This window comes from Eumetopias jubatus, unplaced genomic scaffold, assembly GCF_037043125.1.
Source record: "Eumetopias jubatus isolate StellerSeaLion01/CBP00866 unplaced genomic scaffold, mEumJub1_p1.0 scaffold_12, whole genome shotgun sequence".
Classification (NCBI taxonomy): Eukaryota; Metazoa; Chordata; class Mammalia; order Carnivora; family Otariidae; genus Eumetopias; species Eumetopias jubatus.
The window spans coordinates 66,623,705-66,677,516 of NW_028274818.1; the positions used below are offsets into that span (position 1 = coordinate 66,623,705).

The following is a 53,812-nucleotide window of genomic DNA, read 5'->3' on the forward strand; positions in this document are numbered from 1 at the left end:
CGCTCTACTGACTCAGCCAGCCAGGCGCCCTGGCCACTGTAAGGTTTTGTTTGTTTGTTTATTTATTTATGATGTATGTATTTATCTTAGAGCGAGCAGGGGGAGGGGTAGAGGGAGAGAGCATCTCAAGCCGACTCCCCGCGGAGCGCGGAGCCCAAGATCACAACCCGGGGGAAATCAAGAGCCGACCCTGAACTGAGCCAGCAGACACCTCGCCTCCTGCCGCGGTTTAACTGAGTACACTAAAATGCACAGGCTTAGAACAGAAACCAGTTCTGTAAAGACAGTTGTTTAGCAGCAGGTCTTCTAACCTCCGCAATTTAAGTGCCCAGGAGCCTAAGCGTCAGGTGCAGGGAAACACCTGCGGGGACGCCTGCAGGCCGAGCCCCAGGGACGTCTGTGCACCCCGGTTGTGCAGGGTCCGGCGGCCGGCACCAGCCCCGAGGCACAGCAGGCACTTTCTTTAGAAGGGGGGCGGGGCGGAATTCCGAGCGGGAGCACACCCGGACGCAGCGGCGAGGAGGCGGAGCGCCCTCCACGCCCCGCCCCTGCCCGCTGCCACCGCCCGCCGAGCTCGCGCAGTCGCAGGCGCCGGGGGAACGCCACCCCCACAGCCGGCAGAGGGCGCGCGCGGCAGGCGTGCCCCGAGGACGCGTGCGCGGGAGGGCGTGCCCCGAGGACGTGTATGCGCGGCGGTCCCGCCCCGAGGACGCGTGCGCGGGAGGCGTGCCCCGAGGACGTGTGTGCGCGGCGGCCTCGCCCCGAGGACGTGTGTGCGCGGCGGCCTCGCCCCGAAGACGCGTGCGCGGGGGGCGTGCCCGCGGCCCGGCGTCAGCAGTCGACGGGAGTGCGGCGGGGCCGCGCGGCGTGCTCAGCGGCAGCTCGGGGCGCTCGGGCGCCTGCGGGGAACGAGGAGCGGGCGGCGGCGGCGCGTGTCCAGGGCGGAGCGCTCGGAGCGGGCGGCGGCGCGAGGGGACGATGGCGGAGTCCTCGGACAAGCTCTACCGGGTCGAGTATGCCAAGAGCGGGCGCGCGTCTTGCAAGAAATGCAGCGAGAGCATCCCCAAGGACTCGCTGCGCATGGCCATCATGGTGCAGGTGCGCGCGGCCGCTTTGTGCGCGGTGGGGGGGGGAGGGGCCGCCCCCGGGAGCCCGCGCGAGCCCGCGCGAGGCCGGGACCCGCCCGCCCGCCGAGAAGTGCGGCCCCCAGCACTGCCGCTGGGCGGGGGGGGGGGGGGGGGTCTGCTTCCTTCCCCGCCGTCAACCGGGCGGGAGGGGCGGTGGGGAGAGGCGACCGTGGGCCTCTGAGGCTGGCCTGGTTCTGACCTCCCTCGTGCTGGAAGATTTTTGTCCTACATCGATGATGGCGACTGGCGCGTGAGGAGTTTTTTTGAATTTATTTTCGTTTACGGCTTCAACATCCGCTCACTCTCGGTTTTTTCTTCATTATGCAGAGCTATACCAGTCGGTGTCATTTCTGTACAGTGCATTCACTTTTAGCCTCATTCGTGGTTTGAAATAATATTTTCCCCCAACTTTTCAGGTTCTCTTCCCGATGCATTTACAGCTGTCTGGTTTGAGTAAGAGAGGCTCGGGGGGGGGTGCTCGTCGGGGCTTCTGGACACACCGGGGATGCCCCGACGGGTTCTTGAGGCTTCCCAGATGGGGGTGTGGGGCTGGGCGGTGTGTCTGAGGGCCCCTGCCAGGGCGGAGGGCTTCCTGCATCCTCCAGCTGCTAGTCTGCCCCTGTCTGCCTGTTAAATCTTGGTTCTTCCCTGCCCTACTCTTCTCCACCATGAAGCTTCTGTTCACTAAGTTCAGTGCTCGCGATCTAGGTAACTTGATTTTCTTTCCCTGCAGTGAGGCAGCAGTGAGTTTTAGGAACGACCAGATAGTCCTCACTGGGTTTTCAGTACTTACCTGATGGGGCAGAGTGGGTACCAAGTGCCAGGTGCACTTAGAGACTGGGGCTGTGGTCCTGGTATCCTCGGGGCTATCTCAGTACCTGCCGCACTGATCTACCTACCCTTCCGTGAACACCGAGCATGTCAGGCACTGTGTTAGGTACTAGGAGCACCAAGAGAGCCCCCCTGCCCACCCCCGGAGCCACCAGCTTGGTTAAAGGGACAATAACTGCTGAACATACCTTTGTACCAGGGATGGAGTGCCTGGGGTGGGAGCTTGATTAGGGGTCGTTATGCACAGAAGTGGTAGGAAGTTGAGGCTCGAGAAGCAGACGAGGCCTGCCATCTGAAGAGTCAGATCCACCACTAAGCCTCTCTGATCTTAAGTCTGAAGGAATGGGCTACAAGATCAGCCGCTCCTTCTTATAACACTGTTAACTATCCTGGAATTAACATTTTTAAAATAATAAAAAGGAGAATCTCCCTCAGTGCAGGGGCGCTTAACCTAAAATCTGTGGGGTGGCAGTCGGTGGGTTGAGAAGAAATTTACATTTCTGTAGTCAACTAATTTTTAAGTAAAATTCATTACTTCCAATTATGAATGTAAAGCAGCAGAATAAAGGCAGAAAAGCGGAAGCAGTACTTGTGATTTTTGTCACCAGTGGTAATTACAGATATTTTTGTACTGCTTTACATTTGTGGGGGTTTCTCAAAATCCGTTATGCTCATCAGTATTCAAAATTACTGTAGTTGTTAGAGTGGATGCTAAATTTTATTTCATGCTTTAAAGCTCACTGTATCCCACCAAATTTTTAAATGTTTTGGTAATTACTTCAGTCTAATTAGTTTCTTTTGTGAGCCCATGTATTCTATTATGCATTTTTAAATTTTATTCGAGAAGAGCACATCCATGGGCTTCACTAGTCAGCCAGAGAGGACCCTGTGCTATTGGGAAGGACGGCAGAAAACCTTCGTACAGCCAGTATGCCGAATACAGAGGAGAGCTGGTCTGGCATTCCTGGTAGCGAAAGAAATTATTAAAACCGATTCACTCAATAAATCCAGTTGGGGGGGGGAAGTAAGTGGTTTTCTGTAACTATTTAGGGGTGGAGTTGTAATTCAGTAAAGTCTGGTCTTGTAGGCAGATTGGAAGGCCCAGAAAGAATGAAGCCATTCTTCTCCTGTTTGGATTTAAATACCTTCTTTTACATTTGTATGGGAGGATTGTTCTGAGTGTCAGATACCTGATACTTTAGGTGGTGTGCCCTGGGGCAGCCTCCAGGGGCCAAACTTTGCAGCCTTTTGAGGGGTGGGCCCTGCGTTCTTCTGTGTTGGGCGGTTGTGGGGCAAACAGCAGGGTTGCACACTGTTAACTGTCATTCCGTGCTCCCTGGGTAGGTGGGCTGTGCGCTGGCTGGTTTGATGCAGAGGGAAACAGAGTTGGCTGAGTGAGGACCCAGGTCCCTGGTAGGTGCTGGGAGTGTGTTTGCTGAACACACAGAATTCTGCCACTTAGAGTTGCCAAGTGGAAGCATAGTCTTGTGACCTTGTTCCAGTTCCCTCCCTTCCACATCGTTGTCACTCCCAAGTTCTAGGGTAAAGCCTGGCTTTGGTCAGGGGTCCTTACTCTAAAGGGTGACTGGGAGCCCCTACAGTCCCCCAAGCTGGTGCTGTGAGTACACCCTTGGGCTGCCCCTCTCAGTCGCCCCACGCTGCCCTGATGGGACACAGCACCCAGACCAAGGTTCCCACCAGACTCAGGAAACAATGCCCCAGTCACAGGGTCTAGTGTGGGGCACAGGCACTGGGCCACATGCCCTCCTGTGCATGAGTGTGACCCAAACGCTGTGGAGGAGGGTCGACGGGGCACCAAGGCAGGAGGAGCCCAAGTGCAAGCCACTGCGGACGTACAGCAAGATGGCGGACGCTTCCAGAGGTGTCGCCTGCCTCGTTGGAAGTTTGGGAGCCAGAACACATGTCCATTTGGGAATGCCATTTATTGGGGGTGGGGAGGACCATCTTTTGTTCAGTTCGGAGGGCATCTTTTCCCCGGCAGGAATTCCCCCCCATCCTTCCCTTCCGCTTTCTTGTTTCCAGATTTGGGGTGTCCACACCCTGAATGCCTTCTATGAGCAGGTGTTGCCTGATGCTAGCAAGACGGGCATCGCACCCTTCGGGGAGCTTCCAGCCCAGTGCAGGACACAGGCATTGACCCAGTCATCGCCCAAACGGATTGTTCTTAGCTGGCAGGGACTTGGGAGGAGCCTTCTGGGGAGCTGAGTAGGGCTGCAGGGCATTCTGGGCCAAGGGAACAGCTGATGTGCTGTACACCGGGCTGCTTGATGCTCGGGAGTCCTTGATGCGCCCTGGCGTGAACCTTCCCTGTGCATATGTTACACTGAGAAAGAGACCACTCACAGCCAGCGGGGGCTGGGGGTGAGAAGTCATCGCTGCTTTTCCAGAACCTGTCCCTTGTCCAACAGCTCCATCTGAAAATTCCTGTGTGGTGTTTATGTTTGATGCTGTTTATTCCTTCTGCATGGCATTTAGCTTTATTTCCTATAAAAGCAGATATTTGGAGCCTCCTCTCCTTTGGTCAGAACCATTTATGTATTTTTAAGTAGCTCTTCCTTGCCAAGCAGCATAGTGAGTGGACAAGAACCTTGCTGTCGGGTCCAAGTAGGGCTGAGTCACTTGCCGCAGACATCTGTGAAATGGGGGTGCTGGTTCCTACCCGGAGGCAGTTGAGGGTTACCTGTGATGGCTTGTGAAGGGTGCCAGTCCCCCTCTGCCCGGTCACCGTCACCATCCGCTGAGGCCAGACGGTGCTCCGGGCCGGGGAGCCCAGAGCTGGCAGTGTCCTCAGAAGAGGAGCCTGATGCTGTCGCGTCAGGAGCAACACGAGTGTGAAGCATCAAAGGACAGAGGAAGCGCGTGGTGAGAGGGGCAGCACCTTCCCCTGTGGCCGGACTTCAGGGCGCACGCTGACCCTCCAGCTCCAGGCCCTGGGGGCTGCTGTCGTCAGCTCCCTGGGCAGTTCACCCTCGGAGAAGTTCATTCATTCCACTCACATTGGTGCGGCTGTTGCCAGCTTGACACAGTTTCCTGACACATTTTCTCTGCTTTGCTCATTATCTGGGGCTTGTTCTTCGTTGTTCTAACGGCAGAGGCACTAAAAGAGCCCTTTCTGGGCTCCACAGGCCCAACAGGGGTGGGCGCTGGCCTCCCAGGCAGGCGCAGCAGGATGGGGTCACGGACCAGGGGTCCTGTGTGCATTCCACGGCGCTGGGAGGGAAGTTGTGTCACTGAGGTGCGTGGCCCATGGGGCAGAACTCTGTTCAGAAGCACCACTGTTCCCCATCCATGTCCCGTGTCCTGAGAACAGACTCCACCTCGGCAGACAACTGTCGGAGAAGATCTTGAGAAATTTGGACTGGGATACCACTTCTTATCAGCTCACAGCTTTTCTCACGCGACATGGGGGATACGGGCACAGTCCTCGTTTTACAGAGGAGAAAAAGGGCATCTTGTGCGCACCTGCTGAGGGTTGGGCTTAAGGCTGCTCTCTCACCTCCCTCTGTTCTCTTCCAGTCGCCCATGTTTGATGGAAAAGTCCCGCACTGGTACCACTTCTCCTGCTTTTGGAAGGTTGGCCACTCCATTCGGCACCCCGACGTAGAGGTGGACGGCTTCTCTGAGCTCAGGTGGGATGACCAGCAGAAAGTCAAGAAGACCGCGGAGAGTGGAGGCGTCACAGGTGTGTAGAGACCAGGGAGGCAACAGGTGTGGTCCTCCGGCCCCAACCAGGCAGCTTCCCCAGGGGCCTTTTCTAAGAGAGCATTTGGCTGCCCTCCCTGCCCCCATGTTTCCCAGGAGCGCATGTAGGTAACAGGGTGCCAGTGTGTGACTTCGGCAACGTCTCATTGACCTGCCTATGGCAGGGTGTATTGTTTTTTAAGATGCTGGAGATGGAGCCTTTATTTTTTATTCTTTTTTTTTTTTTTAAGATTTTGTTGATTTATTTGACAGAGAAAGAGACAGCGAGAGAGGGAACACAAGCAGGGGGAGTGGGAGAGGGACAAGCAGGCTCCCCACCTAGCAGGGAGCCCCATGTGGGGCTCGATCCCAGAACCCTGGGATCATGACCGGAGCCGAAGGCAGATGCTTAACCGACCGAGCCACCCAGGCGCCCCTTTATTTTTTATTCTTTTTTTTTCTTCTCTTTTTATTCTTAAAGATTTTTAAGTCTCTACACCCAACCCCAATCCCAAAAATCTAGTTGGGCCCAAACCCACAACCCCAAGATCAAGAGTTGCTGCTCCTTTGAGTGAGCCAGCCAGGTGCCCTGGAAATGTAGCTTTTAAGCCTGTTGCAGTTTTGTTTTTAATAGACTGTTTTTAAAGCAGTTGTAGGTTTGCAGCAAAATGAAGCAGAAAGTGCAGAGAGTTCCCATCTACCTACTGCCCCCACACAGGCAGGGCCTCTCCCTGTCTCCCTGTAGAGCGATACATGTGTTACAGTGAGGCCCTCATCATCACCCCAAGTCCATAGTTTCAGGGTTCACTCGTGGTGCTGTGTGTTTTATGGGTTTGGACAGTGTGGGCCCCCCTTCTCTGTGCATCTTCCTCAGTAAGTCCAGTATGGTGCTGTAAAGGTTTCCTTTTCCATGATGGTTTTCTTTATAACGTTTTGTTCTCCGTAGCTGCTTTATAGGGAGTGCAATATTTAATACACACAACACACGTAACAGGATATGTTGACAGTCGGTTAGCAGTGGGGGTTCTGGTGAATGGTAGGCTATTTTTGGTTAAGTTTCGGGGGAATTAAAAGTTACACGCAGATCTTCACACGAGGGGTTCTGCACTCCCCCCTTTATTCAAGTGTCAGCTGTACTCGGAGTCATATGCAGCCTCTTCACATTGGCTTCTTCACTTAGTAACGAATGGACGTTGCAGGTTCCTCCATGTCTCTTCATGGCTTGATGGCTTGGTTCTTAGTGGCACTGAATGATATTCCATTGTCTGGAAGGACCACGGTCCTTCGCCCACCTACGGAAGGACATCTTGGTTGCTTCCAAGTTTGGGAAATTACCAATAAAACTGCCGTAAACATCCACGTGTAGGTTTTTGTGTGGACGTAGGTTTTCAACTCATTTGGGTAGATCCCGAGGAGCATGATTGCTCATTGTTCTGGGAGGAGTATGTTTTGGGAGAAACCAGCAAACCTGTTTGCATTCCCACCACACCCTCACCAGGACTTGGTGGTGTCCGTGACCTGGATTTTGGCTGTTCCGAGAGGCATGTAGAGGTGGGTTGATTTGCAATCCCCTGATGTCATACGATGTGGAGCATCTTTTCATGTGTTACTGCCACGTGCATCTCTTTGGGGAGGAGTCTGGATATTTTGCCATTTGTCATTCGTTGTCTTATCTCTGAGTTTTAGAGTTGTTCGTATATTTTGGATAGCAGTCCTTTATCAACTCTGTCTTTTGCAAATCTCCTCTCCCTGTCTGTGGCTTCTTTCTCATTCTCTCGACGGTGTCTGGCACAGAGCAGAAGTTCCAATTTAAGAAGTCCAGCTTACCAGTTCATTTCCTGGGCTGTGTCTTTGGTATTGTGTCTAAAAGTCATCAGTTGTCATATCTAGATCAACTAGATTTTTCTCCTGTGTCACGTTCTGGGAGCTTTACAGCGTGGCGTTTTCCATTTAAGTTGAATTTTGTAAAGGGGATAAAGTCTTTGTCTAGATTCATCTCATGTGTGGATGTCCAGTAGTTCACCACTTGCTGGAAATTCCGTCTTTCCTCCGTTATGTTGTGTTTGCTCGTTTGTCAGACGACAGTGAATCTGCGTCCGGAGCGTGTTCTGGTCCGTTTATCCGTCTGTCCATCCCGCCGGTACAGGACCACCTTGATGCGAAGTCTGGAAGTCGGATGGCGTCCGTCCTCTGACTTTCTCCTTCAATATCGTGTTGGCCGTTCTGGGTCTTTTGCCTCCATGTGAACTTGAGTCAGCTTGTTGATAACCACAGACCTAACTTCTTTGAGATGCCTTTACGTTTTAAATCGTTTTTCATCACTTTGTTGGAGATCTGAGACTGCATTCTCGTTTGTCTGCCTTTTAAGCTGACCCCATTCTCGTGATGGGCTCTTGAGGGGAACGTCTGCCGTCCTGGCCCACAGAGCTCTTGGTGCCTGTTCTCTCTGTCCCTGACTCAGCATGTTTGTGTCCCGCTGCTGCAGGTCTGTGGAAGCGGAGAGGTCAGTGACACCACTCACGCCATGAATAAAAATAACAGCAAGTTTGCCGAGAAACGGTCCAGAGAGCGAGCATGTCAGTTTTCGCTGAGGGCAGGTGTGACAAATTTTTCTTGTTCTGTGGTCGTTTTCCCTTCTGTGTTCAGGTTAGTGGGGGTTGTCTGTTTAGGGATGTGTCCTGTCTAGTTACAGTTTATACGTATCAAGTTAGATAATTTTATAATATGAAAAAGCACAATAAGTTTGCTATAACTGTGTTTCACTTGGGAAAACATCTTAAGTCCTAAAGTTAACATACCTGCTAGTTGTCCAGGGATTTTTGTATCCAAAGAGCCTAATTTAACAGATGTAGACACACAAGGTTTCCCTCTTCCCAGATCCTATAATTCCAAGATGACGATCATTGACCTTGTGGGGTGTCTCCCTAGGAATTTTCTTTTCAAATACTGATTCACATGTGTGCCACGTTTATTCTTTCCTGTAGAAATGGGATTCTAAGTGTTACTTTGTTAAATGCTCAGTCACTGTGTGTGGTTAAACACACGTAGTGGGCAATCCATCATCTGAGCTGTGTTCCGGTGTGGGCTTCGGCAACATGACCCACACTACAACCGGCACTCCATCCCCTCCAGAATGTTCTCTTCTTCCCAGCTGGAACGCTGTGCCCGGTTCACAGTAGCCCCCGTTTCTCCTCCCCCACCATCATTTCTGTCTGAATGGGCCTCCCGGGAGCCTCCTGTGAGGGGAGTCACACAGGGTTTGTCCTCCTGGGACTGGCTTGCCTCGCTCTGGGTCGTCTGTGCTGTCAGCCCACAGCGCGGGTACGCCACAGTTTGCTTATCCATCCCCCCATCCCGGGGCTTTGTCCTGTTTGGTAGTTGGTTTTATTAATTTGATATTTGTAGGTGTCCTTGCCTCATCCTTTAGGGCATTTTGTGTTTTTCGTAATGAAACAAGGTATGAATTCTTTGTCATCTGTTCTGGAAATATATTTACTAGTTTGACTTTTTAATATATATAGACTTCTTTATTTTAATACAGAGTTTTGTTTTGAGTAAACTCGACCCCTGACGTGGGGCTCAAACTCACAACCCTGAGATCAAGAGTTGGCGTGCTCCACCAACCAGCCAGGCTGCCCTTTGATGTGTTTCTTTGAAGCATGCTTGTATGTTTTGCCACATTAAAGCTTCATCCTGGACTAAATGTTCTGTAATCATGTTTGTTCGTTTACAGTTTCTGGTTCTGGTCTTATATTTCAGTTCTTCATCTGGGATTTTTAAAATGATTTACATGCAGTTCTGTGAGATTTGACAAATGCAGGCAGTTGTGTAACATACACCCCATAGAGTTGGGGAGCTTTCTGTTCCCCCCCAGGAAGTTCCTTGTGCCCTCTCTCTGTTATCCCCCCCACCCAGGGGACCAGGCTCTGATTTCTGTCCCCTTGGATTAATTTTGTGTGACTTAGGATTTCAGAAGCAAAGGAGTAGCATGTACTTCTCCCATAACCTCCTTCCGCTCAGCACAATTCCCGTGAGACACGGGTGTCACCACATTGTGCTTTTGATGGCTGAGGGGAGTCCTTGCGGTAGATCCCATCGGTCTGGCCTTCTGTGGCAGCCTTGCGCCGGTACAAGTGCTGCTGTTCACGTGCCGTGCACTCGTCTTTCTCCGGGTGGATGCCCAGGAGTGGAGCCGCAGAGCATCCGTAGGTGTCCGCGCAGCTGTTTAAGGAAACTGCCAGACTGCCTTCCCAAGTCGTACTGTTTCACATCCTCACCAGCACCTGGCACAGGCACTCTTCAGTATTGGCCACAGATGGTGTGTAGTGAGAGCTTGTGGTTCTAATTTGTAGTGGTCTTTTTGGGGTTTTTTTAAGATTTATTTATTTGAGAGAGAGCGTGCATGTGTGCGAGCACGGGCAACGGGAGAGAGAATCCCAAGCAGACTCCCCACTGAGCATAGATCCTGACGTGGGGCTTGATCTCACCACCCTGAGATCATGACCTGAGCCGAAGTCGGACCTTTGCTGACAGAGCCACCCAGGCGCCCCTAATTTGCTTTGGTCTTTTTCTTGAGTCGTAAGAGTCCTTAGAATAGGTGCAAGTCTTTTATCACATATAAATAACGTGAATACTTTCTCTCATTCTGGGGTTTGTTTGCCTTTTGTGTAATTGCTGACATTTTATGAAGAGCAGTAGTTGATATTTTTTTTCTCCTTTTTTGGTTAGTGCTCTCCGCATCCTGAGAAATCTTTCCTGTTCTGAGATTGTGACCATACCCTCCTTTGTTTTCTTCTGGAAGTTTTGTGGTTCTGGCATTCATGTTTGGCTTCTGATCTTTCGTAAATGAATGTTTGTGTTAGGTGTGAGGACGGGGTGGGTTTTTTTGGTATTTCTGTGTGGATACCATGTTGTTCCCATACCATTTGTGAAGACTTTGTTAAGACCAGGTGACTTCAGGTGTCTCTGGACTCTGGTCCCCTTGGCTGGTTTGTCTGGGGGCACCCCACCATCTTAATTCCTACAACTTTGTGGGACATCATGAACTCACGTAGTGTGGATCCTTCAGCTTTGTTCTTTTTTCAATATTCTTTTGACCTTTCTAGGTCCTTTGCAGTTCCTTAAAAATTTTATGGTAAACGTACTGATTTCTTGCCCAGACAGGCTCTCTAGGATTTTGATTAGCATCACTTGGAATCTGTGGGTCAAACTGCATTGATTTATTGATATGTTAAACTAAGTCAATCCATAAACATGAAGCGTATTTCCATTTATTTAGGTCTTTTGTTAATTTTACACCATCCTAAAGCTTTCGTGTAGAGGATTTGTGTGTCTTGGTAAATCTTCTGAGTGTTCTATGTGTTTAAAGGCTAAACAGTTTAATTTCTTTTTTAATGTGTATTTTTCACATATAGGAACATATTTTTTTAGTATTTATTTATTAGAGAGAGAGAGAGACACAGCGAGAGAGGGAACACAAGCAGGGGGAGCGGGAGAGGGAGAAGCAGGCTTCCTGCTGAGCAGGGAGCCCGAAGCGGGGCTCGATCCCAGGACCCCAGGATCATGACCTGAGCCGAAGGCAGACGCTTAACGACTGAGCCACCCAAGCACCCCATATATAGGAACATCTTATATGTTGACTTTGTATTATCCAAATTTGCTCAATTCACTTAACGGTAGTAGTTTTTTGTTTTTTTTTTTTCCTATATTCCTGGTGCAATCCTGTCCCTACAGGTAGAGGTGACTCTACCTGTTCTTTTCCATGCTTACACCTTTGGTCTCTTTTTCTTGCCCCACTGGCACTTGGTAGAGTCTCCGGTACAATGTTGGGTAGATGTGGTGGGGGAAGATAGCCTTGTCTTGTTCCCAATCTTAAGATAGAAACATTCAGTCTTGCACTTACTTTTATATAAGAAAAGACTTCTTTGTTTCTGTGTATCCCCAGGGCTCCTTGCTGAATGCCCGCAGCTTTCCCCCACTGGTTTAGAAATGCTGCCTCCCTGCGTGCTTCTTACTTGCACTCCTGTCTGTTTCTGTATGAAGATACACCCTTTAATTTCAGCACATAACCTGATGCCTAGAAGGATCACGGAAATCAGAAGGTGGAGTTTGAAAGTGGAGGACGTGGCTTTCATGATAAGTGCTAAGGAAGCACTTTCCAAAGTGAGGGGGGGCCAGGGCAGTGATGGAGGGAGCCGGAAGGTGAGACGGGCGGCCGCGGGCGCTGTGCCCTTTCGAGAGTGTGTCTGAGGAAGGGTTGTCTGTTATTGCCGGAAAAGCAGCTGTGTCAGCCACAGCGGTTAGAGGCAGACGCAGGAGAGCCGGACACGAGGTGTCCCGGTGAAGGGGTTCAGGCGGCCCGGGGACTTCGGGCTCTCCGGAGCCGCCCCGAGGCTGAGCATGGGGCTGCTATGCTCCATCCTTCAGGCAAAGGCCAGGATGGAGGCGGCGGCAAGACGGACAAGACGCTGGCTGACTTCGCAGCCGAGTACGCCAAGTCCAACAGAAGCACGTGCAAGGGCTGCTTGGAGAAGATAGAGAAGGTGAGCCCGGGTGAGGGGGGCAGCCACTGGGGCCTCTTGGGTGTCTAGAGAAGAGGAGATGCGCGCGGGCTTGGGGGGCTAGCCCAGCACTAGCGGTTCGGTGTCACATGCTCGGAACTCCTGAGGAATGTCGGGCACGGTGCACGAGGCCGCTCGGGGTTGTAGCGTGTGGGCAGCGGCGGGGACGGCAGAAAGCCCCCTGGGGTGGGGGCCTGCGGGGTGGCGTCCTCAGTGGTGGGCCAAGGCCGGCTTCCAGGCCAGCAGAACGTTCTCAGGGAAAAGATTGCGCGTCCTCCCGTGCCCGGGTGGGTGGGTAGATGGCTAGTTGGAGTTGACCCCATTTAAAACCGGGGTGCTGAGGCCTAGGCTAGCACACAGTCCTTGGGGGCAGAAAGCGGTCTGAAGCTTCCACGGCCCTCCCAGTGCCCTCGGTGTGGACCTGAGGCCCCGCTGGCTGGGGCACCGGCCAACCCATGTACCCCCAGGTTTCTGACGTCACCATCCTTCTTGTCTTTTTGGTACCCCATGTGGTTCTTCCTGCAGGGCCAGATCCGCCTGTCCAAGAAGATGCTGGACCCAGAGAAGCCCCAGCTGGGCATGATCGACCGCTGGTACCACCCAAACTGCTTTGTGAAGAACAGAGAGGAGCTGGGCTTCCGGCCCGAGTACAGCGCCAGCCAGCTCAAGGGCTTTGGCCTCCTTGCCGCGGAGGATAAAGAAACACTAAAGAAGCAGCTCCCCGGAGTCAAGAGTGAAGGGTAGGGGTGGGGAGGGCGTGGGAAGCGGGGGGGGGGGCTTCGGGGAGACCCTGCAGAGTCCAGGCTATTCCCATGTCTCCCTCTGCTGACTGTCAGCAAGCTGGGCATGCAGAGTGAGGAACGGTAACAGCCGCGCTCCGCCCCTCCCCTGCACACGCTCCTGTAGCTCCCTCCCGTCTGACCCACAGACAGGACCAGCTAGCCGCTGCCGCCAACCCCCCTCCTGCCCTGAGTATTCTCCCTGCCTGCCCGACCACCCCATTTCCTGGGACCCCTGCATGACTCGCTTTCCAGTCCCAACGGCATCCTGTGTATGGGTCTGATGCTGCTGCTAGGATGGTGGTGGGAGCCGTGGATGAGAAGTCCCCTGGTGTAGTGTCAGAATGCCGTGGGGTTCCTGTGGCATCAGCATTCAGGACGGGAAGCCCGGTCGGAGCCAATCTGGAGTCCACGGGCTCTTGTTCTTTCCTGTCCTCTCTGCTGGCCCCCGTGCCCCAGTCTGGAGTCGCTGGGGGTCATGGGCACAGAGGAGGTGTGGTAGGGCCATGCCCGGCTGTGGGTGGTGTTAGGATTGGGGTGGCCCTGACCTTCCTGTTGTCAAGGAGCTGTTGTGCACCATCTGGGTTCATCACACACAAGCTTGCACACAGTATACGCAGCTCTGGAGTAGGTGGGCAAACTGGAAAACCGGGCTCGTGGATTAAGGTCGCCAGGACAGCACAGCCCGTGATGTGTGTGCAGGGAACCCCAAGCTCACGTGTGGGCCGTAGTAACAGCTAGCACCAGTGGGGCAGTAACGGCGTGGCAGGCACCGTGCTGCATGCTTGATGGGGGACAGTTCACAGTCCTGGAAGGTACACGGTGTTCTGTTTCATGGGTGAGGGAAAATGCGAGGGTTTGAAGTCGGGTCTGTAACAGCTGCATCTGAGTTGACCACCGTGACTGCCCTGCCCTGTTCTGGGGGGCCGGGGGGGGAGGGCGCGGCCCATGACCCTTCCTGCCTCCCTCCACCAGGTGACTGGTGAGTGGTGCTGAGACTCTCACTCCTGTGGGTGGGGTTAGAATGACAGTGCAGCCCCGCACCAGAGAACTGCCCTGGGAGCCGCCCTGCGGTTTAGCTTAAAAGGCTGGGCCCCCTGGCATGAGTGGTTCATCTTTCTACAATCCCTGCCCGTCGGCAATGGGCTTACCTGTCACGGTCCCTGCCAGAACCTTCGAGCTGCTTCATTTGTGCCAAGAGATACATGGGGGTTGTCACGTCAGATGGGGCCTGAGCCACGGATCCTGGGCAGGCTGTTCCAAGGCCATGGGGCCACCCCTGAGCCTCTCCTTGGCAGCAAAGTATGTGGGGCCTGTCACCAGTACTGCCTGGGCAGACCTCAGACCCCCTGGGGGCAGAGGAACATGTAGTGCTTTTGGGGCCTGGCAAGACAGGTGTGCAGATATGAAGGTCCTGTGTCCCCTGAGTCGCTGGTACCAGGGTTCTTTTTTTTTTTTTTTTTAAAGATTTTATTTATTTATTCATGAGAGACAGAGAGAGAGAGAGAGAGAGGTAGAGGGAGAAGCAGGCTCCCAAGGAGCGGGGAGCCCGATGTGGGACTTGATCCCAGGACTCTGGGATCATGACCTGAGACGAAGGCAGACGCTTAACCATCTGAGCCACCCAGGCACCCGCTGGTACCAGGGTTCTGATGGCTCTCTGTCGTCCTGTGTCTCTTTCAGAAAGAGGAAAGGCGACGAGGTGGATGGGATGGTTGAAGTGGCCAAGAAGAAATCTAAAAAAGAAAAGGACAAGGATGGTAGGCTTGAGAGGGCCCTCAAGGTGAGCTCTGAGCTGTGCGTCTCTGCTTATCGTTGTCTGAATTCTTTGCCCTCATCCTGGGTGGAAAATTCCAGGGGGCGTGTGCGTCCCACTTCCCAAGACCTCCAAGAACTTCCAAACTGGAAGCAGTGGTGAAATAGCACGGTGTTCCCTCCACCCCCAGAGAAGGCCTTGGTGCTTGAAGGAGAGCCCCACCTGGGGCTCCCCAGCCTCACGGCACCGTGCATCCTGCACCTGGAGGGTCGCTGGCGGACGCTGCGCCCCGAGTGTAAGTTCAGGGATGCCCGACTTGCTCAGCACGCACAGGAGACGGGAAGAGACGGATGTCCCCTAGTTCTTTAATGGAGAGCTCTTGTCTGCAGAAGTGATAGAAGGCGTGTAGTGAAAGAGGTCAGAACCACCCACTGAGTCCATAGTCGCAGACCAGAAATTCAGCACTGTGTTGATCACACATGTGTTGAATTCAAGTAAAAACGATCAGAAAATGCTGGGTGTTTGGTGCTGACACACAAGTTCGTGCACAGTAGGCATGGCTCTGGAATGTGTAAGAAAACTGGAAAACCAGGGGGAGGGCCCGTGTCAGTCTTGTCTTGGGAACATGATTTCCAGCTACTTGGCTCTCTCGTGAGAGGATTCCGTTTTTGCCAGTGGAATAAAAATCAGAAGCAGTTCCTGATCGGGTTGCAGCTGCTTGCTAGGAACCACCAATTGGTGTGATGGTCCTTCAGTGAATCTGGCTGTGGTAGGGTTGTGGTTGGGTCATTTGGTGTGGTGGTCCCTTGAGCATCATCAGAGACGAAAGGAAACGTCTGGAATTCACATGTTCCCCTGGCCTCGGCCAAGCAGGTGACGTGGTTCCACTCCCTTGGTTTAAACTTGGACCGCTGGACTTAGCAGGTGCTCCCTTGTCCCCCTCGTCCCCATGACTGGCAATGCGGCGCAGGTGCTGGGGGGGGGGGGGGACAGGTACGGCAAAGCCATGTGTGTGGTGTCGCTTTGCTGGTCGCATTAAAATCTTCCACACTTGAGGGGCGCCTGGCTGGCTCAGTCGATAGAGCCTGTAACTGTTGATCTTGGGGTCATGAGTTTGAACCTCGTTTGGGGGGTAGAGATTACTTAAAATCTTTAAAAAAAAAAAATAAAGTCCCCATTAAAATCCTCACTGGTGTGGAGAGCGACTCCATGGGGTCTATGGGGCCGGCATTTTAGGTCTGGTATGCAGGGGTGCAGTCTGCGGCCGGGAGGTGGTGAGTATCTTGCCAGGGACCCTAGCGTGGGAGGTCATGGCTCACCCCACCCAAGCTCTGACAGGGGGAGGCTGATGCTCAGAGCTTCCACAAGGAGTAGGCACTGTGAATGTTGCCCTCGAGACTGAGAAGCGTAGATCCGTCCCCGTGTGATGCTGCTGAGGCCGGCGGGGGTGCCTGGGAATTGTCCCCCCTGCCACATTCGGGTCAGAGAACGGCCACACCCCATGTCCTTGGATGCGAATGTCGGGGCCAGTGAGCCCTTGCGCCTGGCTCTTTGCCATGGGGTCTGTGAGGGGTGGTCCCAGGGACGGTGTGCTCCAGGTAGAACCTGGTGGAACCAGAACGCCATGGGAGCGCAGCTGGGCCACTTCCCTATGAAGGAGACCGGCTTGGAGGCGCAGCTCAGCCGACACACAAGGACCCCAGTGGAGACTGAGTGAGACGGGGAACCCCCTCTAGCGGGGTCTCTGTTTGGACAGAGCTGGGCTGTCATCTGCCTGGCTCTGTCTGCAGGCCCAGAACGAGCTGATCTGGAACATCAAGGACGAGCTAAAGAAAGCATGTTCGACAAATGACCTGAAAGAGTTGCTCATCTTCAACAAGCAGCAGGTGCCCTCTGGGGAGTCAGCGGTGAGCAACCACTGTGTTCCGTGAGACCCGGGAGGGGGCTGGGACGTTGGGTACCGTCACTGCTGTCGTGGTCCCCCACGCCCCCCGGGAGGGTGTGGGAGGTCCTCCGGTGGGGCACCCGCTGGCCTTGATCTGGAGGAGTGGAAATGCTACAGTTCTGTGGCCTGGCCACCGTGTCCGGGGGCCGGAAGACATCCCCATATGTCCACCTTGGGTTTAGGATTTGGGGGAGACTAGGGTGGGCTGTGTATTTGCTTTGTGTGTTCATGCCACACATTTTAAGGCCCAGACGCCCAGGGGCTTCCAGGTCTGGAGGGCGTGGAGCCCCCCTTGCAAGGGGAGGCCTGCCAACACCCCACTGGTTTCCCGGGGTGGCGTAGCTCCTTGCGCAGTAGGAGGGGGCGGTGGGCTGTGGTACCGCGGTGTGGACAGGAGGTCTCTTAAAGTAGAGAAGCCGGAGCACCGCGTGTATATCAGCGGCCCTGGGGAGTCCTTGTCGGGGCCAGCCCTCCCTCTCCTCTCAGTGAGTGCGGTCTGCCCACGTTGGTGAGCGGCCTTCCTGTAGCTTCTCCTCTCTTGGCTTCAGATCTTGGACCGTGTGGCCGATGGCATGGTGTTCGGTGCCCTTCTTCCCTGTGAGGAATGCTCAGGCCAGCTGGTCTTCAGGAGTGATGCCTATTACTGTACAGGTGACGTCACTGCCTGGACCAAGTGCATGGTCAAGACCCAGACCCCCAGCCGGAAGGACTGGGTGACCCCAAAGGTGAGTGGGATTCTGGAATCTGAGCAGAAAAACACCATCCCACCTTCCGGGCCTGTCCCCACGACTGCCGCATTCCTGGCTCCGAACATGTGGGAGCAGGGCGCTTCTGGCGGGAGCACAGGTTTGTCCAATCGCTGTAAAAACCTCTGGCATCTGTTGATCAAGTGCATCCTCAGTGCCAGGCACTGTTCTGGGCGCAAGGGACGTACGGTGAACAGATGGATGATAATTCCTGCCTCGGTGATGGGAGGCTTTTTCCTGAGGAGGTTTTCCTGCCTTAGTGCTGGGGGGAGTTGGGTCCAGAGTTCAAGTAGCCCCTCCTACCGTTGGTTCTTTTATTATTATTTTTTTTTAAAGATTCTTTTTTTTTTTTTAAGCTTTTATTTATTTGAGAACGGGAGAATGAGAGACAGAGCACGAGAGGGAAGAGGGTCAGAGGGAGAAGCAGACTCCCCGCTGAGCAGGGAACCCGATGTGGGACTCGATCCCGGAACTCCGGGATCATGACCTGAGCCGAAGGCAGTCGCTTAACCAGCTGAGCCACGCAGGGACCCCTTATTATTATTTTTTTAATGAAAATGCATATCGAATTCTCAGGATGCAAAAAGCTTACTCAGGGAACCTCGATTGGGACTCTCCTGCACCCTGAGACTCTGTGCGAGCTGGCACCGGGCTACCTCTCTCCAGGATTTGGGCTTTGAGCTTGGCCGGGTGGCCTCCCTCCTCTGTGAAGGGCAGGGGCTCAGCCTGTGGGACGGCAGCACATAGGCACTTGGGTGTCCCGCTGCTCCGCCAGCTCAGCACCTACCCCTGAACTCGCTTTCCCGCGGCCCTCCCCTCCCCACTTGTGGCCAAAACTACACCCCAGCCCGCCCTGCCCCTGCATGTTCTCTTGAGTGGTCGCTCAGAAACAGCTCTGGCCTCCTCACTCCCCACACTCTTACAACCTTAAACCGATTCCCCGTTTCTCACGGAAATAACTCTCCCGGTTTTTCTGAGTTTGCCAGTGTTGCAAAGCTGTTCGTGGCATTTATATCCCTTTTACCATCTTTGAGAAAATAAGATGGTGAGAAATAGCCGTTTTGTATTTCATGTACCAGTTGCACGGCATCCGCGTTTATCTTTGAAGGTGCCTGCGTGTGTAAGACCTGTTTGCAGGTCCATGGTGCTTGCCCCCCCGCAGAGTCCTGGACTTGCAGGCCATGTGAGACTGCTGTCCCCACAGCACGGCCCGCAGAGTCAAGGTCAGCTCCGGCTTCCCCGGGACCTGCCCGGCTCTGTGGGCCTTCTACTGCCCTTGCCGTCCTCAGGCTCTGTTCTCACTGCTCCTGCATGCACACGCTGTCTCTCCAACTCTCCACACTCCCTGCAGCAGGGCACTAACCAGCCAGCGTTCCCCGCGTACCACAGTACATCGGTCACATGTCTTTGCATGAGCCCTGCTTTTCCAGCCCCTAGCCATCTGAGCAGTCACTGCCTCCAAGGAGCCCTCCTGGAGTTCCCCGTCTGTGTCACATTGGCACGTTCGTTGTAGAGCCTCACTCCTGTGTTAAAGTTAGCTTTCGTGTATCTGACTGTGTTAAGACTGAACTTGTTTCTCAAGGGAAGAAACTGTCTTTATGACCTCATGGTGATCCATGGCACGGTAGGTGCTCAGCGTGTGTTGGACCCTGTTCTCAGGTCTTTCACTGAGCACAGGTACGGCAGGAACGGCCTCTTCCTTGATTGGGTGAAGATGTAGGAGCACAGGGACCATGCTGTCCCCTGAACTCCGTGTGTCGGACGCTCCCAGAGTGACTGCCTGGAGCAGAGCCCATTGTCAGGCTTTGGGAGGAAGGTGAACCAACTTTTGGCAGAGTTCATGTTGAACACTGTTGTTGGGCTCTCTGCTGCCACGTTCCCTTCTAGGAAGGGAGGGAAACTCTGATTTCCTCTTGGGAAATACTGTTTCTCAGCGCGTGCAGTCTTGGTCGGGAGGTGGGCATGCAGCCCGTGAGGGGCCCCTCAAGGGTGAGGCCTGGAGGTCACAGTCCAGCTGCAGCAGTGGCCCCCGACCACATTGTCAGCTGATACTGTCTGTTGTTGGTTTTTAAGGAAAATTCTTTGCTTACAGCACCCACCTGCCAGCGTTACCATAAACTTGAAAGTGCTAGAAATAAGCCTTGAGTTTAGTGTCATGTACTTGAATGCTGGAAGCCTCGCATCATTTTTTAAGATTTATTTTAGAGAGCCGGGGAGGGGCAGAGGGAGAATCTCAAGCACACTCCCCGCAGAGTGCGGAGCCTGATGTGGGGCTCAGTACCACGACCCCGAGATCATGACCTAAGCCGAAACCAAGAGTTGGACACTCAACTAACTGAGCCCCCCAGACGCCCCAACCACGCATCTTTTACATCATCCCTGATAATGAGAAGTAAAAAGAGGTTCTTTAATTTGGACAAACCAAATCCTCTTTGCTTTGGCAGGTGGTTATTTCTAGGGAGAACTGGTTTCTTTTTTTTTTTAAGATTTAATTTATTCATAAGAGAGAGTCAGAGGGAGAAGCCGACTCCCCATGGAGCAGGGAGCCCTGATGTGGGACTCAGTCCCAGAACTCTGGGATTATGACTTGAGCCGGGGGCAAACGCTTAACCATCTGAGCCACCCAGGAACCCGAAAACTGGTTTCTTAACTGAAACTTAAATTCTTTAGGAATTCCGAGAAATTTCTTACCTCAAAAAATTGAAGATCAAAAAGCAGGACCGAATATTTCCCCCCGAGACCAGTGCCCCAGTGGCAGCAGCACCCCTACCCTCCACAGCCTCGGCGCCTGCCAGTGTAAACAGCTCCTCTCCACCAGGTACAGCTGGCAGGGGGGAGGCTGGGGCCCTGATCTGAGTGAGAGGAGGGTCTCCCCGTTGGTCCTCTGTCTGCCGATCCCATGGGGAAGGCCTGCCGTGCTCCCCTCAGCAGGAGGAAGGTGCTTAGGAGGTATTCTAAGAAACGCCCAGTGGGCCGTACCTGGAACAACATTCCGAATGTCCTCGTGCCCACACAGCAGACCTTGCTTTCCCGCCTCCCGGCAGCCCTACCCCCATCGGTCATCCTGAGCCTGATGGGACGCTCATGGCTCTTGCACGCAGAGACGTGCTGTGTGCCTGACCCGCAGAGCAGACTGACCCGTGTGAGGGTGAACACGCCTCCCCGGCAGATGCAGTGAGACCAGTTTGGGGTTTTCCGTCTGCTGAAGAGACTCTCTGCCTTTGTTCACTCCGAGACACGTGGCAGAGTCTGAGGGTTACGGCCACAGTCGGGTGGGCAGAGGACCAGGGTCTGACCCTGAACGTGAGCCTGTTGGTGACCTGCCGTCTCCTGGGGAGGGGCGTGTGTATGTGTGTGGTCGTTTTGGTCCGTGTGCTGCTTGTCCTCTGTGCTCAGGTGCACGTGTCAGGTCAGCGCTGACTTGCCCTCACAGGGAGGGCTTGAGGGACGCCTCCCTCCAGGTTCTTGCGTTCTGGGAGCGCGTAAGAGGCACCCGTCCGCCTCCGCCACAGATGGACACGGCCCCGTCATGGGCCTTATCTGGCCTCCTCAAGTGCCGGGTTCTGCTTTGTGCCTGGAATCCGTTACCCTGCTCAGTGTCCTGTTGACGGAAGCTTTGAGTGACTGCCCTTGGGGAGACTGATTTTTTGGGTGGGGTTAATGGCTATTATATAAAAAAATTGCGGTTTATTTTTAGATGTGGGTTGGGAAAAGAATGAAAGTGGTTGGGAGCTCACCTGATTGCCTCTTCTCTTCCCATCCCACTGGCAGCCTCGTGGTCCCCACATGCAGCTTTCCGGGGCTGCCTGTGAGGCAGGGCCAGTGTGGCTTCTCCCCTGGCCTGGTCCTCTGTGTGCCAAGGGATGGGACAGGCTCTCCGCGTGCTGCTCTGTCCTCTGCTTTCCCACTAGCCCTGGGCCTCTATTTTCCTAGACTTTTCCCTCGGGGATGCCGATCAGAGGAGAGCTGAGGGTGTCCCGTCCTCCCTGGGACCTCGTGGCTTGACAATTGTTTTCTCATCCCAGAAAAGCCGTTGTCCAACATGAAGATCCTGACTCTCGGGAAACTCTCCCGGAACAAGGACGAGGTGAAGACCATGATCGAGAAACTCGGGGGGAAGTTGACGGGCACAGCCAACAAGGCCTCCCTGTGCATCAGTACCAAAAGTGAGTTGAATGTGGTTTGTAAAGCAGGGACGCGCGCCATGCCTCCTGTGAGGGCAGTGAGATTGAGGGAGGGGACGCGCTGAGTGCAGGGTGGCACCCACAGGACGCTCCCAGATGGATCTTTTCTTTGGTCAGCAGCGTTGTTTGGGTCGTTTGTGAGGGGAGACCAGCTCCTGTATTTGCACGCTGCTCCGTTGTGTGCGCGCGCGCACCTTCCATCCTCAGCCAAAGGCTGCCTGCTGCTGTTCTCAGCCATCCTGAGCTCCTGCCCTTGGGGACGCCAATGGCCTTGCACGTCCGCAACCACGGGGGGCATGGATGAGCTCAGGGCTCTGCGGGGCCACAAAGCTGGGGCAGGGCTGCATGAAGACGGCGCTCCTTCAAGACCAGCAGACGTGCTTGCTTTGCCAACTGATGGAAACCCGTAGAGTGAGGCAAAACGAAGAAATGGGACTATCTTCGAAATGACAGCCCAAGATAGTCTCAAAGGAAAACAGTCTTGCAGAATCGGAGGTAAGTAATTTACCAAGTCGGGAGCTGGAAGTAAGGGTCATGAGGTGCGCTCCACACAGACCCTAGCGGACCCTGTGGAAGCCTGGGGCTGGTCTCCGGGACTGGAGCAGATGGTCCTAATGTGTGCGGAGCCACAGACTCCAGAAAGCCAGAGCCAGCATGACAAGGGACAGAGCAGGAGGTCTCACGCTCCCTGATTGCAAACTACGTCATGAGCTCTAGCGATCGGAACAGTATGGAGCTGATGTAGGGACATGCGTGGATCCACGGAATGGCCTAGAGAGCCCAGCAGTAAGCCGCCGTGTGTGTGCGGAGTGCATCTGCCACAGAGAGCCAGGGTTCACAGTGGGGACAGCCGGGTCCGTGCCTGACGCCACTCACAGGATTCACTCAGAACGGATGGAAGACTTCGATGGAGACCCGGAGCCATAGAACTCGTGGGAGAAAACACAGACGGCGAGCCCCTCAACCTTGGTTTTGGTGATTTTTGACTCTCGCACCAAGACCAGCCCAGTAGGGCTCCATCAAATTAGAAAGCTTCCTCGCATCAGGGAAACCATCGACAGAATACAGAGGCATCCTGCCGGGGAAGGGGGGCTGCACATGTGCAGGGTCCAGCAGAGGGGCAGAATACAGAGGCATCCTGCCAGGCGGGGGGGGCTAGTGCCCACCGTCAAACCACACCCTCTCCTGGAGCGCACCTGCCTGCACCATGCAGCTCCCCTGTGCCAGGTGACAAGGAGGGGGCTCGCTTGGTGGGGCTCTGGCTTCACTTCACACTAACGCACCAGTTGTTCTTGCCCCTGATTTGAACAGAGGAGGTGGAAAAGATGAACAAGAAGATGGAGGAGGTGCGAGAGGCCAGCATCCGCGTGGTGTCCGAGGACTTCCTCCGGGACGTGTCCGATTCCACCAGGAGCCTGCAGGACTTGCTCTCAGCCCACGTTCTGGCCCCGTGGGGTGCCGAGGTGAAGGCCGAGCCGGCGGAGCCTGCAGCCCCGAGAGCAAAATCAGGGGCTGCGCTCTCCAAGAAGAGCAAGGGCCCCGTCAAGGAGGAAGGTGAGGCCCTGGGCCCGTGTGTTCCTGGGACGCTCTGGCCAAGGCTGCCTAGATCCCTGCTGGCAGAACGCCCCCTCACCCTGCCTTGCACCCCATCCCTACTTTCTGGTTTTGTTTCACTCAAACATTTTCATTTCTTGTCTCCTTCCAAGGCATCAACAAATCTGAGAAGAGAATGAAATTAACTCTTAAAGGTGGAGCTGCTGTCGATCCAGATTCGGGTGAGCACACGGGAGTGTGAGTGGGTGGGTGGTCAGGAGACCAGGGGCGCCTGGACCACACCTGCGCCTTCCTGCCTCCATGGGCTCCCCCGGTCCTGAGGACACGTGGGTCTTTTGGGGAGCCTCCCAAAGGTGGCAGTAGAGTGTCCAGGTGGGTCTGAATACCCCGCCTGCAGGCGCCCTGCCTCTGCGACAGGTCTGGAACATTCCGCGCACGTCCTGGAGAAAGGTGGGAAGGTGTTCAGCGCCACCCTCGGCCTGGTGGACATCGTGAAGGGAACCAACTCCTATTACAAGCTGCAGCTCCTGGAGGATGACAAAGAAAGCAGGTGTGTTGTGGGCACAGGACGGAGTTCCTGTGAGGTGGCCCCATGAAGGGGGTGGGCCTGTGAGGGGTGTGGTACCGTCAGCGAGAGGGAGGATGCCAGCGCCCCAAGCAGGCTGGCTCCTTGGCATTCATCCAGCTCCCCGACTTCACGGGATGTGCTGCCCCCCGTCTCCCGAGACTCTCTGCTTACAACCCCTTGAAGAATCCAGAGCCTCTGAGCCCTGAACACACATGGACCCAAACTTGGTCTTTTAAAATTCCCTTCAAATTCCCTAGTCCCGACTCTCGTGGGTAAACTGGGACAGTTTGTCAGCAAGCAGAAGCAGCTTTCCCACTGGAGCTCTGGTGGTTGAAAGGTGCGGCGTAGCGGTGGCCCAGGAGGTGCAACGTCAGCCCCTAGGAAGCCTTGGCCCCCAGCTGTGTTCTTCCATTGCCTCAGCTTCTCACCAGAACTTTCCTCCAAAAGTGAATATCGGAAGGGATCCTGATCCTAAAAGTCCAGAGTATGCAGTAGGCTACATAGATTTTCTGAAGAAATAAGCCCAACGTCATGTGGTTTATCACCTGCTCTGGTGGCCTGGTTTTACTGGTTTTCACAGTGAATGGACAACGTGGGCTGTCGGGTAAGGACGCTTTTAGGACAGCTTAGTATAGCACCTCCCAAATGTTTGCAGGGAAAAACCCGAGGAGAGAGTGACCTGTGCCTCTGGGCAAGAGCCCAGGAAGCCCCAGATTTTCTTTGAGTTCTTTGGTTTACTTAAAAGTGCATACAAGTTGGGTCGCCTGGGTGGCTCAATCAGTTAAGCATCTGCTTTCAGCTCAGGTCATGATCACAGGGTCCTGGGATTGAGCCCCACATCAGGCTCCCTGATCTGCAGGGACTCTGCTTCTCTCTTTCCCTCAGCTCCTCCGCCTTCTCATGCATGCCTGCTCTCACGCTTTCTCAGAATCTTTAAAAAGGAAGAAAAGTACATACAGCTCTTGTATTTGAGGTTTTTGGTTTTTTTTTTTAAGATTTTATTTATTTGAGACAGCACAAGCAAGGGGGAGGGGCAGAGGCAAAGGGAGAAGCCTGACACGGGGCTCAATCCCAGAACCCTGAGATCATGACCTGAACTGAAGTCAGATGCTTCACCGACTGAACCACCCAGGCGCCCCTGTATTTGAGGTTCTGATACGTCTTTACTGTGATGCATTACATCGTTCATTCTTTCCACCAAGAGAAAGGAACTCCCCCAAAGCTGAGCAGCAGGGCACCTCGGGTACCAGTGTGTGGGCCCCTGGTTGCCATGGGAACCAAGAGCGATGGCCTGACCCTGTAGGCTTGGCCTGCATGCCGCTGACACACATGCACACGCACGCACCCCACCCAACCCCGTCGCGTCTCAGCCTCTGATCTGAGCCCAGAGCCTTTAGTGTCTTTGAGTACGTCGCTCGTGGTTGCATCTTTTGAGCACAAGACTTCAAAATGATGCTGTATTTATTTGAGGAGTGAAGTTGGGCATTTTTATAAAATAAAAGTTGATAAGCCCCAGGATTTGCTCCACGAGCTTGGCTATCAGATCCAAGTGTAACCTGTTTTTTGGCACTTTTTAGGGTCCAGTAAGTTCCAAGCCTCCGTTTCATCATAAGTAAAGGTCCTTTGTGTCAGAGTTTCCTTTGTCTCTCTGTGTCCATCAGCATTGTCTTGGGGGGTTGGAGCTCTTTGTCCCCCAAGCGGAATGGAAGGGAAGGGGAACTGTTCCCAACATGTGAGTGGCCGAGCCGCAGGTTTGTGTGTGACCCTCCTCCTGTCCTCCCCTCGCCCTTGCAGGTACTGGATCTTCAGGTCGTGGGGCCGTGTGGGCACGGTCATCGGCAGTAACAAACTGGAGCAGGTCCCATCCAAGGAAGACGCCATTGAACACTTCATGAAGCTGTATGAAGAGAAAACTGGGAATGCCTGGCACTCCAAGAACTTCACGAAGTATCCCAAAAAGTTCTACCCTCTGGAGATTGACTATGGCCAGGTAATCCCTGCTCTCACACTGTCTGCTTCCAGTGGAAGGAAGGGGCACCGTAGTATCCAAACTTGGCCCCGGGCCCAGTGGCCTTGCAGGGGGATGCTGGCCAGCGTTGAAAGTAGTAGTAACAGCAGCCCTTCCCAAGTCCTCCCCGCAAAATAGGAGAGGAGGGAACACTTCCCGACTCAGGACGGGAGGCCAGTGTTAAGCTGACACCAAAGCCAGAGATCTCGGGGAGCACCCCAGTACCCTAAGAACATAGACACAGGGTCCTTAACCGCATAGTAATAAACCGAATGCAGCCGCGCACAAGGATTTCTACACCCGACTGAGGCAGTCGAGCCTGAGAAGGCAAGGTTGGTTCAACATGCAAAAATCACACAGTCACAGTAACAGACAAAAAACATGGAATAAAATCCAACACCCTTCCACAGATCAGATCCACACAGTGACGTATGAGCTCAGCTGACAACAGTGGTAGTATTTTTGAGAACATGAGGGGGATCTTTGAGGTTGCTCCCTCAATTAGATTCCAGGTGCAGCTTCTTAGCGACGCCATGTTTCCTTGTAGACCGTGTGACCTGGTCTAGCATCAAGGTAGAATTACAGCAATCTGGGCTCTGCTGGGTTGTGGTTTGGGGTCCCAGACGCTTTCCTGATAATTTCTATTACACATTTTTTTTTTAAGATTTTTTTTATTGTCAGCACAAGCAGGGGGAGTGGGAGAGGGAGAAGCAGGCTTCCTGCAGAGCAGGGAGCCCAACACACAGGGCTCGATCCCAGGACCCTGGGATCATGACCTGAGCCGAAGGCAGACGCTGAGCCACCCAGGTGCCCTCTATTAAACACGTTTGTGGTTGGCTCATCTTCCTGTGTTTGTCACCAGGTAGCCTTCCGTTAGCCCTTGGCTGATACCTTTGTGGATGTTTGTTCTGACAAGCTGGTTACCCTGGTTTTTATAGGAAAATCTGTTACAGTTAACCCTTGAACAACATGGAGGGTTAGGGGTGCTGACCCCTCCCCGTGATGCAGTAGAAAAGTCACATAAAAAAAAAAAAAAGTCACATAAAACCTGACTCCCTAAAACATAACTAATCTGCTATTGACCAGTAGCCCTACCAATAGCGTAGGTCTATTTCACCTCATTTTGTGTTCTATGTTTTGTATGCTGTAGTTTACAATAAGCTAGAGGGAAGAAAGCGTTAGGAAGAAAATCCTAGGAAGAGAAAATACACTTCTTTTTCATGATTTTTTTATTAATTTAAGTAAACTCTGCACCTCGTGGGGCTCGAAATCAAAACCCTGAGATCAAGAGTCACACGTTCTTCTGTCTGAGCTGCCGGGCACTCATCTACTTCTTTAAAAAAAAAAAATCCAGGGTCATCTGGGTGGCTCCGTTGGTTGAGCGATTGATCCCAGGGTACTGGGATCGAGTCCCGCGTCAGGCTCCCTGCTCAGTGGGGAGCCTGCTTCTCCCTCTCCCTCTGCTTGTGCGCGCACGCGCGTGCTCTCTAATAAGTAAAATCTTTTTTTAAAAAACCCATGTGTAAGTGGGTCCGCACAGTTCGAGCCCATGTCGTTCAGGGGTCAGCTATACTTTTATCGTCGGGGGAGGGGTCCATTTATTTCACAGGAGGAAAGGGATTTATGGATGAGTAGAGATAAATTTTCAATCTTTGAGGCCTAACGTGTCACAGATGGGGAGCTCTCTATAGAGTATCTAGAGCTCTCACCATTAAAAATAGAATTTAGGGGCGCCTGGGTGGCTCAGTCAGTAAGAACTCTAGATCTTAAGATTGTGAGTTCAAGCCCCACGTTGGGTGTGGAGATTACTTTAAGAGGTCTTTAAAAAATAGAACTTGTCTGTAAGGTTACGTTGAGATCCAGGATTGTCTGACTCAGCAGTGCCCCCTGCTGGTTAATTTTTCTGATTTCAAAAATGTTTTAGAAATTTCTAAGACAAAGACACAAAATCATAATCACGCAGAATTAAGTGCAGTTAAAATCATGATGTATGTCTTTAGCACTTCTATACCTTCACGGGTACTTTTCCTCACCAGAGAACTGGAGTCTTGCCCTGCACCCTGCGTCAAGAGCACCCTGTTCCCCCCCCCCCCCCGCGGCTTCTGGAAGATGCTGTCCAATAGAGATACACAACCACCTACGTGGCCTTGATATTTCAGTAACTACTTTTTTTTTATTATTATTATTTACTTACATTTTAAGATTTCATGTATTTGACAGAGACACGGCAAGAGAAGGAACACACAAGCAAGGGGAGTGGGAGAGGGAGAAGCAGGCTTCCCGCAGAGCAGGGAGCCCGATGCAGGACTCAATCCCAGGACCCTGGGATCATGACCTGAGCCGAAGGCAGACGCTTAACGACTGAGCCACTAAGCACCCCAAAATTACATACTTCTAAATGATTCAGGCATCAAAAAAGAAATCACAAATAAATTAGAAAATATTTTTAAAGTATTTTTATTTATTTTTGCGAGAGAGAGCGTGGGCGGTGTTGGGGAAGGGGGCAGAGAGAGAGGCAGACTCCCTGCTGAGCAGGGAGTCCGATGTGGGGCTCGATCCCAGGACCCCGGGATCATGACCTGAGCCGAAGGCAAACGCTTAATGACTGAGCCACCCAGGCACCCCAGTAGCCGCATTTTGAAAAGCAAAAAGAAACCATGAAACTAATCTTAGTAATTTATATTCACCCCCCCCTTTTTTTGAAGCCAAATCTTTGAAATCTGGTGTGTTTTCAGCCCTTGTAGTATGTCTCCGTTCAGACTGACCTCCTTTCAAACCCAGGGGCCCCTGAATTCAAGTGCACTGTCCTAAAGCAACATCTGTTAGGGCTGCACAGATGGTCAGAGGTAGTAGTTTATGGTCTGTAAATCATCTGTAAAGATGCTACCGAATACGTGTACATCTCTGGTTGTTACCCCCAGAGAGGGAGATACCGGGTCACAGAGTACATGGCATTTAAACAAAGCTTTTCACCATGAACAGTTGGCCTCCCCGTGGAGCTGGAAGCCGGTAACACAAAGCACTAAAGAGTCCGTGGTGGGATGGGAAGCATAGCTGACAGCCGCAACCTGGAGCATGAACATGGCCTGCAGCCCAGCATGCAGCTTGGGCAAGCTCAACAGATACCAGGACCGGTGTCCACTCAAAGCAAACACCAAACAGGCTAGTTGCTAGGGACACTGAGGGACAGGGCACAGTCCCTCCACTCCTGTTCATAAGTGAGGAGGGTTCAGACGTTTCAGTGCCGAGTGGTCCTGACTTAGCCTGCGTTCCCCAGAGAGCAGGAGTGTAATCTTGTGCTGTTAGCTCGTCCGGAAGTGTGACCACGGTGAGATGGGGCGGGGCCGGGGGGGGGGCAGTAGAGGATGGAGTTCATGCCATAGGTCTGTGTGTCAGGAAATGGGTCTGGGTGTTTGGATCTTTGGGACTTTGTAAAAGGTTGTTGGCCCTGGCGTGAGGCAGTACAAAAAGGGGGAGAATTGGTCCGGTGTCCCCTTGGTCCATGGTTTGCCCTGGTGGCTGCCCAGCACTTCCAGGGTGGTGGCGTGGGCCATGGGCAGGTCAGCCAACACGGAGCTGGGCGCTTGCAGTGGCAGGTTGGAGGAAAGGTCTAGAGTAGCCACAGGGACTTGGGGACTCACGGGAAGTGTCCTTTCCTGGTGCAGACCCGTGTTCCTGGCACCTGCTACCACAGCCTCATCCCTGATCGCTCAGCCTCTGCTGCTGGTGGTACCCCATCCTGTGGCTCCTTCGTCTGCAGCCCAGACACCACCGCTTGGCTTGGGTTGTTGAAGAGGGTCTCTAACCAGTTTTCTTTTCCCTAAAGGACGAAGAAGCAGTCAAGAAGCTGACAGTGAACCCCGGCACCAAGTCCAAGCTCCCCAAGCCTGTGCAGGAGCTCATTAAGATGATCTTCGACGTGGAGAGTATGAAGAAAGCCATGGTGGAATACGAGGTTATTGCACTCATCGTTTGGTCAGCGAGCTGGGGGGTGGTCGGGGCAGACAGCCGTGTCTCCAGCCTGTCCTTCCACCTGACACCGAGCCAGGAGCCTGGGGCCTGGAGCGCTCGCAGACTTGCCGTGAGATGGACAGTGTGCCAGAGCGAGCTGGCCCCTAGGTCCGTGTCCCCTTGCTGCCATGGCAGCGTGTGTGGCTGTGGCTCTTGAGCGGGCCAGCCAGGGCCATCTGGAGTGCAAGTGTAGCCCGCTTACGGTGAAAGAAGCGAGTGGCACTGACGAAGTGTGGAGAACTCCCGGCATTGGGGTGTCAGTCGGAACTCCTGCTTCTAAGAAGTTTGGGGGCGGGGGGTGGGTTTGTCCTGTTCCTCCTGCTCGGGGCAGGGTGGGAAGGGCCGTGGGTGAGGCCAGGGGTCCCTGTGGGTTCTCCAATGTGGCTCGGCTTTCCCGGGAGGTGAGCGTGAAACCAGTGGCAGGATGGTCCCCTCCCGGCCGCTGTTGGAGGACAGTGTGGAGTTGCAACGGTCCCCTGATGGGTTTGCAAACGGCCGGGGCTTGTGAGGTCCCGTTCAGAGAGACCCCTACACCGACCTCTGTCAGGAGGGCTGACCAGGGATGTGGGTGTGGGAGCAGGAGAGACGTGTGGGGCATGGGGGAGAGGGTCTCTGTCTTTATAGAAGAAACGGCCCACGTATTCTTTCCAGCTTCCTGTGCTCTGGTTCATAGCGTTTCTCAACTCTTACCAGACCAGGCCTCTCCCTGTGACGCGTCATTCCTGTGCTGGCTTCACCCATGTGGTTTCCCAGGAGGAAACAGGCCAGGGGCCGTGCTGTCAGTTGGCCGGCCGGCAGCCTGCAGGTGGCGTGTGGAGAGTGGGATGCCCACTCCTCCCCTGACGGGCAGCCTCCCTCCACCTCCCTCGGGGCCGGACCCCAGCTTTCTCTTCAGGGAGGCGGGTGGCTTGTGTTGAGTGAATCCTGTTCTTGTCCTCGTCGCCTGTGAGTCAGATCTGAGGGATGCCGGCCAGGAGACCTGGTCTTCTTTTAAATCGGCACCAAAACCCCACAGTTGAGGGCTGCCACTTAGTTCAGAGCACTGCCCCCCCCCCCCCCAAGCCACCTCCATGGCTTCTTCCCCAGGGTGGCTCCCAGAGCCAGTTTCTGGTCCGCACTAACAATGTTCCTTTATGCACCCTGCTCTCGTCGGGAAATAGTTCACCCACCTTCTTCCCCAGACCTAGCTGTGGCGGAGACCAGATCTCCGCTCAGGGTGGAGAGTTCCCAGCTTTGAGGGGAGAGTAGCGTGTGCCGCGGCTTTCAGTCACATCAGACGCCATGGCCACTGGCCCCTGGTTGGTGCCGCTCCCTGTTCGTTACCCCAGCGCTTGCTCAGCTCCATCTGGGTTGTGCACTGCGGGTGTGGGGAGGTGCAGGGTGGCCCTGGGGGCTTGGCGCAGGCCACACAGGCCACTCCCCCACAGGGGGCATGGGTGCCGTTGGAGGAAGGTGGCCCCATTTTCTGGGTGGGAGATGGAGGCTGAGCGTAGACGCCTCCTGAGCTAGCGGTGGATCGCGTGCTTTTCCTGCTACGCTTGCGGCTTATCTTGATGGTAATTCCCAAGGTATGAGCAGAAGTCATATTGCTAGAATAAACCTGTAACTTTTCAGGGTAACTGGCTTAAAAAAGAGCATTAATTTGAATATATATATGTATAGGAGCCTGTACTTTCAAAAGACATTCTTTACCACTTTATGGTCCTTAATTTGATTGGGAACTGCCTCGGTTCTGAGGCCCCAGGGAAGGCCATGTGGGCTGGCCCTCATCCTTACTTTGGAACCAGGTGGGAGTTGTGCTGGGCCAGTGCAGACTGAGTGTGGGGGTGGAGGCGCCATGGCTGCCGTAAATGATGCCAGCAGGACCCTCACACAGACCCCACGGTGCGGGCAGGGCAACAGACGGAGCTGGGTCTCTGCTGCCAGCCAGACCTGGGAGCCCCAAGGGGGCACTCGCCAGCTCGCCTCTGGTCCACTGCATGGAGCAGCTTCCAAGGGAAAATTCCCCCATCTCCTCAGATTGACCTTCAGAAGATGCCCTTGGGGAAGCTGAGCAAGAGGCAGATCCAGGCAGCGTACTCCATCCTCAGTGAGGTGCAGCAGGTAGGCCGGGGCCACCGCTCCGGGCCAGCTCCCATGGGGGGCGGGGTGCAGGGTTAGTGAGGTACCACGCCCTGATGCATGAAGACCTAGAGGTTTTTTTCAGTTCTGTAAGTATGGTAAGTGCCTGTTCCTTGCCACGGTGGTCACAGAAGTAAGGAAATAGCCAAGTTTTCAGTGATCAGATAGGTAATAAATTCCCTATAAACTGAGTAAGGTATTTGGTTTTCCTGCCTCATAAAAACATCCTGATTTTGTGTGTCCTTAAGAGTTGGACCGAAATTGGGGCACCCAGCTGGCTCAGTCGGTGGGGCGTGCAACTCTTAATCTCTGGGGTCTTGAGTTCAAGCCCCACGTTGGGTGTAGAGATGACTTAAAATGTTTTATAAAGAGGCTGAAATTATTTTGCAATTACTAGGAAGTCAGAGCAAAGTATTTTCTTACTTTGGTTCATACTCATTGATCAGCACCTCACCGGGCACCCCCCAGGGTCCCCCAGTTCATGGGGCCTTGCTGCTGCACCCTGGGGGGCCGAGGTGCAGACCTGGCCTGTGAAGGAGGAGGGGCTCCTGGGAGGCAGACTTCCAGCTGGTGCTGAGATGCAGTTGCTCCTGAGCCCCGGCCCCTTCCCTGTTCCAGAATCCCGGTGGAGAGGCCGGGAGAGTGTCCTTCCCCATGGTGCAGAGCCAACTGCAGCACAGACAGAAATTGAGGATGGGGTGTGGGGGGCCTGCAGGGGGCCAGATTGCGGCCCTTCCACCACCCTGTGGCCACCCAGGTGCCTGCCCAGCATCACAGCAGTCCCACTCCTCCATCTCTGCATTTATTGAGCACCTGCCTACAGAACACAAATGGGCACTGTAGCAGGAAGGGGAACTTAGCCTGTGTGTGGCCACCTGAACCTTCATGTGCAAGAAAAGCAAATTCCTTCCCTTAAAGCTGACCGTGGATAAGGGTGGGCTGCCAGAAATCGTAGCAGTGAATTTCCTCTTTTGACATTTTGTTGTGAGAAGTTCCCAAACATTGAAACAGTTGAAAGAGTTTTATTAGGAGTGCACATGAACTCACCGCCTAGATGCTACAGTTGACACCTCGCGTGGTGGTGGGGGTGTCACAGGTCTCCATAGAAGTGAAAGTTTACGCGGGGAGGGGGATCCTGCACTCGGGCCGGTGCAACACCAACATGAGCTGGTCTTGAACATTTTCCCTGTGTTTCCTGGCTCATGCCCACACCAAGCCACGTCAGACTCGCTGTCTCGGTCTCTGTCCCATCCCCCGAAGGCGGTGTCCCAGGGCAGCAGTGACTCCCAGATCCTGGATCTCTCCAATCGCTTCTACACCCTGATTCCCCACGACTTTGGGATGAAGAAGCCCCCACTTCTAAACAATGCGGACTGCGTGCAGGTACCCCGGGGCTTCCAGAGGGAGGTGCGGGGCTGGGTGTCACTTCCTCAGGGCAGGGGCCCCACCTCTGGGCCCTCGTTTTGAAGTAGGATTTCTTCCCACATCTGAGACCAACCACAGGCCAGACAGGTGGTTTTTCCCTCCCTGCCTCGCCAGTGATAGCCACCCCCACCCCATTCTCACTGTAGCCTTGTAGCTTCTGGCTCTCCCTTCCCCCAGGGAGCACGCCCCCTCTTGGCATCCGAGGACATCCCGTCAGTGTTCACTACAAGCAACGGGTGGGTGACAGGGTGTCCCCAAGCGGCTGGGAGGCCCCCCTTCACTGTCTGTTCCGATCGTTATCTGCGTGTGTGAGTTTTCTCTACCAGACCTAGATGTGTGTCCCTCACCCTGGTCCCGAGCCCAAGGTTTCCCATCTATTCCTGTAGGCCAAGGTGGAAATGTTGGACAACCTGCTGGACATCGAGGTGGCCTACAGTCTGCTGAGGGGGGGCTCTGACGACAGCAGCAAGGACCCCATCGATGTCAACTATGAGAAGCTGAAGACTGACATTAAGGTAACAGGCCCCCCATCTAACTGCTCGTCCCAAGAACAGCAGTCCCCAAACTGGAATGCGTTTTCCTGGAGAGCTCCTTGAAACAGATTGCTGGTGCCGAGGAGCCAGATTTCCAGCATATTCCCAGATGCTGTGCTCACGGCCCGTGGAAACCCACGGATGTCTCACCTGGAAATGAGCACCTTGGCCAGGCAGGCTTCCAAGCCAGGGCCTTGGGTACAGAGACTCATTTTTGAGTGGTCTTCCAGAAGGTTCATTTTTCCTTAATCTGGAGAGGATCTGATTTTGGAGACTTAGGAGCTTTAGGAGGTTTGTCCTGCTCATTTCAGAAGCAGAAGTGCCTGGTGGAAGCCGTAATGAGTTCACGAGGCCTGGATTCCTACTCTCAGGCTGAGGTGGCCATGCTGGGGCAGAAGTCACCCTGCCTCGGCCCCTAGCTTGCCTTGACCTTGAGCCTGATCTCTTCCCGCATCTCACCTCCTGGGACCCTGCGGTGTGGCTGGGTTCCCGTGAGCCTGGGATGGGGTGTTTACATCACTGCAAAGAACCTCTGCTGCTTGACTAGGACAGAGCATAGATCTGTGGGTCCAGGTAGAATAAGCCACCAAATGTCACTGTTTGGTCCCTGGGGCACCTTCTTGATGGGAATGCTGTGGGCATGGTTCTCTGTGCAGGGCTTTTTCTCTGTGGACAGTCCTGAAGCTTTTGAATTAAGAAGCTGTGAAGAAAACCAGAATTCCTGGGTTTTCTGCGCTTTGGCTAAGAATATAAAAGAAGAAAACACAGCCTTTCCCGTGGCGCACTTGTGTTTGTGTGGTAGAGATTACGTTGACAAATTGACTGTTATCTGGCGGGGCCCTGAGGATTCAAAGATGTGGAGCATTGGTTGTCCTCAAATCCCAACAGTTTATGGGGTCTTTTCGGCTGGTGATTGCAGTCTTGGCTGTGGGATGTCTCTCGGCCCCCGTGTTGGGTGGCTCTGCTGGGGGTCCCCCTCGCTCTGACCACGACGTTGTTCTAGGTGGTGGACAGAGATTCAGAGGAAGCAGAGACCATCAGGAAGTATGTTAAGAACACTCACGCGACCACGCACAACGCGTATGACCTGGAGGTTGTTGATGTAAGAATCTTTCTCCTGCCCTCTCCCTCCAGCCTGGGCCCGGGTAGGAAAGGACACTTTGCTTTAAATGACTAGAGGAACTGACTGTGGGGAGAAAAATTAGTCTTAAGGGTTTGGGGGTGGCTTTGTGTTCTTTTCCTAATCTTTTTTGTTCGTTTCCGATCTTAAAGCCTCATTGGAGAACCAGAAAGTACAATGCGCAGACGCACAGCGAAGCGCCTCGGGGTCCTGCACGGGGCAGCTTGTCCCCGCCTGACCCCACCTCCTTCCGTGCCGTGGTGGGCCTCGTCCTCTGGTTCTCGGGGACAGCTGGCCCGTTCTGCCGTGTCTGGTGGATCCGGCTGTGAGAGTAACAGGGCTTCCTGTGTCTCCTTCCCTTAACCCCCGAGCAGATTTTCACAGTCGAGCGTGAAGGCGAGAGCCAGCGCTATGAGCCGTTCCGGCAGCTGCATAACCGCCGGCTGCTGTGGCACGGCTCCAGGGCCACCAACTTTGCTGGGATCCTGTCCCAGGGCCTCCGGATTGCCCCGCCTGAGGCGCCTGTGGTAGGTGGCCGGCTTGGGGGGCGGGGGGGCAGCAGCCCAGGGCCCCTATCCAGACGAGGTTTCAGCTGAGCCACGGCCGACACCCAGAGAGCGTCTTCACCTTGTCCCCCCACCTCTTTCTCTGTGGGTGACGCGGCTGACGTAGCTCCTGGAACAAAAGAAGTGAGGTGTCCAGGCCTCGGGGCAACCTCAGAGCAGATGGGTGTGTTGATGTGCAAAGAACAGGCTTTGGCCACGGGCCAAGCTGAGTCCAGACCTGCCTCTGCCGCTTTCCCCCAGGGGGTGGGGGGGACCTCCATGAGCCCCGGGGTGTTCCTCAGGAAACCATGGGAGGGCGTGAGTGAGGCCCTGTCCCCACAGGAGGGCTTGGTGCGTCACCTCCTAGGGCGTAGAGGTGACCCACGGGACGGGCACTCGGAGGCGGTCTTGCAGGCCTCTTGCTTTCCGGTTGCAGCAAGTGGGGAGGGAGCAAGGGGTGGCTGGCTGGCGCCACGTGACCTGGGCCTACGCCCTGACCTCCCTGAACCTCACGTTTGACTGACAGAAGGACATGAACATAAGAGCCACCATTTATGGGGTGTTTGCACGTGCTGGGTACTGATCTAAATGCTTATGGACTTGGCCAGTTTTCACAAGGGCCCTGTGAAGTGTCTTTCCCAAGTGCAGAGAGGTTAAGCAGCTCCCTGCGGCCCTGGGGGCCTGGCGGGACCGGGGTCCGAACAGCCTGGCCCCTGAGCTCGGCCTCGGCGTGGTCCGCACTCAGGAGCTCGGTGGCACCACAAATAGCCCCCAGAAGGTCTTCAGTGGCCCTTTTCCCACCCCCACCCCCCAGACAGGCTACATGTTTGGTAAAGGGATCTATTTCGCCGACATGGTCTCCAAGAGTGCCAACTACTGCCGCACGTCCCAGGCAGACCCTGTGGGCCTGATCCTGCTGGGAGAAGTCGCCCTCGGGAACATGTGAGTCAGCCTGGCCTTGGCTGGGGCCGCTGCTGGGGACGCACGTGCTGGGTCTACAGAGGAGAGCCCCGCTTGGCCAGGAGGGGATCCTGGAAATTCCCCACCACGGTGGTAGAAACCGGTTCTAGTTAAGTGACCGAGGGAGCCGCAGGGCTGAGGAATCCAGCCAGGTCTCAGGAACTGGCAGTGTCCATCCTCTCTGTAGGCTGAATTGCACAAAGGATGGTCGCCCCCTAGCACACATGCGTGCCCACAGATGTTAAAATGTTTGAGACCAACTCAGATCAAACTGGAGTCGATCCTGGTTTCAGATTCCTTTCAGAAAACTAGTTGGTCCTGCCTGCATCGGGCATCCACCTTAGATCCGTCACTGTGACACGGAGAGCAGGGTTGTGTAATAGAGCAGGGGCCTGGGGTTCATGGCCTGGGCAGGCAGAGAAGCCTTTGGAGCTGCCGGCCACAGCCACGTAGCCCTGTAGCAGTGATGGCCGGCACAGGCCGCTCACGGGAACTGCACCTTCACTTCCCGAAGCCAGGGTGGGAGGGAGCTCCCAGCGCAGGGGTGTGGGCTGGGTGGTGGTTCTCACTTGGCCTCCTGCTCATCAGACTGGTGGTTTGAGAGCCCGGGGTCGTCAGAGGCCCTTCTAGGACGGTCCTCTCTCTCGTAGGTATGAACTCAAGCACGCTTCACACATCAGCAAGCTCCCCAAGGGCAAGCACAGCGTCAAAGGTACCGTGTTTCAGAAAGTGCTGCTCCAGCCCCGGGCGCTCTGGACAGCACAGGGAGGGCATCCTCTCTCCCCAGCAGGCCGCGAGCCTGTGGCTAGCTGGAAAAAGGCTGGAGGTTCATTAGAAAATCAGGTCACACCTTGTCTGCTGCTAGTGTCTCAAGTGCTGACCGCGTCTCGGTTCAAGCCCCAGGAACCGGTGGCATCAGCTTTGGGTTTTAACATGACTCTCAGTGGCAGCGCTGAGGGACATCCCCTGATGGAGCTCTGCCCTGGGCATCTGGGATCGCTGAAGCACAGAGCACCTGCTGATTTAGGGCCTCCACCTGCCGGGCCGGAATAACTGCTTCGGACTTGGGCTCAGCAGAAATACGATCCGGGCTGAGGGGTGGGGCACTGCTCTTCTTACCGAAATCAGTAAGGCACGTGCCCTGGGAGCTTGATTTAGAACTACGGGTTTGTATCTGGAAGAAGGATAGAGTAGGGAATGCGTGCATGTCTTAAAATGAACACATGGACCTGACAGAAAATAGATCTCATCTTGGAACATTTCCAATCTCTGTCCTCCCTGTTCCGCAGGTTTGGGCAAGACGACCCCTGACCCTGCAGCCAGCATCACTATGGACGGTGTGGAAGTCCCCCTGGGGACGGGGATTTCGTCTGGCGTTAGCGACACCTGCCTGCTGTATAACGAGTATCCTTTTCAAGGGAGCCAGGCTGTCCGCTCAGAGGGACGTTCTGGGGCTGCGGTCACTCACGTGTGCCCGGTTGACCGACGTGGGGGGGGGTGCGTGCTCTGGCCACTGTGAAACCGTGCGCTCCTTGACACGTGTCCCCTCCAGGTACATCGTCTACGACATTGCTCAGGTAAACCTGAAGTACCTGCTGAAGCTCAAGTTCAACTTCAAGACGTCCCTGTGGTGAGCTCGGGCGTGTGGCTGAGGCGCAGCCTGGGGGCTGGGGTGCAGAGACCGCCCGCGGCCACCCGCAGAGCCAGCCTTCTCGGCATCTCCTGATGAGGGATTTTCTATGAATGTTGCTCATGTGTTAGACGATTTTTTCCCCAGCTTTCCAAATCCGTTGTTTGTGTGGGTCTGGGGGTGGGACGGGGAGGGGCCCCCCTTGCAACTGCTGACTGACCATAGAGGAGAAGTGGGGGGTGGGGGTCTAGACTAGTCCATGGGAAGAACCGCGCGCGTCAGAACGCCTGCCTGCCTTGCCGGCTTCCCCAGCGGATGCAGAACTCACACCCACCCTTCTTTCTAAGTGTTCACCTTTAGTTTCGGTTTTGGAAAAATGTTAAGCATTTATTTTGAGGTAAAAATAAAAACTAATTTCGTACTACTTAGATTTTCTTTTTTATTTTGCATTTATTGTCCCTTTTTCTTATCTTAGCTTCTTTTGTGTGAGTTCTGTGGGGGAGAGCAGAAGGAGGAGTAACAACAATTTCCTCACCCTTAGAAACAGTGCTTTTCTCTTCTGGACATGCTTCTGTGTGGAAGCTGTCAGAATACGTAGTGCAGTGAATTAAAAGTTGCGTTTGAAATTCCCGAATTTCCCATGAGCAGTTTTGTCTTCCAGATGAAAATGGTACCGCTAATACTCCCAGGGGCTAATAGCGCTTCTCGATTAAACGAGAATATTCTCTCCGTTTGTGTAATGTGCATCTGGTCTTGTGCTGACGGTGGATCCAGTTCATCCTTATGGCACAAGGTCCACAAAGACTACGGGGGGCTCTTGGTGCCTGTATTTGTGGGACCCCAGAATGGCCGGCAGCTAACGGTGTTGCTGTGGGAGCGCCCGTTTGGGCGGCAGAAAACCAGACGCCGGGAGGTGCGTGCACTTTCTCTGGTCCCCGGGTGTGTTGTGCCGGTGGACGTCTTGTCACTTGACTGTCCGTGGAGCACGCAGCCTGCCACCACTGCTCTCTGCAGAGGGGATGAGCCCGAAATGGACAGCAGAGTGACCCCTGGGACCCGTGGGCCACACGGTGGTAGCACGGTGAGCCGATGCTTGGAACCTGAAAGTTAGGTGGGGGTTTTGGTGAGGGAAGCGGCGCAGACGGCATTCCAGAGCGGAGAGAAGCAGGGGGTGCTGTTGGAATGGAGCTACTCTGGAGTGGTGGCACCAGCAGGGGCCTGAGCTCGTGTCCGACTTCAGGGCCCCACCTAATAGGGGCATCCTTGCCTTTCTCCAGCATCCTGGACGTGTCCCTGCTGCCTTTGACCTGAGACACACTCCTGATCGGCCAGTCAGCAAGGCTCAGGCTTCCTGCATCCTGAATGTTCTCTCTCCTTCACCGTCCTTGGCACGGAGAAAGGCAATCACTGTCGCGGTCCTTGATGAAACAAAGTATTTTTAGGTTGGAGTGATTGCTCAGCGGGTTCCTTTTCATCACAACTGATTTCTTAAAGAGATTCGCGTTTCTGAATTCACATCTTCTCAAAGGGAACCTACCATACAATGCTTCATTTGAGTTTTTTCCTCACTTAAAGTCAAGTTTTATTCCAGGGCGTAGCTGAAATGCATTCTGGTCGTTTTAATTGTTTGTTTTTAAGCCTTTCACAGAAACCCCAGCAGGAGGGGGTTTGGGGCCTGTGCTGACCGTGTGGTCCCCTGGGGGGCCCACGAGCATGGTCTCGGCCTTCGAGGCAGAAGCCACACGTGTCCCTGTCCCTCTGCATGGTGGCAGCCAGCGGATCCTCATTGGCGCTTCTGCCTTGTCGCACTCTCTGGAGGCAGGAACCACCGTGACAATGGCCCAGGGCCCTTTGCCCGGAACATCCCAGCACTGTGCCCTGAGCAAGCAGACACCCTCCCACCCCGATGGTTAGTGGCCACGCTGGAGGCCCGCCCGGCGTGGTGTCCGTCACTGCGGAGGTCTGGGTCTCAGGCATGGCTTCTGTCGGACCTATCGACTAACTCCTGTGCCACTCCGATGGCATCGAGGTTCCTTAGGGCTTTCGTGTGTCCTGAAGTGGTGTCACTTCCCTTAAATTCTGTTTCAAGTCCCAGAATATAGGGGTCTGTGGGTTTTTTTAAGGAATGAGATAAGGCCTTCAAATTGCAACTTGCTTGGGGCTGGTCGTTTGGGGTTTGGCGCGGTCTGGTGACAAAGCGTGCCCCATGCCCCTCGATGGCCTCCGGTCTGGGGCGGGGGGGTGAGCAGTGCAGCTCTGTTGACCTCTCCAGTAGATTCCAAGAACGCACGTGTTTGGAGACTCACTTTGAAAAGTGAAAAACACCATGGCCCATAAATGCTCCTGGGTGACCGGGCCCTTGTGTAAAGGAGGTTGCCCACCGCTGGGCTGGGGGCGGTGCTGGCCCGCGGCCCGGGGACTCAGAGGGATTGGGCACGTCACTGTTTCTGCCCCAAGTGGCTCCTCGTGGTGCCAGCAGTGAGTGCCCTGGATGGAGGCAGGTCCACTTTGTGGGATCTAGTATATGGTGTAGGGTCAAGACAGCGGGGTGTCGCTGTCCCCCACGGCTGCAGTGCGTGGGTCTGGTGTCTGAGGACCGGGGGACGGGGAATAGTCCTCACTGTGACCACATCTGGTACCCCCTCATTGTTGGCTTCCCACCCTCTGCTGGTTTGGAGCTCTAAGGCCCTGAGGGAGAAATGTCTCCCCTTGGGGACAAACACTAGGTCTGCTGAATTGGAAGAAGAGGCCACCGCCTGGCTGTCTGCACTCCTTAGATGCTGCTGTCCCCATGGCAGAGAGAGGGGGTTAGTCCACTACCCACCGAGGGGGAGGCTGTGTCAAGGAGGTGAGCACCTTCTAGACTCGGGATCACGTCCTACGCTCAGGACAACCTCCTAGACTCGGGACCACCTCCTACACTCAGATCATCTCCTAGCACTCAGCACCACCTCCTAGACTCAGGAGCACCTCCTAGCACTCAGGAGCACCTGCTAGACTCAGGAGCACCTCCTAGCACTCAGGACCACATCCTAGCACTCAGGATCTTCTAGCACTCAGGAGCACCTCCTAGCACTCAGGACCACCTCCTAGACTCAGGACTGCCTCCTAGACTCAGGATCTCCTCCTAGCCTCAGGACTGCCTTCTAGCCTCAGAAGCGCCTCCTAGGCTCGGGAGCACCTCCTACACTCGGGAGCACCTCCTAGACTCAGAACCACCTCCTAGACTCAGAACCACCTCCTAGACTCAGGACCACCTCCTAGCACTCAGGACCACCTCCTAGACTCAGGACCACCTCCTAGACTCGGGAGGACCTCCTAGACTCGGGAGCACCTCCTAGACTCAGGAGCACCTCCTAGCACTCAGGATCACCTCCTAGACTTAGGACTACCTCCTAGACTCAGAGCCACCTCCTCAACTCAGGATCACCTCCTAGACTCAGGATTACCTCCTAGCACTCAGGATCTCCTCCTAGCACTCAGGACCACCTCCTAGCACTCAGGTTCATCCGCTAGCACTCAGGATCTCCTCCTAGCACTCAGGAGCACCTCCTAGACTCAGGACCACCTCCTAGCACTCAGGATCTCCTCCTAGCACTCAGGACCACCTCCTAGACTCAGGTTCACCCGCTAGCACTCAGGATCTCCTCCTAGCACTCAGGACCACCTCCTAGACTTAGGAGCACCTCCTAGCACTCAGGATCTCCTCCTAGCACTCAGGATCTCCTCCTAGCACTGAGGAGCACCTCCTAGCACTGAGGACCACCTCCTAGCACTCAGGACCACCTCCTAGACTCGGGAGCACCTCCTAGCACTCAGGATCTCCACCTATCACTCAGGAGCACCTCCTAGCACTCAGGATCTCCTCCTAGCACTCAGGAGCACCTCCTAGACTCAGGACCACCACCTAGCACTCAGGATCTCCTCCTAGCACTCAGGAGCACTTCCTAGACTCAGGACCACCTCCTAGCACTCAGGACCACCTCCTAGACACAAAACCACCTCCTAGACCTGGGAGCACCTCCTAGCACTCAGGATCTCTTCCTAGGACTCAGGAGCACCTCCTAGACTCAGGACCACCTTCTAGCACTCAGGATCTCCTCCTAGCACTCAGGAGCACCTCCTAGCACTCAGGATCTCCTCCTAGCAATCAGGATCTCCTCCTAGCACTCAGGAGCACCTCCTAGACTCAGGACCACCTCCTAGCACTCAGGACCACCTCCTAGACTCGGGAGCACCTCCTAGCACTCAGGATCTCTTCCTAGCACTCAGGAGCACCTCCTAGACTCAGGACCACCTTCTAGCACTCAGGATCTCCTCCTAGCACTCAGGAGCACCTCCTAGCACTCAGGACCACCTCCTAGACTCAGGAGCACCTCCTAGACTCAGAACCACCTCCTAGACTCGGGAGCACCTCCTAGCACTCAGGATCTCCTCCTAGACTCAGGAGCACCTCCTAGCACTCAGGACCACCTCCTAGACTCGGGATCACTTCCTAGACTCGGGATCACCTCCTAGCACTCAGGAGCACCTCCTAGACTCAGGAGCACCTTCTAGACTCAGGACCGCCTCCTAGACTCAGGATCTCCTCCTAGACTCAGGATCTCCTCCTAGACTCAGGACCGCCTTCTAGACTCAGGACCACCTCTTAGACTCAAGATCACCTCCTAAACTCAGGACCACCTCTAGACTCAGGACCGCCTCCTAGCACTCAGGACCACCTCCTAGACTCAGGTTCACCCGCTAGCACTCAGGATCTCCTCCTACCACTCAGGACCACCTCCTAGACTCAGAACCACCTCCTAGACTCAGAACCACCTCCTAGACTCGGGAGCACCTCCTAGACTCGGGAGCACCTCCTAGACTCAGGAGCACCTCCTAGCACTCAGGAGCACCTCCTAGACTCAGGACCACCTCCTAGACTCAGGACCACCTCCTCAACTCAGGATCTCCTCCTAGCACTCAGGATCACCTCCTAGACTCAGGATCACCTCCTAGCACTCAGGATCTCCTCCTAGCACTCAGGACCACCTCCTAGACTCAGGATCACCTCCTAGACCAGGATCACCCTCTAGCACTCAGGATCACCTCCTAGCACTCAGGACCACCTCCTGGCACTCAGGAGCACCTCCTAGCACTCAGGACCACCTCCTAGCACTCAGGACCACCTCCTAGCACTCAGGACCACCTCCTAGCACTCAGGACCACCTCCTAAACTCAGGATCACCTCCTAGACTCAGGATCACCCTCTAGCACTCAGGATCACCTCCTAGCACTCAGGACCACCTCCTAGACTCAGGAGCACCTCCTAGCACTCTGGAGCACCTCCTAGCACTTAGGATCTCCTCCTAGCACTCAGGATCTCCCTCTAGCACTCAGGACCTCCTTCTAGCACTAAAGACCACCTCCTAGACTCGGGAGCACCCCCTAGCACCTAGGACCACCTCCTAGACTCAGACCACCTCCTAGACTCAGGAGCACCTTCTAGACTCAGGACCACTTCCTAGACTCGGGACCATCTCCTAGCACTCAGGAGCACCTCCTAGGCTCGGGAGCACCTCCTAGCACTCAGGACCCCCTTCTAGACTCAGGACCGCCTCATAGGCTCGGGAGCACCTCCTAGACTCGGGACCACCTCCTAGCACTCAGAAGCATCTCAGCACTACCGTGTCCAACAAGAACCAGCCGCCCCCAGCAGTGACATGCAGGACCATTGAGGACTCGGGCCCTCGGGGGTGAAGGACTGACCGAGGAAGTCCTGACCGAGGGCAGGGAGACAGGGAATCGATCATGGGAAGGAGTTGTAGGCTAGCAGGTTCTCTGACCAGCTGTGGGAATGAGGACTGAAGCAGTCCTTCAGGACCTGAGTCTGCCGTGTGTTGTAAAGGGTTCCAGTGGCTGCGAATATAAAACTGGACTCTTGTCTGTGGAATATCTATAAATGTCTAGGTTAGAGTGCCTGGGTGGCTCAGTCGGTTATGGGTCTGCCTTCAGCTCGGGTCATGGTCTCAGGGTCCTGGGATCGAGTCCCGCATCGGGCTCCCTGCTCCACGGGGAGTCTGCTTCTCCCTCTGCCCCTCCCCAGTTGTTCTCTCTTTCTCTCTCAAATAAATAAATAAAATCTTTTTTAAAAATGTGTAGCTTATGGTCCATACCCCCAGATTGCTCACCTCCCAGCCCAGTGCATTCTGAACTCGGAGGGCTACTATTGCAGAACCAGTGGTGGGCTCCGCATGGGAGAGGAGGTCGGGGCCCAAAGCAGATGAGACCCATACTCCTGGGGTCTCCTGAGCCCTGGCCCCTGTCTGGCCCTTTCAACTAGGCCTCTTCCCCATTGACCAAAAAGATGAATCGAGTCACTCACAATCCCCGAAATCTTTTGGTACCTACCTCTTTGAGTTGTCTGTCTGTTTGAAGATTTTATTTTGAAGTCATCTCTACACCCAGTGTGGGGCTGGAACTCATAACCCCGAGATCAAGAGCCACGTGCTCTCCCGACTGAGCCAGCTGGGCGCCCCACTTTGAGTTGTTTTGAGAATGTGTGTGCTAATCCCTGCAAAATACTTCGTGTGGCCCCGACCCTGATATGCCCTCAATAAATCTCAGCCATTACCGCTAAGGTCCCAGAAAACATTTAGCTAGGGTACAAGTCCAAAGAGGAAGCCCCAAATGAAAAAGGGGAGCCCAAGGACCGGGGCAAAGACACCAATCTTGTGCTTGGGACAGTCTCAGGAGGAAGAGGCCAAGGCTGAAAAGGGGCCAGGTACTCCTTGCAATTCCTCATGAGACCTCGCCAGGACACTGGCCTTCCCAGTCCGTGGGGCCTCGTCCTCCCATGCCGTCGCCCCCGCCCTGCCATCCGTTTGGCCCAAAAGCTCCAGACTCCAACGCTGCCCCCACCAAGGCCCGGCCCCACTTCCAGGAGGGCCTGCTGGGGCTCAGAATAGCCCAGCTGCTGCCTCAGCAGATGGCCAGGCTAATTTTAGCCACGCGGTGCTCACCCGGGGGCCAGGCTGGGCCTTTGAGATTTGAATAAGCCAGTGTGCTGCTTTGGTTTGGAGCCAATAACAAAGCTTTGAGTTGTTGTGATCTGTGTGTCTGCCTAGCCCTTTACAGTCATTCCAGAAATACACTGTTTAGACGATTTTGTTTCTCTGAACCAGCAAGAGCCCAAACTACGGAGCTAGCAGGTGGTGAAGCCTGTGGGGGTGCCGGGGATGAACCGGGAGACCGAGTGCTGACGGACAGGTGGCAGGTCCTCGGTGTTCCCAGGCACCCTGGCTCTCTTGCTCTCTTGGCCAAAATGAAAGAAGCAAGCCGGCTTCTTAGCTCCCCGGCTCCTTGTCAGGACCACTCCTGCATTTTGATGCTGTGGAAGGAGAGATCCGGAAGTCATCAGCCACACGTGCCAGCAAGGACCTGGGCACAACCTAGTGTGAAGTCAGCAGATGTGGGACCTGAGGCTCGCGGAAGCAGCAGACTCCACCCAAGGGCCCGACACAGGTTAGCCTTGAGCTGGTCTGGGGACGCCTGGGTGGCTTAGTCGGTGAAGCGTCTGCCTTCGGCTCAGGTCATGATCCCAGGGTCCTGGGATCGAGCCTCGCATCGGGCTCCCTGCTCGGCGGGAAGCCTGCTTCTCCCCCTCCCACTCCCCCTGCTTGTGTTCCCTCTCTCGCTGTGTCTCTCTCTGTCAAAAAAAATAATAAAAAATTAAATTAAATTAAAATTAAAAAATAAATGGTTCAGAGAGGGCATCTTTCTCCTGCCCCCATTAGAACATCCTGTAGGCAGGCCCTGTGCCTCTTCCATGAAGACAGATGGCCTTTCACACCCCACGATGACTCAGAGATTCACACAGTTTCAACTTCTCTCCACACACCGAGCCCAGACATGGCTGCAGGTTCTAAGAGTCAGAGAACTCTTCTCAGACTGTTTCCTCTGCGTGCCTGTAGTGTTGTGAAGTCTCCCTCATAACTTCAATCCGACTGCACACCATTTAATTTCACCCTCGCACCAATCCTGGGAAACTGAGGCATGGTGTGGTGGAGTGACTTGCCCAAGGCCGTACAGCTAAGTACATGACTTGGCTAAGTTCTAGACATGACTTTCGTTGCCTGACCCCTACACAGATCCTGCTGGGTGGGGGACCAAGCAAGAACCCTCCTCACCCAACCCAAGGCCAGCAACAGATGACCACTGCTCAGTCACTTGTACAAGGAAGCTTCTGGGGGTGATGGAGACGCTACGGATCCTGATTGTGGCATCATAATCACTGAGTTGCACACTTTAAATAGATGCAGCTTATCGTAATTAAGTGACCCTTCAATACAGTTGATTTTTAATCTTTTTGATTTTTTTTTTAAGTAGGCCCCACAGCCAGCATGGAGCCCAACGTGGGACTTGAACTCAGGACCCTGACATCAACACCTGAGTTCAGATCAAGAGTCAGACGCTCAATGGGCTGAGCACCCCCAGGCGCCCCTACAGTTGATTTTTATTTTTTATTTATTTTTTTAAGACTTTATTTATTTATTTGAGAGAGAGAGAATGAGAGGTAGAGAGCACAAGAGGGAAGAGGTTCAGAGGGAGAAGCAGACTCCCTGCTGAGCAGGGAGCCCGATGCGGGACTCGATCCCGGGACTCCAGGACCATGACCCGAGCCGAAGGCAGTCACTCAACCAACTGAGCCACCCAGGCGCCCCCCTACAGTTGATTTTTAAATACCAATGGGTTAAGTAGTCATAATGGCCTCTGTCCTCAGTGGCAAAACCAGAGCGGCGTCGGCGGCCGGACTGGACTCTTTGTGATGAGCTCGTGGGAGTCACCAAAGGGGACAGAGGTGTCCGGCAGATTTCCAGAGAAGCCACGTGACCCCCCCAAGGGGGAGAGAAGCCCAGCTCCTGACCCTGCTTCCCCCTTCCTGTTTCCCACAGAGCCCGAGCCCCTCTGTTTCCTTCCCTGTGGACTCCCACACACTGGCTTTGAGCCCCCAAGCCGACGCCTGGGGCTGAGCGTGGTCCCCACCGGCTTCAGGGGCCCGAATCCTGGCTCGACCATCTGTGAGCCCCGGGGCCGCTCACTGACCTCTGCGCACCTCCTCTTCTTCATCTGGAAAGTGGGGTCCGCGGCACCGGCTCACGGGGTCTGTTCCAAGGACAGACGGGTCTCTTTTATCTCGTTTTCGCGAGTTAATGGGCGTGAAGTTCTTAGATCGGTGCCTGGTACACGCTTGTTGGCGTGTGGCCACGGCAGTGAGGACCACGTCCCCCCACCCTCAGTGGCCACGGCGTGATTCTGCCCCCCCACTCGGAGGGGGTTCAAACATTTCTTTTTTTTTAAACATTTTATTTATTTATTTGACAGAGAGACACAGCGAGAGAGGGAACACAGCAGGGGGAGTGGTAGAGGGAGAAGCCGACTCCCCGTGGAGCAGAGAGCCTGATGCGGGGCTTGATTCCAGGACCCTGGGACCGTGATCCAGCAGAGGGCAGACGCCCAACGACGGAGCCACCCAGGCGCCCCAGGTTCAAACATTTCAACCATTGCACTTGCTTATCACCCCATCGACGTGTATTAGTTTTATTTAAATTGAAATTCGTTTTAAAATTTCTTCGATGCTGTGTCTTACATATTGGAAACCTGTATCATGCAGCATAATGCAATTCTGTGAGGGAAAAAAATTAAAAGATACACGCCTAGAAAAAATGCTTAAGAAGAAAACCGTGAGATGTAAAAGTAGTAGGTCTCTAGGTGGTCAGCTCACGGGGGATTTTTCTCTTTTGGGTTTTTCACTTCCCCCCGCTCCCCACAAGAAGCCTTTACAATCAGATCATAGAGACGATGAATATCTTTAATACGGTTGGGGAGTCTCTGCTTTCTGGCCGCACTCTCCTTATCCTTGCTGCGGACCACAGATGAGCCCTGGTCCTAGGTGCATTCCATCCCTCATCTTTCCTGAGTTTCCCCCGGCGGGGGGGGGGGGGGGTGGCCCCAGAGAACTCACTGTGGGGGGGGGCCGCGGGCACCATAGCGCCTCTCTGCCCGGGTCCCCGGGCCTGGCCTTCACCTGCTGGCCCCCCAGGTGCCTCCGCACCAGCCAGGACTCCCTTACTCCCCAGAGTGCATGCCTGAAGGCTGGCCGCCAGGCTCGGCGCCCCCAGAACACTTCCTCCGGGCCTCACTGCCCACTGGGCAGATTTTCCGCACTTCCACAGGACCGGTTGGCTCTTCCGACTGGGAAGTTGGGTGGACCCCGAGGGGAGGGAGTCGGTGAGCTCTTCGGCTGATTTGGGGCTAGGGACAGCTGCGCAGGGGCGGGGTCCCCACTGTAAGACCTGGCGAGCTTCTGGGGCTGAGGGGACTTCCCCACATAGGCCCTGGCTGTCAATAGGGACCGCTCCCATAAGGATCAGCAGGACACTCGTGTGGTGAAGAAGAAAGAGGGGAGCAGGGACGTCTGGGCTGACTCCTCAGCCCCCAAGGGGTCCTAGAGGAGTGGAGACAGGTGGAGGGCCCCAGCCTGGCCAAGGGTGTGCTGGGCCCGAGCAGTAGGGCATCCAGGATGGGGTCCCCAGCAGAGTCCCCGCCCTAAGTGCCCCCCGAGAAGGTGGCTTAAATCCCGGGCCGTCCCCCTTTAGGGGTGCTGCGTGTCCACTGAGGCTGCCGGGTACGGGGTGCACGCAGGGAGCGGTGGCTGAGCCCCACAGCAAGGACACGGGGCTTTGGCTTCTGCTGTGAGAGACAGTGTGGCACCTGCATCCCGGCGGTGGGCTCCTTGTCCCTTTTCCGCTGAAGAGGGAGGCCCGGCCACAGCCACACGGCTTTGCCAGCGCCTCGCGTGGACGCCGGCTCGCTGGGCGGTGCCTGAGTCCATCCCTTCTCTCCACGGCCCCTGCTGGGGACAAAGGTGACCCGGTGGGCGGCAGGCGGTCACCCCGGCACCATCTCCGGGCCAGGAAAGACACCGGGCCCAGTGTGCCTAAACGCCTCTGCTCCGTGGGTATCTTGCCCCAGGTGCTCTGCTGAGGCCTCCAAGGCAGGTAACCGACTCTTGGAGGGCTTTCCCCTTGGATCTCTCAGGCCACCAGACTGACAAAGCCTTGTTACCTCCCGAAGCCTCGAAGCACCTCCCTCTCGGTTTTCAAGAGAAAATCATTAGTAAGAGGTGATTTCGGACGCGCCCGGCTGCCTCAGTCAGTGGAGCGCACGACTCTTGATCTTGGGGTCGTGAGTTCGAGCCCCGTCGGGTGTGGAGATGACTGAAAAATAAAATCTTTGAAAGAAGGAAAGAAATGATTTTGTAAACAAATCTTGAGGGGCGCCTGGGTGGCTCCGTCGGTTAAGCGTCTGCCTTCGGCTCAGGTCATGATCCCAGGGTCCTGGGGTCGAGCCCCACGTCAGGCTCCCTGCTCGGTGGGGACTCTGCTTCTGCCTTTCCCACTCCCCCTGCTCGTGTCCTCTCTCTTTTCTCAACTAAATAAATAAAATCTTTTTAAAAAATCTTGAAAAACACCTGAGTCAAATATTTAAATATATTCTGTTCTTTGTTATTCGAAGAAACCCTCTTGGAACCACCACTTCGGAAATAGTTGGTGTTTAATGGAAAGCAAATCAGTTACCGGGCTGAAATGAAATAAGGCGTCAGAGGATGGGTGAGTGGCTCTGGGCCCAGACCCTGAGAACCACCTCCCAGCCGTAGGGACAGGCCTGTTGGCCCCGTGTCAGCCCGGAGGGCTGTCTGGAAGCCTCAGCCCTCCATCCACAAACGTCAGGGGCTCAGCGCCTCTGCTCTGCTTTAGAAAGAAACTGAGCCCCACGGTGAATGGCATGGATCTTGGATGAAACACAGAAGGCTGGGAGGGAAGGGAGGCGTGGAAGCCGGGACCCCAGCTAAGGCTGGAGCCAAGCCCTCGGGTGTTGGTTTTGGTGGTGTTACCTGTCCCTGCAGATTTCCTGATCACAGGTGGTAAGAGCCCATCTGTTGCTGGAGCTGGACGGGGCCTCGGGGTACTTAATGCAGGGATTCCGGGCCATCTCAACTTTTAACATGGAAACTTCTGTTGTATGTGGGAGTGTTGGTTTTAAAAGGCGTCCACAAATTCGTTGTGGATTTTCCCCTCGAACAGTGAGAGCTAACTTGCCTTCCCTTCAACGTAGGCGGTATTCGGTGAATTGCTTCTAGAAAAACAGGGCCTAAAAGGCAGTGTGGCTGCCTCCTTGCCCTCTCTCTTAGTTGACTCTGGGGAAAGCCAGCTGCCAGGTTGTGAGGACACAGGCAGCCTCGGCGGCCGCATGAGAGAACCTCTAGGAAGGAGATCCTCCAGACCCAGGCGGGCCTGTGGATCAGGGTTCTCAGCCTTGGCACTGTAAACATTGGGGGCTGGATACTTTTTCTACGGGACAGAGGGTGGCTCTCCTGGGCCCTGCAGGGGGCTTAACAGCACTCCTGGCCTCCACTCACTGATGCCAAGGGCACCTATACACACCCCTCGGTGACAATCCCAAATGTCCCCGGTGGGACAAAGTCACCCCCCGTTGAAAGCCACCGCAGCCCTGGTCAAGATCATGACTTCCTGCTCCGTGAATCACCCAGAATCATGAGGCAGAAGCACCCAGCTAACCTGCCCCACGGAAACTGTGAGGCAAGATACTATGTATAATACATAAAATATGTAATACATAATCAATACAATATATAGCATATATGTAATATATAAAGTTCTTGGGGGTGGTTTATTGTGCCGTCATAAATAACCAGTGGACATAGGAGTTTTTCAGAGGAAAAGAAGGGTCTTTACCTTTCTTCGGGTTCTCAGGGGGGCACCTGACCCCAAAAGGTTTAAGGATCCCAGATCTAGTCCAGCCTCCCCGCCGGTGTAAAAGTCCTCTTCACGGCATGCCTTGAGCGCTGGTCACACTAGGACGGCTCGAATGGTCCCAGTCCTCCGTCCTAAGGTCGCTCAGCCTGTTGTTAACAAATCTGGCTGTCACGCACCGAGCCAAAACCTGCTGCCTGAGCTCCGGCCTGGGAGGCTGGCCGGTTTTTTCAGGTTTCCTCGCCAGCTCCTCAGTCCCTGTCAAAACGTAGCTTCTCTGTGCCCTTCTACTCCTCCGCCTCTCTCTCTCTCTTCAGGCTCTTGTTAACGAGAGAACTAATTCTTGCTACTCGGAAAAGATCAGCTAGCAAAAGAGCGTGCATATCCTGTTTAGCACTCCTGGAAAGAAGAGTGTCAGGCCAATCATTTCTGGGAGTGCTCCCTGCTGGGGGAGGTCCTCGCTTGCGTTCAGGGCCTTTCTCTTCACATGCCCTGAGATCATGGACGTGCGGCAGTTAGTTCCTGCCTGCCTGCAGCCTTGGGCTGCGGCGGTTTATGATCTCCTTCACCGAGTCCGAGGACTCCGGCAGGCCTTGCTCCCGGACGGCCACCTTGAGGGCCCCTTTAGTCTCTGTTGCAGTCCAACAGGATACTGCCTCTTCGTCACAGGTCCAGCCCCATGACTACTAAAGCCAGCCGTTGTGGGTCAGAACCACTTGCCAGAAACAAAAGATGCAGAAAGAGAAACCACAGAGCAGTGAACCTCTTTCCAGAATGCATCCTGCCAAGGAGAATGCAGGATTTTCACTGGCTGAGAGCTCATGCCCATGCTCATTGGCTCAGGGGGCACAGCACGGCCGGCTCTGCTTGGCTAAAAATGCACGCATGAAGGGGACTCTCAGAGCAGGGGAGAGAAAGTAATGCAATACTGTGAAAATGTGGGTGTGTGTTTGTAAAAGAAAAACATTTCTAAAGACAAGTAACTTTATATTGAGTGCTAGCGCGATGGCATTATGTACAAATATGCACATATATCTGCTCTCCTACTTAGACAATAGACTAACCAAATTAAAAGCATTTGTCTCCTGGGGCACCTGGGTGGCTCAGTCGCTAAGCATCTGCCTTCGGCTCAGGTCGTGATCCCGGGGTCCTGGGATCCAGCCCCGCCTCGGGCTCCCTGCTCGGCAGAAAGCCCGCTTCTCCCTCTCCCACTCCCCCTGCTTGTGTTCCTGCTCTCGCTGTGTCTCTCTCTGTCAAATAAATAAATAAAATCTTTGAAAAAATAAATAAATAAAAGCATTTGTCTCCTGAAAAGCCGTAACAATTTATTCTAATGGTAGAACTTTTAGATGCCCTGTTTTGACTTTGGCCACTTCGGATAAACTTGACAGACTCTCAAAAGCAGTTGGTACGCTTGCCTGTCTCTCTCTCTCTCTTTTAGACTGCAGTCTTAGCAGGCAGGACCCATGTTCTGTTTGTATTCTTCAGTCCTCCGTGTACAGTTAATGAGTTTGTACACTGCACAAGGATGCCCAGCCAGGGCTGAAATCCAGCCTGCTTCTCTAATCAAGCTCCACGACTTGGGGTTGTGTCTGCCCAGAGGAGAGTACTTCTTCTATTTTATCTGACCTATAGGTTTTCCTCATTCCCTAATAGTGCCCTTTGATTTCTCATCTCCTGAACATTGTGGGAACCCGATAAATGTTTGCTGAAAGAGGAAATGAATCAAAAATAAAATTGTTTTAATTAAAAAATAAAAATTTAAAAATTAAAAAAAAAGAGGAAATGAATCAATGAAAGAATGAATGGACATACTCTGCTTTCGGGGAGGTGATTTTTTTTTTTTTTGACCAGTCCAACAATCATTCCCCACTTTCCCTGCCCCACTTTTTTCCGTGCTACCCACCCCTTTCCCACTCCTCCACCCCCACCCTGTACTCAGGGTGAATCCTGAGGAGTCTAAGGCAGTGGTACTGAATCTTGGCTACGCATTAGGGATTTTTACAATCCCTATGCTCAGGGCCTATCCCAGCCCAGTTGAAGCAAACCGTGAGGAGGTGGGCATCAGGCCTCAGTGGGTCTTAAAGCTCCCCAGGTGATTCCACGCACATGAGGCAGGAGGTTGATAACCCGACACCACTGATCTAAGCCAGTCGTGGTGGTCCCAGTCCCCTCACTGGCACGCAGGGTAGGACAAAGCATGTGGCCCAATCCTGGCCCAGGAGGCTTGAGGGGAGGCCGCCAGGGGCTTTTGGAAAAGAGGTCCTCACTGCGGTGGGCCAGAAGAGGGTGGCTCCTTCCCCTGGGCTTTCTGCTATCCGGGTGTGTAGACACGGTAACCAGCAGTCACGGTGAGAAGAGCTCTCATTCTTCAGGACAAGCTGATGTGCTGAGGAAGGCGGGCTGAGGGAGAGGGGAGGGGCCCAGGCCTGGTTATGGCCCCAAACTGCACGACCCCCAGCCTGAAGACACACCATTTCTTTACCGTTCAAAGTCATTTGAGTGAGGTTGTTCTGTTACTTAGAAAGGTACAACTGAGACAGTTAAGAGCTCTCAATATATAAAGGGACTTTAAAAGATTTACTTCATTGGAAGAAAAGTCCAATGAGAGCGTGTGTGTCTATGAGAGAGAATGCGGAAGAGAAAGAGACGGAGGGAGAGATCGTGTGTGCGTGTGTGTGTGTGTGTGTGTGTTCCCCCCCCCCCGGAAGGAGAGCACAGGTGAGGAGCAATTGAGACACAACATGAAAGCAGAGGGGGAGAGGAAATAAAAAGCCAAGAGCTAAGGGCACCCGGCTGGCTCGGTTGCTAGGGCACAGGACTCTTGATCTCGGCATCGTGAGTTCAAGCCCCACATTGGGTGCAGAGATTACTTAAAAATAAAATCTTTAG

The 53,812-nt window shown here is 54.4% G+C and overlaps 1 protein-coding gene across 1 annotated transcript; it reads left to right on the forward strand.

Annotated features, from left to right (window-relative positions):
* Positions 1-845: 845 nt before the first annotated feature.
* Positions 846-38,533, forward strand: PARP1 (poly(ADP-ribose) polymerase 1). The gene is made up of 23 exons (XM_028111530.2): positions 846-1,098; positions 5,496-5,661; positions 12,087-12,202; positions 12,746-12,960; positions 14,683-14,782; positions 16,546-16,662; positions 17,249-17,425; positions 20,117-20,264; positions 21,472-21,612; positions 22,942-23,184; positions 23,337-23,405; positions 23,602-23,734; positions 25,547-25,742; positions 29,587-29,715; positions 31,791-31,874; positions 33,153-33,275; positions 33,704-33,832; positions 34,854-34,952; positions 35,345-35,497; positions 36,330-36,457; positions 37,126-37,187; positions 37,765-37,879; positions 38,028-38,533. Exons 1-23 carry the CDS (start codon positions 979-981, stop codon positions 38,107-38,109), a joined length of 3,045 nt encoding a protein of 1,014 aa, XP_027967331.1. The 5' UTR covers positions 846-978; the 3' UTR covers positions 38,110-38,533.
* Positions 38,534-53,812: the final 15,279 nt, after the last annotated feature.

What these genes read in the sequence shown, in the direction of transcription:
- PARP1 (XM_028111530.2), top strand. Translation starts at nt 979, where the DNA reads ATGGCGGAGTCCTCGGACAAGCTCTACCGGGTCGAGTATGCCAAGAGC. An exon ending in TGCTGTCGATCCAGATTCGG is followed by an intron (nt 23,406 to 23,601) that starts GTGAGCACACGG and finishes CCTCTGCGACAG; the next exon opens with GTCTGGAACATTCCGCGCAC. An exon ending in ACCTGCCTGCTGTATAACGA is followed by an intron (nt 37,880 to 38,027) that starts GTATCCTTTTCA and finishes TGTCCCCTCCAG; the next exon opens with GTACATCGTCTACGACATTG.